This window comes from Triticum aestivum, chromosome 6D, assembly GCF_018294505.1.
Source record: "Triticum aestivum cultivar Chinese Spring chromosome 6D, IWGSC CS RefSeq v2.1, whole genome shotgun sequence".
Classification (NCBI taxonomy): Eukaryota; Viridiplantae; Streptophyta; class Magnoliopsida; order Poales; family Poaceae; genus Triticum; species Triticum aestivum.
This window is the reverse complement of record NC_057811.1, coordinates 378,443,094-378,515,182: the sequence shown is the minus strand read 5'-3', so window position 1 is coordinate 378,515,182 and position 72,089 is coordinate 378,443,094. Positions and strand designations below refer to the sequence as shown.

At 46.0% G+C, this 72,089-nt stretch overlaps 3 protein-coding genes across 3 annotated transcripts; 1 reads left to right on the top strand and 2 right to left on the bottom strand.

Moving 5' to 3' along the window:
* The first annotated feature begins 27,100 nt into the window (after positions 1-27,100).
* Positions 27,101-29,410, top strand: LOC123145220 (transcription factor bHLH137). The gene is made up of 6 exons (XM_044564594.1): positions 27,101-27,599; positions 27,718-27,918; positions 28,007-28,141; positions 28,262-28,576; positions 28,674-28,752; positions 29,178-29,410. Exons 1-6 carry the CDS (start codon positions 27,303-27,305, stop codon positions 29,213-29,215), a joined length of 1,065 nt encoding a protein of 354 aa, XP_044420529.1. The 5' UTR covers positions 27,101-27,302; the 3' UTR covers positions 29,216-29,410.
* Positions 29,333-33,478, bottom strand: LOC123145221 (uncharacterized). Its single transcript, XM_044564595.1, has 5 exons — positions 32,926-33,478; positions 31,397-31,476; positions 31,025-31,143; positions 30,281-30,357; positions 29,333-29,623 (listed from the first exon to the last, which is right to left on the bottom strand). The coding sequence occupies exons 1-5, from the start codon at positions 33,164-33,166 to the stop codon at positions 29,598-29,600; spliced, it is 543 nt and encodes a 180-aa protein (XP_044420530.1). The 5' UTR covers positions 33,167-33,478; the 3' UTR covers positions 29,333-29,597.
* A 1,234-nt stretch (positions 33,479-34,712) lies between these two features.
* Positions 34,713-38,160, bottom strand: LOC123145219 (tubby-like F-box protein 5). The gene is made up of 4 exons (XM_044564593.1): positions 37,022-38,160; positions 36,837-36,924; positions 35,748-35,880; positions 34,713-35,667 (listed from the first exon to the last, which is right to left on the bottom strand). Exons 1-4 carry the CDS (start codon positions 37,400-37,402, stop codon positions 34,992-34,994), a joined length of 1,278 nt encoding a protein of 425 aa, XP_044420528.1. The 5' UTR covers positions 37,403-38,160; the 3' UTR covers positions 34,713-34,991.
* Between the last annotated feature and the right edge of the window lie 33,929 nt (positions 38,161-72,089).

The following is a 72,089-nucleotide window of genomic DNA, read 5'->3' as shown; positions in this document are numbered from 1 at the left end:
GTTTACTTAAAACAGAAGGTGAATCAAGTGCAGAGCTAGATGGCAGTTCCTTACCTCCCCTCAGAGTTGAGGGAAAAATCTTGGTTCTAGTATCTTTCAAATTCCTCATGGTGATCAACAGATATAAATCCCAAGTTACTCAGAGAATATAGCTATGGTCCCCGGCAACGGCGCCAGAAAAAGGTCTTGATAACCCACAAGTATAGGGGATCACAACAGTTTTTGAGGGTAGAGTATTCAACCCAAATTTATTGATTCGACACAAGGGGAGCCAAAGAATATTCTCAAGTATTAGCAGATGAGTTGTCAATTCAACCACACCTAAAAGACTTAATATCTGCAGCAAAGTATTTAGTAGCAAAGTAGTATGGGAATAACGGTAACGGTTTCAAAAGTAACAGCAGCAGTTTTGTAGCAATTGTAACAATGGCAACAGAAAAGTAACATAGCAAAGATCAACATGAAACGAACTCGTAGGCAATGGATCAATGATGGATAATTATGTTGGATGGCATTCATCATGCAACAGTTATAACATAGGGTGACACAGAACTAGCTCCAATTCATCAATATAATGTAGGCATGTATTCTGAATATAGTCATGCGTGCTTATGGAAAAGAACTTGCATGACATCTTTTGTCCTACCCTCCCGTGGAAGAAGGGTCCTAATGGAAACTAGGGGATATTAAGGCCTCTTTTTAATAGAGAACCGGACCAAAGCATTAGCACTTAGTGAATACATGAACTCGTCAAACTACGGTCATCACCGGGAAGTGTCCCGACTATTGTCACTCCGGGGTTGCCGGATCATAACATGTAGTAGGTGACTATAACTTGCAAGATAGGATCAAGAACACAAATATATTCATGAAAACATAAAAGGTTCAGATTTGAAATCATGGCAGTCGGGCTCTGGTGACAAGCATTAAGCATAGCAAAGTCATAGCAACATCACTCTTAGAACATAGTGGATACTAGGGATCAAACCCTAACAAAACTAACTCGATTACATGGTAAATCTCATCCAACCCATCACCGTCCAGCAAGCCTATGGTGGGATTACTCATGCACGGCGGTGAGCATCATGAAATTGCTGATGGAGGATGGTTGATGATGACGATGGCAATGATTTCCCCTCTCCGGAGCCCAAAACGGACTCCAGATCTGCCCTCTCGACGAAGAACAAGAGGTGGCGGCAGCTCCGTATCATGAAACGTGATGAATCTTTCTCTTTGATTTTTTTTCTCCCCCAACATGAATATATGGAGTTGGAGTTGAGGTCGGTGGAGCTTCGTGGGACCCACAAGCTAGGGGCGCGTTGATTCTTTCGCCAATATTTTTATTTATTCCACAAATATTCTCCATGAAGTTTCAGGTCATTCCGAGAACTTCTATTTCTGCACAAAAATAACACCATGGCAATTCTGCTGAAAACATCGTTGAAAACCCACAAGTATAGGGGATCGCAACAGTTTTCGAGGGTAGAGTATTCAACCCAAATTTATTGATTCGACACAAGGGGAGCCAAAGAATATTCTCAAGTATTAGCAGCTGAGTTGTCAATTCAACCACACCTGAAAGACTTAAATATCTGCAGCAAAATATTTAGTAGCAAAGTAGTATGGAAGTAGCGGTAACAATGGCAAAAGTAGCAGTAGCAGTTTTGTAGCAATCGTAACAATGCAACGGAAAAGTAACTTAGCAAAGATCAATATGAAACGAGCTCGTGGGAAATGGATCAATGATGGATAATTATGTCGGATGGCATTCATCATGCAACAGTTATAACATAGGGTGACAGAGAACTAGCTCCAATTCATCAATATAATGTACGCATGTATTCCGAATATAGTCATACGTGCTTACGGAAAAGAACTTGCATGACATCTTTTGTCCTACCCTCCCATGGCAGCGGGGTCCTAATGGAAACTAAGGGATATTAAGGCCTCCTTTTAATAGAGTACGGGACCAAAGCATTAGCACTTAGTGAATACATGAACTCCTCCAACTACGGTCATCACTGGGAAGTGTCCCGCCTATTTTCACTCCGGGGTTGCCGGATCATAACACGTAGTAGGTGACTATAACTTGCAAGATAGGATCAAGAACACAAATATATTCATGAAAACATAATAGGTTCATATCTGAAATCATGGCACTCAGGCCCTAGTAACAAGCATTAGGCATAGCAAAGTCATAGCAACATCAATCTTAGAACATAGTGGATACTAGGGATCAAACCCTAACAAAACTAACTCGAATACATGGTAAATCACATCCAACCCATCACGGTTCAGCAAGCCTACGATGAGATTACTCACGCACGGTGGTGAGCATCATGAAATTGGTGATGGAGGATGGTTGATGATGACGATGGCGATGGATTCCCCTCTCCGGAGCCCTGAACAGACTCCATGTCTGCCCTCTCAAGGAAGAACAGGGCTTGGCGGCGGCTCCTTATCGTAAAACGCGATGAATCCTTCTCTCTAATTTTTTTCTCCCCAAACATGAATATATGGAGTTGGAGTTGAGGTCGGTGGAGGTCCAGGGGGTCCACAAGAACGGAGGGCGCGCCCAGGGGGGTGGGCACGCCCCCCACCATTGTGGCTAGGGTGTGGGCCCCCTTCGGTTGATTCTTTCGCCAATATTTTTTATTGATTCCAAAAATCATCTCCGTGAAGTTTCAGGTCATTCCGAGAACTTTTATTTCTGCACAAAAATAACGCCATGGCAATTCTGCTGAAAACAGCGTCAGTCCGAGTTAGTTCCATTGAAATCATGCAAATTAGAGTCCAAAACAAGGGCAAAAGAGTTTGGAAAAGTAGATACGATGGAGACGTCTCAACTCCCCCAAGCTTAACCCATTGCTTGTCCTCAAGCAATTTAGTTGACAAACTGAAAGTGATAAAGAAAAACTTTTACAAACTCTGTTTGATCTTGTTGTTGCAAATATGTAAAGCCAGCATTCAAGTTCAGCATAGATTATGAACTAACCATATTCACAATAACATTTAGGCTCACATTTACTCACATCAATGGCATAATCAACTAGCAAGCAATAATAATAAATCTTGGATGACAACACATTTTCAAAACAATCATGATATGATATAATAAGATGGTATCTCGCTAGCCCTTTCTGAGACCGCAAAACATAAATGCAGAGCACCCCTGAAGATCAAGGAATCACTAGACATTGTAATTCATGGTAAAGGAGATCCAGTCACAGTCATACTCAATATAAATTAATAACAATGCATACAAATGACGGTGGTGCTCTCTAACTGGTGCATTTTATAAGAAGATGATGACTCGGCGATAGAAGTAAATAGATAGGCCCTTCGTAGAGGGAAGCAGGGATTTGCAGAGGTGCCAGAGCTCGATTTTTTGAAAACAGAGATAAATAATATTTTGAGCGGCATGCTTTGATTGTCAAAATAACAACTAAGAGATCTCGGTATCTTCCATGCTACATACATTATAGGCGGTTCCCAACCAGAGTGGTAAAGTTTATACTCCCCCACCACCAACAAGCACACTCCACGGCTGGCCCAAAACAACGGGTACCGTCCAACTAACAACAGTCCTGGGGGAGTTTTGTTTGCAATTATTTTGATTTGATTTGAACATGGGACTCGGCATCCCGGTTACCAGCCATTTTCTCGTGAATGATGAGCGGAGTCCACTCATCGTGAGAATAACCCACCTAGCATGGAAGATATTGATAGCCCTAGTTGGTACATGAGCGATTCGAACATACAAAACAAAATATCATTTGAAGGTTTAGAGTTTGACACATGCAAATTTACTTGGAACGGCAGGTAAATACCGCATATAGGTAGGTATGGTGGACTCATATGGAACAACTTTGGGGTTTATGGAAGTGGATGCACAAGCAGTATTCCGTTTAGTACAAGTGAAGGCTAGAAAGAGACTGGGAAGCGACCAACTAGAGAGCGACAACAGTCATAAACATGCATTGAGATTAACCAACATTGAATGCAAGCATGAGTAGGATATAAATCACCATGAACATAAATGTCGTGGAGGCTATGTTGATTTTGTTTCAACTACATGCTTGAACATGTGCCAAGTCAAGCCACTCGAATCATTCAAGGGAGGATACCATCCTATCATACTACATCACAATAATTTTAATTTACATGTTGGCACGCAAGGTAAACCATTATAAACTCCTAGCTGATTAAGCATGGCATGAGTAACTATAATCTCTAATTGTCATTGAAACATGTTTCATTCATAATAGGCTGAATCAGGAACGATGAACTAATCATATTTACAAAAACAAGATAGGTCAAGTTTATACCAGCTTTTCCTCATCTCAATCGTTTCATCATATATCATCATTATTGCCTTTCACTTGCACGACCAAACAGTGTGGATATTAATAATAGTGCACGTGCATTGGACTAAGCAAGAATGTGCAACATTTATTTCAAGGGAGAAGACAAGGTAATATGGGCTCTTTTGTTAGATCAACAATAATGCATATGAGAGCCACTCAACGTTTTCATCACGGTCTTCTCTTCTCGACCCCCAAAGAAAAAAGAAAAGAATTTCAAAGAAACACACTGAAATGTTTTTGGGGGTTTTGTTTTTCTGAAGAAGGTAAAACAAGATCGAGAAAAGCTATTTACACGGGAAAGCTCCCAATAAGCAAAAGAAGAACGAGAAATCTTTTTGGGTTTTAATACTACAACTAAGCATGCATAGAAAGTAAACTAACTACAACTAATTTTTTGGTTTTTCTTAAGGTTTTTCAAACACACAAGAAGAAAGCGGGAAAAAGAAATAAACTAATCATGGATGAAACAATGAAAGGGTATGAACACCGACAACTGAAATGAGTGTGTGAACATGAATGTAATGTCGGTGAGAAATACGTACTCCCCCAAGCTTAGGCTTTTGGCCTAAGTTTGTCTAAGCCCATGGATCAAAGTAGCCCTCTCCGGTGTACTGAGGAGGATCCTAGGGATTCCACTGGTTAGCGATCTCCTGTGGATCCCACTGATAAATAGACTCCTGATATGGATCAGGTGATGGTTCTGGCTCAGGAGGTGGGGATCGTGTCCCCTCCCAGTATGCATGATTGTCCGCGGGCAAACGAAGTACCTACCTGAATGAATATCGAACAAATTAGGTGCAGGCAAAGTAATAATCTGAAAAGTATCCTCGCTAAATATCAAATTATAAATGAGTCTCTTTTCATCATCATGGTGAATAAACTTATGTGCTACCATGCTGTCATAATCTAAATATACAGTGGGTAGCAGTTTCTCCTCTTTCTCATAGTGCCTAATGGGTATCTCAAAGCGTTTAGCAAGGCGGGAGGCGAAGATACCTCCAAAAATAGGACCCTTGGTACGATTTAAACTAAACCATTTAGCAACCATAGCGCCTAAACTGAAAGTTCTATCATGAAGCAAAGCATGGCGCAAAATGGCAAGGTCAGGAGCACTGAGGCCTCCACTCTCCCCACAACCAATTAAAGATCTCCCAGCAAATAATGAGTAGTAGCGCAAAACAGGAAAATGTAAACTAGCCACTCTCGCTTCCGACACCCTTATCCTTTCCCTTACGGTGACTTCATTAATAACATCTTCCACATCACTAGGACGTAGTTCCTCTACGCTACCCTCATAAGGTAATTTACAAACTTCACAAAAGTCATAAAGCGTCATTTCCTTGTATTCATCGTATAAGTAAAAGTCTACCATGGGTGGTGATCTCCTAGCATGAAAATGAAAAATTTGCACAAAAGTATTTCTGAGTAGGAGATACTGATCACACTGGTCGAGGAGGAAGTCGGTGATGCCTGCATTCTTAGCCAAATAATAGAAATCAACATAGATTCTGGCTGCCTGTAAGAATGCATCAGATGGCCATTCACACGGCCGAATCTCCGTGGCACGAGGAAGATTATACTTGGGCTTCTCTTTCTCCTCATTTTCTTTTTCCTTCGAACCCCGGCTTGAGGAGCCTCTCAACAATCTCCTCGTCATTTTCTTCCTCTGAATAATTTCTGAAATTTTTAGTGACTCAAAATAAAAGTGATCCAAACTCAACAAAATTGATAGCAACTACTCCTACAAATCCCTAGAGGCTATACCATGCATCAAAACTACTTTGGACCATATAAATTTGACACGCAAGCTCAAGAACAAGGTCACCACAACAGCAAAAAATTGCAATAAATAAAGCACTAGAACAAAAACTAATTGGACCATTGGAGGAGTCACATACCGAAGAACAATCCCCCAAAGCAGTTTTGTGAATGGAGCTTTGAGCAAGGAGATCGAAAATTTCAGCAAAATGAGCAAGAACGCGAGTTTGAGCTACGGAGTGATTCTTTCTGGAGGAAGAAGGAGTGGATGGGTGCTGGAATAAGTGGAGGGGGCCACGTGGGGCCCACAAGGACAGGGGCGCGCCTAGGGGGTAGGGCGCGCCCTCCACCCTTATGGCCAGCTGGTGAGGCCCCCTGGTGTGTGTTCAGTGCCAGAAATTCTTAAATAATCAATAAAAAATCATACTAAATTTTCAGGGCATTTGGAGAACTTTTTTTTTGGGACATTTTTTATTGCACGGATAATTCGAAAAACAGATAGAAAATACTATTTCTGCTTTATTTAATCTAAATAACAGAAAGTAAAAGACGGGTACAGAGATTTGTGCTTCTAAATTCATCCATCTCATGCTCATCAAAAGGAATCCATTAACAAGGTTGATCAAGTCTTATTAACAAACTTCTTCCGAAAGACATGAAACCGGAGAATTTTCGAATAACACTAGGTTACCTCAACGGGGATATTCATGTCCCCAACAATAAGAATATCATATTTGTTTTTGACACTAGGAAGAGGGAATTCAAACCTCCAATAGTAATAGTTGATTTTTTTCTGATAGAATTGATACTATGAACTTGAGGTTGTTTCTTCGGAAAGTGTACCGTATGCTCATTACCATTAACATGAAAAGTGACATTGCCTTTGTTGCAACCAATAACAGCCCCTGCAGTATTCAAAAAGGTTCTACCAAGGATAATCGACATAGTATCGTCCTCGGGAATATCAAGAATAGTAAAGTCCATTAAGATAGTAACGTTTGCAACCACAACAGGCACATCCTCACAAATACCGATGGGTATAGCAGTTGATTTATCAGCCATTTGCAAAGAAATTTCAGTAGGTGTCAACTTATTCAGTTCAAGTCTACGATACAAAGAGAAAGGCGTAACACTAACACCGGCTCCAAGATCACATAAAGCAGTTTTAACATAGTTTTTTTAATGGAGCATGGTATAGTTGGTACTCCTAGATCTCCAAGTTTCTTTGGTATTCCACCCTTAAAGGTATAATTAGCAAGCATGGTGGGAATTTCAGCTTTCGGTATCTTTCTTTTATTTGTAACAATATCTTTCATGTACTTAGCATAAGGAGGCATTTTAAGCATATCAGTCAAACGCGTACGCAAAAAGATAGGTCTAATCATTTCAGCAAAGCACTCAAAATCCTCATCATCCTTTTTCTTGGATGACTTAGATGGAAAGGGCATGGGTTTCTGAACCCATGGTTCTCTTTCTTTACCATGTTTTCTAGCAAAAAAATCTCTTTTATCATAATGTTGATTCTTTGATTGTGGGTTATCAAGATCAACAGCAGGTTCAATCTCTACATCATTATCGTTACTAGGTTGGGCATCAACATGAACATCATTATTAACATTATCACTAGGTTCATGTTCATCACCAGATTGTGTCTCAGCATCAGAAATAGAAATATCATTAGGATTCTCAGGTGTATCAGGTTCACTAGAAGCATGCAAAGTCCTATCAGTTTTCTTTTTCTTTTTATTACTAGAACTAGGTGCATCAGTATTAATTCTCTGGGAATCTTGCTTAAGTCTCTTAGGATGACCCTCGGGATACAAAGGTTCCTCAATCATTTTACCACCTCTAGTCATAACCCTAACAACATTGTCACTAGTCTTACTATTTAACTTATTAAGCAAATCATCTTGTGCCTTAAGTACTTGTTCTACTTGAGTTGTAACCATGGAAGCATGTCTACTAATAAGCTTAAGATCATTAACAGTTCTATTCATATAATCAGCCAAGTAGTCAAGCATGTGAGCATTACGTTTCAATTGTCTACTAACATAAGCATTGAAGTTTTCTTGTTTGACAATAAAATTATCAAACCCATCCAAGCATTGACTAGCAGACTTATTATGAGGAATATCACCTTCATCAAATCTATGGAGAGAGTTTACCTCTACTACCTGTGTGAGGTTATAAAGACCATGTATTTCTTCAATAGGCGGTAGATTCTTAACATCTTCAGCTTCAATACCTTTTTCTTTTGTAGATTTATTTGCCTCTTGCATATCTTCAGGACTGAGAAATAGAATACCTCTCTTCTTTGGAGTTGGCTTAGGAGTTGGTTCAGGAAGTTTCCAATCATTATCATTACTCTATACATTATTCAATAGCAATTCAGCTTACTCAATAGTTCTTTCCCTAAAAACACAACCGGCACAACTATCCAGGAGGTCTCTGGAAGCATCGGTTAGTCCATTATAAAAGATATCAAGTATTTCATTTTTCTTGAGAGGATGATCAGGCAAAGCATTAAGAAATTGGAGAAGCCTCCCCCAAGCTTGTGGGAGACTCTCTTCTTCAATTTGCACAAAGTTAAATATTTCCCTTAAAGCAGCTTCTTTCTTATGAGCGGGGAAATATTTTGCAGAGAAGTAATAAATCATATCCTGGGGACTACGCACACAACCAGGAGCAAGAGAATTAAACCATAACTTAGCATCACCCTTTAATGAGAAAGGAAACAATTTAAGAATATAGTAATAGCGAATTTTTTTCTCATGAGCAAATAGGGTGGCTATATCATTCAATTTAGTAAGATGTGCCACAACAGTTTCAGATTCATAACCATAGTAAGGATCAGATTCAACCAAAGTAATTAACTCAGGATCGACAGAGAATTCCTAATCCTTATCTGTAACAAAGATAGGTGAAGTACCAAAAGTGGGATCATATTTCATTCTAGCATTCAAGGATTTTTCTTTCAGCTTAGCTAACAATTTCTTAAGATCATCTCTATCATTACAAGAAAGTCTCTAGCAGTTTCCTCATCCATAATATAACCCTCAGGTACAACAGGCAATTCATATCTAGGGGAGAATCGTAATCTTCAGTTTCAATAATATCATCAGTTTCAGTAATTCATTCTCTCTAACCCTAGCAAGTTGTTCATCAAGAAATTCTCCTAGTGGCACAGTATTATCAAGCAGAGAACTAGTTTGATCATAAGCATCATGCATAGCAGAAGTGGCATCATCAATAACATGCGACATATCAGAATCAATAGCAGGTGTAGGTGTTGCAAGTTTACTCAAAACAGAAGGAGAATCAAGTGCAGAGCTAGATGGCAGTTCCTTACCTCCCCTCGTAGTTGAGGGGAAAAATCTTAGTTCTTTGATCTTTCAAATTCCTCATAGTGATCAACAGATATAAATCCCAAGTGACTCAGAGAATAGAGCTATGCTCCCTGGCAACGGCGCTAGAAAAAGGTCTTGATAACCCACAAGTATAGGGGATCGCAACAGTTTCCAAGGGTAGAGTATTCAACCCAAATTTATTGATTCGACACAAGGGGAGCCAAAGAATATTCTCAAGTATTAGAAGCTGAGTTGTCAATTCAACCACACCTGAAAGACTTAATATCTGTAGCAAAATATTTAGTAGCAAAGTAGAATGGAAGTAGCGGTAATAGTGGCAAAAGTAACAGTAGCAGTTTTGTAGCAATCGTAATAATGGCAACGGAAAAGTAACTTAGCAAAGATCAATATGAAACAAGCTCATGGGCAATGGAGCAATGATGGATAATTATGTCGGATGGCATTCATCATGCAACAGTTATAACATAGGGTGACACAGAACTAGCTCCAATTCATCAATATAATGTAGGCATGTATTCTGAATATAGTCGTACGTGCTTATGGAAAAGAACTTGCATAACATCTTTTGTCCTACCCTCCCGTGGCAGCGGGGTCCTAATGGAAACTAAGGGATATTAAGGCCTCCTTTTAATAGAGTACCGGACCAAAGCATTAGCACTTAGTGAATACATGAAATCCTCAAACTACGGTCATCACCGGGAAGTGTCCCGACTATTGTCACTCCGGGGTTGCCGGATCATAACACGTAGTAGGTGACTATAACTTGCAAGATAGGATCAAGAACACAAACATATTCATGAAAACATAATAGGTTCAGATCTAAAATCATGGCACTCGGGCCCTAGTGAAAAGCATTAGGCATAGCAAAGTCATAGCAACATCAATCTTAGAACATAGTGGATACTAGGGATCAAACCCTAACAAAACTAACTCGATTACATGGTAAATCTCATCCAACCCATCACGGTCCAGCAAGCCTGCGATGAGACTGCTCACGCACGGTGGTGAGCATCATGAAATTGGTGATGGAGGATGGTTTATGATGAAGATGGCGATGGATTCCCCTCTCCGGAGCCCCGAACGGACTCCAGATCTGCCCTCCCGAGGAAGAACAGGGCTTGGCGGCGGCTCTGTATCGTAAAACGTGATGAATCCTTCTCTCTAATTTTTTTCTCCCCAACGTGAATATATGGAGTTGGAGTTGAGGTCGGTGGAGGTCCAGGGGGCCCACAAGGACGGAGGGCGCGCCGCGCACCCTTGTGGCCAGGGTGTGGGCCCCCTTCGGTTGATTCTTTCGCCAATATTTTTTATTAATTCCAAAAATCATATCCGTGAAGTTTCAGGTCATTCCGAGAACTTTTATTTCTGCACACAAAAATAACACCATGGCAATTCTGCTGAAAATAGCGTCAGTCCGGGTTAGTTCCATTCAAATCATGCAAGTTAGAGTCCAAAACAAGGGCAAAAGAGTTTGGGAAAGTAGATACAATGGAGACATATCAATTGTCAGTCCGGGTTAGTTCCATTCATATCATGCAAATTAGAGTCTAAAACAAGGGCAAAAGAGTTTGGAAAAGTAGATACGATGGAGACGTATCAATGTCAAAACAAAGTTTCCTTGATAGTTTCCATGAGGAAAGGTTGTATGTGATACAACCAGAAGGTTTTGTCGATCCTAAGGATGCTAAAAGGTATGCAAGCTCCAGCGATCCTTCTATGGACTGGAGCAAGCATCTCGGAGTTGGAAGATTCGCTTTGATGAGGTGATCAAAGCGTTTGGGTTTATACAAGTTTATAGAGAAGCTTGTATTTACAAGAAAGTGAGTGGGAGCACTACAACATTTCTGATAAGTATATGTGGATGACATATTGTTGATCAGAAATGATGTAGAATTTCTGGAAAGCATAAAGGGTTGTTTGAAAGGAGTTTGTCAAAGGAAGATGTGGGTAAATATGCATACATATTGGGCATCAAGATCTATAGAGATAGATCAAGATGCCTGATAAGACTTTCACAGAGCACATACCTTGACATGATGGATCAGTCAAAGAAGGAGTTCTTGCCTGAGTTGTAAGGTTTGAAGTTGAGTAAGACTCAATGCTCGACCACGGCAGAAGAAAGAGAAAGGTTGAAGGTCGTCCCCTATGACTTAGCCATAGGCTCTATACGATATGCCATGCTGTGTACCGCACCTGGTATGTGCCTTGCCACATGTCTGGCAAGGGGGTACAAGAGTGATCCAGGAATGGATCACTGGACAGCGGTCAAAATTATCCTTAGAGGAATAAGGAAATTTTTCTCGATTATGGAGGTGATAAAGAGTTCGGCGTAAAGGGTTATGATGATGCAAGCTTTAACACCAATCTTGTGACGCTGAGTAGAGTTTCTTGGTTATGGAGGTGATAAAGAGTTCAGCGTAAAGGTTTACATCGATGCAAGCTTTAACACCTATCCGGATGACTCTAACTAGCAACCGGATACGTATAGTGGAGCAGCCATTTGGAATAGCTCCAAGTGGAGCGTGGTAGTAGCATCTACAATATGACATATAGATATGCGAAGTACATACGAATCTGAATGTTGTAGACCCGTTGACTAAAACCTCTCTCAAAAGCAAAACATGATCAAACCCCAGAACTAATTGGGTGTTAATCACATGGTGATGTGAACTAGATTATTGACTCTAGTGCAAGTGGGAGACTGTTGGAAATATGCCCTAGAGGCAATAATAAATTAGTTATTATCATATTCCCTGTTCATGATAATCGTTTATTATCCATGATAGAATTGTATTGATCAGAAACTCAAATACATGTGTGGATACATAGACAACAACATGTCCCTAGTAAGCCTCTACCGGACTAGCTCGCTGATCAAAGATGGCTATGGTTTCCTAGCCATGGACATGTGTTGTCATTTGATAACGGGATCACATCATTAGGAGAATGATATGATGGACAAGACCCAAACTATAAACGTAGCATATGACCGTATCAAGTTTATTGCTATCGTTTTCTGCATGTCAAGTATATGTTCCTATGACCATGAGATCATGCAACTCACTGATACCGAAGGAGTACCTTGTGTGTACCAAACGTCACAATGTAACTGGGTGACTATAAAGGTGCTCTGCAGGTATCTACGAGGGTGTATGTTGACTTGGCGTGGATCAAGACTGGTTGTCACTCCGTATGACGGAGAGGTATCTCAGGGCCCACTCGGTAATACAACATCATAGTAAGCTTGCAAGCAATGTGACTAATGGGTTAGCCACAGGATCTTGTATTATGGAACAAGTAAAGAGACTTGCCGGTAACGAGATTGAACTAGGTATGGGGATACCGACGATCGAATCTCGGGCAAGTAACATACCGATAGACAAAAGGGAAGTGCATAAGGGGTTAGCTGAATCCTTGACATCGAGGTTTGATCGATAAAATATTCATAGAATATGTAGGAACCAATATGGGCATCTAGATCCCACTATTGGTTGAACGTAGAGGTGTCTCGGTCATGTCTACATAGTTCTCGAACCCGCAGGGTCTACACACTTAACGTTTGGTGACGATATAAGTATAGTTGAGTCATTATGGTGGTTAGCGAAGGTTGTTCGGAGTCCCGGATGAGATCCCGGACGTGACAAGGAACTCCGGAATGGTCTGGAGGTGAATACTGATATATTGGACGAAGAGTATTGGAGTCCGGAATTGTTCTGGGGGTACCGGGTGATGACCAGTGTCATCGAAAAGGGTTTCGGGGGGCCCCGGCAAGTGTGGGGCCCCCATGGGCCAAGGGGAGGGGGAAAACCAGCCCACTAAGGGGCTAAGCGCCCCCCTCACCCCATCTCACGCAACCAGGAGGGTTGGGGGCGCCCCCCTAGGGCTTCCCACCAAGGTTGTCAGAATCGCGATTCTGTTATACGATCCTACGACTTTACGATCCAAACTAACCCCTCTGATTCTACGATTTTACTTCATAGAATCTACATTTCTACAATCCTGATATTGAAGAATCTACGATTTACGATCCCACCACTGGAGCTTCAATCCGATTCAAAATCACGATTCTGACAACCTTGCTTCCCACCTCCCGGCTTGGGGGCAAGTCACCCTAGGGGAGATCCCATCTGCCCTGTCCGCCGCCCCCCTAGGGGAAACCCTAGGGGCGCCACCCCCTCCTCCCTTCCCCTATATATAGAGAGGTAGACAGAGGGCAGCCGCACCCAGAGCACATCTCCACGGCGCTGCCTCTCCTCTCCCACGCATCCCTCTTCTTCTCCGTAGTGCTTAGCGAAGCTCTGCTGAGATTTCTCCACCACCGCCGCCACCACGCCGTCGTGTTGCCGGAGGACTCGAGCTACTACTTCACCATCGCTCGCTGGATCGAGGAGATGAATGCGTCATCTAGCCGTACGTGTGTTGAACGCGGAGGTGCCGTCCGTTCGGCATTTGGATCGGGAGTTCGTGGGACGGATCGTGATTGGATCACGAAGACGTTCGCGGGACGGATCATGATTGGATCGTGAAGTCGTTTGACTACATCAACCACTTTTCTTAACGCATCCGCTTGGCGATCTACAAGGGTATGTAGATGCAATCTCTCCTCTCGTAGATGGTCATCTCCTAGATTGATCTTGGTGAGCGTAGGAATTTTTTGTTTCCCGTGCAATGTTCTCCAACAGAAAAATGCTATTCATGTAAGATACACGATTGCGTCGAGCTCCATCGTATCGTCAACGACAAGAGTTATGAAGGCTTCCACACCTTTAGTGATTAATTCATCAGCGGAGGCATGATAACTCTACGCGGTAGTTTATCTCTTCTTCAACCGAGGAAGTTGCGGGAGGCTCTTATTGTTTTTCTCAAGCATAAAGATGCTTAATTTAGTGTACTACGACTATGACACAAAACTAAACATAAAACATGATGCAACTTTGGCTCATCAGCTCCGCATCAAATCCATTCCCAAGTTCACCTTGTGGGCATCTTCTTGATTTGGTTTGTGTCTTCTTTTTTGTGGGTGGTTTGTGTCTAACATTTGTGTTAAACTTTGTAAAGTTTGACTAACTTTATAGAAAGAAAATCAACATCTACAATACAAAAGTTATATGTTATGAAAATTAATTTCATGATGCATCTAATAATATTGATTTCATAGTTTGAATGTTGATATCTTTTCCTACAAAGCTAGTCAAACTTTACAAAGTTTGACTTTGACCAAATCTTATATGCCAACTAAAAAGAAACGGGGGAATACCACACACGATGCATAGATTTCCGTGCATTTGTACCACACACGTCGCTATCTGAGTATGCATGTGTTGCAATAACATGAAAGACACGTGTTTGAACAAAGAATGAAAAAATAGATAGATATTTGCGAACAAATAAGAAACATTTAACAAGCAATGGCAAGAATTCGACAACAAATCATCTAGATATCCGAAGAATCAGCTAGCTATTTACACACATGTTACAAAATTCTATACTCTAGAAACCACTATTCAGATAGTATTTGTTAGACCACATAAATAAATATCTACTCTACAAGATAATTAAGAATCCCGAAGCGAATGATAACGCATCTCAATATATAAACTATAATTCCTCTAAAGCATAAGCTAATCCACTTAGTCATATGATTATTCCCTTTTCACTTTTTCTCACATTTGAGAGGGTCCGGTTAGTGGGAGGTTGTTGAAGTGCATTGTCTCCGTATAAAGAAATAATGTACCTATATCTGCAAAATGCAATTCAAGTTGAGTGCAAGCATGCTTACAATGATAGGTGCTAAAGTGTGTAACAAATAACAACTTACCTTAATTTTCAGAAACATTGTTAAATGGTTAATCTTGATTTGTAATAGAAAGATATGTTAATCTTGATTTGTGTTGTGCTAAAAAATAGAAAGATGTACTACTTGGGATCGTGCGCGGATAAACAGAAACAAATGTGATTAATTTTGCGAAGTGTAAAAGGCAAATAGACTGGCTACAACTCCATACACACAGAAAAAGTTATAAATAAGTAAAAAATGTGATTAATTTTGCTAAGTGTAATGGAAATGTATGCTAGCGATGATTGTATGTTGACAGAATAAGTTATAATGAAATAAAAAATGTGATAAATTTTGCTGAGTGTAATAAAAGATTATATTGGTTACAATTGTACGTAGATTGAATGAGTTATAAGGAATTAAAAATGTGTTTACTTTTGATAAGTGTAATAGAAATGCATTAATCTCGACAGTGATATTTTTTGAATATGTGTCAAAAAAACCAACCGGATATGTCCAGAATATAAAGAGCATTTAGAATCCAGATCCAAAGTGCCCCCTCCTGGTTTTTTTTCTCTTTTTGAGGGGTTCAAGTAGGTGTTCTTCGGGGTCTCTGGCTTGAACCCTTTGTACCATATGCGGTAAAATGGCCCCGGAGCAAAGAATAATAATCTTTGCAATGCCGCTGAGTAGGGAGCGGGACAGGAGTGCAATCTCTCACTTGGCCTTTGAGGCTCGTTTTGGCTAGTCATTTAGGGCATTTTCAACGCTGATCCTCAAATCACCCGCAACCATTCAAATCACGCGGTCTCAATGTATTTCGGCATCCAACATGGTCATATATCGATCCGTTCAGCGATCCAAACATCCTGCAAACCGAAACCAAACCAGTGAGGGGGGCTATGCGGGCGTCCGCACCACTGCCACGCCTGCTTCCGACAAACCTGGACCACTAAACACCCTATCTCGCACGCCCGCGTGCTTTCCCGCCCCAAGCCAGGTGCCCGCTTTCATGCCACTCTAGAGCGGACGTGACCTCTCACTAGCGCCGGCATTGAAGCGGCTAGCCGGCCAAGGGCGCCAATGCCCGTCCATCCGTCTGCCGCCATTAGACAGGCTCACCGGCCAAGGAACCAACTCGGACGTCGGTGCATTAATGCACCCGGACGCTTGCCCTCACCGGAATCCTCTATTTGAAGGCGTCCACACCAAGCTCACAACACACCACAACACATCTGCTCAACAACCTCCTCCCATGCACCCCATTTTTCATGACCGTGGGCAGGAACGCACTGTGGGATAGCCTCTCGAGATAGCAGAAGCACGAGGTGGCTGCTTGGCGGAGCCACCGTGCCAGGCGGATTGAGATTGGCATGCCGGCCAGCTCCCAGCGGTCTTCGACGACGACCCCATGGTGGAGACGGCTCCGACGGCGACTTAGCACTGGAGCCCGCGCTGGTGCATGTCGGCTTGACCATGGAGCAAGCGCAGGCGCACTTCGCTGCCGCCATGGCAGAGGAGCAGCCTGCGTTGGTGCTTATGTTGGCATTCCAGCAAGCACAAGAGGAGCACCGGTACAACTGAAAGTGCAACTAATCTCCGGGTTATTTTGGTAATTAATAATGACATATATGTCATTGATCTAATGCACATTGATAATAGATTTCAGAGAAGATAAATGATTGGCATGGCAAGGACTTGTGGATGTGGACCCCTCAAAATACTAAGGATAAAGATTGGCAAAGCTTCAAGACTCTACATTTTTTGTTAAGTGATCCAAGATCACATTGAGTCCATAGGAAAAGCCAATACAATTAAAAGGGGATGAGGTTTCGATCATGACTCAATTGCTCAAAGTGCTTAGTGATATTGCTCCAAAAACCCTCAAATACTTCTCCACTCCATCCTATCCAAAACCCTAAAGTTGATCTTGGTCCCACTGAAAAGCTCTCATCCTGACCCACCGAGATTACCATATACACTACCACATGCCAAACTCTAACTCTTCGGTACAGCCGGAATGGATCTCGGTCTCACCGACATGGCCTGACCAAGTCTCTGTAATGAAGTTGCTTCATTTCGGAATCACCGAGATGAAACGATCATAATTTCCGAAACGAGGTCTTGCCCTAGCTATTGCACTTCGATCTCACCGAGATGGTATGATCGGTCTCACCGAAAATCCTAACGGTCAAGCCTTTTACACTAGTCGGTCTCACTGAGATTTCATGTCAGTGTCATCGAGCTGGGTCAAAGGCTTGTAACGGTTGGATTTTTGGTGCTGCCTATTTATACCCCTCCACCACCACCAAACAACTTCCGCTACTCATTTTCTGAGAAGAAAACCACCTACTCATGTGTTGAGATCAAGAGATTCCAATCCAACCATTTGAACCTTGATTTCTAGACTTCCCCAAGTTTCTCTCCATTCAATCCCCTATCCTACCAAAGCCAAATCTGTGAGAGAGTGTTTGAGTGTTGGGGAGACTATCATTTGAACCACAAGAGCAAGGAGGTCATCATCAACAACACCATATATTACCTTTCGGAGAGTGGTGTCTCTTAGGTTGGTTAGATGTCACTTGGGAGCCTCCAAGATTGAGGAGTTGAACCAAGCAGTTTGCAAGGGCAAGGAGATCGCCTACTTCGTGAAGATCTACCCGAGTGATGCTAGTCTTTCATGGACATAAGCCATGGTGGAATAGGCAATGTTGCTCTTCGTGGACCCTTCGTGGGTGGAGCCCTCCATGGACTCGCGCAACCGTTACCCTTCGTGGGTTGTGATACATCTCCAACGTATCTATAATTTATGAAGTATTCATGCTATTATATTATCCATCTTGGATGTTTAATGGGCTTTACTATGCACTTTTATATTATTTTTGGGACTAACCTATTGACCCAGAGCCCAGTGCCAGTTTATGTTTTTTCCCTTGTTTCAGTGTTTCGCAGAAAAGGAATATCAAACGGAGTCCAAACGGAATGAAACCTTTGGGAGAGTTATTTTTGGAACGGAAGCAATCTAGAAGACTTGGAGTGTACATAAGGGAAGCAACGAGGAAGGCACGAGGCAGGGGGGCGCGCCCACCCCCTGGGCGCGCCCTCCACCCTCGTGGGCCCCTCGTGGCTCCCCTTACCAACTTCTTTCGCCTATATATATCAATATACCCTAAAACCATCGGGGAGCAGAATAGATCGGGAGTTCCGCCGCCGCAAGCCTCTGTAGCCACCAAAAACCAATCGGGACCCTGTTCCGGCACCCTGCCGGAGGGGGGATCCATCACCGGTGGCCATCTTCATCATCCCGGCGCTCTCCATGATGAGGAGGGAGTAGTTCACCCTCGGGGCTGAGGGTATGTACCAGTAGCTATGTGTTTGATCTCTCTCTCTCTCTCGTGTTCTTGAGGTGATACGATCTTGATGTATCGCGAGCTTTGCTATTATAGTTCGATCTTATGATGTTTCTCCCCCTCTACTCTCTTGTAATGGATTGAGTTTTCCCTTTGAAGTTATCTTATCGGATTGAGTCTTTAAGGATTTGAGAACACTTTATGTATGTCTTGCGTGGGATACCCGTGGTGACAATGGGGTATTCTATTGATTCACTTGATGTATGTTTTGGTGATCAACTTGCGGGTTCCGCCCATGAACCTATGCATAGGGGTTGGCACACGTTTTCGTTTTGACTCTCCGGTAGAAACTTTGGGGCACTCTTTGAAGTACTTTGTGTTGGTTTGAATAGATGAATCTGAGATTGTGTGATGCATATCGTATAATCATACCCACGGATACTTGAGGTGAAATTGGAGTATCTAGGTGACATTAGGGTTTTGGTTGATTTGTATCTTAAGGTGTTATTCTAGTATGAACTCTATGATAGATTGAACGGAAAGAATAGCTTCGTATTATTTTACTACGGACTCTTGAATAGATCGAGCAGAAAGAATAACCTTGAGGTGGTTTCGTACCCTACCATAATCTCTTCGTTTGTTCTCCGCTATTAGTGACTTTGGAGTGACTCTTTGTTGCATGTTGAGGGATAGTTATATGATCCAATTATGTTATTATTGTTGAGAGAACTTGCACTAGTGAAAGTATGAACCCTAGGCCTTGTTTCCTAGCATTGCAATACCGTTTGTGCTCACTTTTATCATTAGTTACCTTGTTGTTTTTATATTTTCAGATTACAAATACTCATATCTATCATCCATATTGCACTTGTATCACCATCTCTTCGCCGAACTAGTGCACCTATACAATTTACCATTGTATTGGGTGTGTTGGGGACACAAGAGACTCTTTGTTATTTGGTTGCAGGGTTGTTTGAGAGAGACCATCTTCAACCTACGCCTCCCACGGATTGATAAACCTTAGGTCATCCACTTGAGGGGAATTTGCTACTGTCCTACAAACCTCTGCACTTGGAGGCCCAACAACGTCTACAAGAAGAAGGTTGCGTAGTAGACATCAGGTTGAAGTCTCCATCAACGTGGACGTATGATAGCACCACCTATCGAAACCACGCGAGAAATCACCGTCTCTTCATTGCGTTTGAAATCTCCAATCCCTCCTTTACATTCATATGCAAAGTCTTTACTTTCCATTGCACAAATCTTAGTCTTGCATGTGTAGGGTGTACTTGATTTGATAGAATTGCTAAATTTGTCTACTACTAAAATTAGGAAAATGATAAGTTTTTATTTGGTCAAGTAGTCTAATCACCCCCCCCCCCTCTAGACATACTTTCGATCCTGCAACAACCTATTCCTCCTCGAACAACACCGGCTGGTGGAGGACCAAATCTACGGCGAGCGAGGAGGCCGTGGCGGCCTTGGCCGTAGCGAACCCCAACTTCGTCGCCAAGCAGCAGGTGATATATGAGTCCACGCGCGCTCAAGCTGCCGCTTGCAACACAGAGGTGTCGCAACCGGACGAGAAAGCGGTGTTGGCGATCAAGGAGGCTGTGGCGGCCATGGTCGTAGCGAACCCAAACTTCACCGCCGAGCAGCGGGCGGTCTATGAGGCTGTGCACGCTCAAGTTGCCGCTCACAACACAGAGGTGGCGCAGCCAGACGTGAAAGTGGCGTTGGTGATCAAGGAGGCCATGGCGGTCATGGACGTAGCGAACCCCAACTTCATCGCCGAGCAGCGGGCGATCTATGAGCCCGCGTGCTCAAGCTGTTGCTCACAACGCAGAGGTGGCGCAGCCGAACGCGGAAGCGGCGCTGGCGATCAAGGTCGAGAAATGCCGCCAACTGCGCATCCTACACAACGCCACCAAATTTTTGGGAGCGCATGTTGGAGGATGACAGTGTTGGCCCACCCACATCCATCATCGACCTCACGTCCACTAGCAATGGATAGATCTCGGACTCCGACGAGGAGGAGTAGAGCATGGGAGGCGGCGGGGCCTCGAGTCCCAAGTGGGTCGGTTTGTCTCCCATGTTCCTGTTGGGGAACGTAGCATGCAATTTCAAAAAAATTCCTACGATCACGCAAGATCTATCTAGGAGATGCATAGCAACGAGGAGGGGAGAGTGTGTCCACGTACCCTCGTAGACCGAAAGCGGAAGCATTATGTTAACGCTGTTGATGTAGTCGAACGTCTTCACAATCCAACCGATCCAAGTACCGAACGTACGGCACCTCCGTGTTCAGCACACGTTCAGCTCGATGACGTCCCTCGAACTCTTGATCCATTAGAGGGTCGAGGGAGAGTTCCGTCAGCACGACGGCGTGGTGACAGTGATGGTGATGTGATCCGCGCAGGGCTTCGCCTAAGCACTACGACGCTATGACCGGAGGAGTAAACTGTGGAGGGGGGCACCGCACACGGCTAAGAGAAATCTTGATGTGTCTTTGGGGTGCCCCCTGCCCACGTATATAAAGGGGGGAGGAGAGAGGCCGGAGGCCAGGAGGGGCACGCCATGGGGGGAGTCCTACTTGTACTCCTAGTCCAAGTAGGATTCGCCCCCCCTCCCCCCCCCCTTTCCTTTCTCCATCGGACGGAATAGGAAGGAGAGGGAGAGGGAAAGGGAAGGGGGGCGCCGCCCCCTCCTCCTTGTCCTATTCGGACTCCCTAGGAGGGGGGCACGCGGCCACCCCCCACGGGCTTCCCTCTCTCTCCCTTAGGCCCATGTTGGCCCAACACTTCCCCGGGGGGTTCCGGTAACCCCTCGGTACTCCGGAAAATACCCGAATCACTCGGAACCATTCCGATGTCCGAATACAACCTTCCAATATATGAATCTTTACCTCTCGACCATTTCGAGACTCCTCATCATGTCCGTGATCTCATCCAGGACTCCAAACAAACTTCGGTCACCAAAACACACAACTCATAATACAAATCGTCATCGATCGTTAAGCGTGCGGACCCTACGGGTTTGAAAACTATGTAGACATGACCGAGACACATCTCTGGTCAATAACCAATAGCGGAACCTGGATGCTCATATTGGCTCCTACATATTCTACGAAGATCTTTATCGGTCAAACCACATAACAACATATGTCATTCCCTTTGTCATCAGTATGTTACTTGCCCGAGATTCGATCGTCGGTATCCTCATACCTAGTTCAATCTCGTTACCGGCAAGTCTCTTTACTCGTTCCATAATGCATCATCCTGCAACTAACTCATTAGTCACATTGCTTGCAAGGCTTATAGTGATGTGCATTACCGAGAGGGCCCAGAGATACCTCTCCGATACACGGAGTGACAAATCCTAATCTTGATCTATGCCAACCCAACAAACACCTAAGGAAACACCTATAGAGCATCTTTATAATCACCCAGTTACGTTGTGACGTTTGATAGCACACAAGGTGTTCCTCCGGTATTCGGGAGTTGCATAATCTCATAGTCAGAGGAATATGTATAAGTCATGAAGAAGGCAATAGCAATAAAACTAAACGATCATAATGCTAAGCTAACGGATGAGTCTTGTCCATCACATCATTCTCTAATGATGTGATCCCGTTTATCAAATGACAACACATGTCTATGGTCAGGAAACATAACCATCTTTGATCAACGAGCTAGTCAAGTAGAGGCATACTAGGGACACTCAGTTTAGTCTATGTATTCACACATGTACTAAGTTTCCGGTTAATACAATTCTAGCATGAATAATAAACATTTATCATGATATAAGGATATATAAATAACAACTTTATTATTGCCTCTAGGGCATATTTCCTTCAGTTCTACTCTTCCTTGTCGGAGACCGCGCCTTCACTTCACGGGTCTTACCCCCGTCGCTCATAAAGACAGTAGAAGGACGACATGGTAACCAGAAGGGAACAACAAGGATTTGGACGATTGGCGCCGCCGTAGGCTAGACTTAGGTTCGGTCCTTTTTTTAATGAAAATTGTCTGAAATGTAATGAATGTGGTCCAATTTATATAAAAATCACCTGGTTTGCATGTAATTCATTCGGTTAGTTGGAATCCGGTTTAAAATGTATGTGGTTATGGTTGGATGGATGGCTACCGCATCACCTGCTTTCATTTTTTTGTTTGGAACCTTGTTTAAGGCCCTCTTTGATTCGTAGGATTCTTAAAAATGTAGGAATAGGAAAAATAAAAGATTGAAGTGGCATGCCCACTTGAATCCCGTAGGATTAGCACAAAGTGTTTGATGCCACGGGAAAAACAAAAAAAATGACGAAAGAGGTTGGAGTGGATGCTAGATTTTCAATGAAATCTAGTACACATGATTACATAGGTAAAATTCCTATAAGATTCAATCCTATGAATCAAACAACCATTGTAAAAAAAAGCCTAAGGATTTTGACTCTTCAAAAATTCTATAAAATTTCTTTGAATCAAAGGAGCCCTAAACATGCGGGGTCCTGTGCTTCACCTATAAAGCGGGGATGAAGGCGTCTTTCGTGAAGTATTCATCGGCAACTCTAAAACAAAATGCCGTTTGACCTCTGGTTTACGGCCATTTACACGCATCCTAGTCAGACAGAACTGAAGCAAAGATTAACATGCTGCCAAGTTGGGGCTGCATCACGACAAAAGGTTAATTTCAGTGTCCACGATAACCAAGGCAAGGTGATCCGCACCAGCAAACAGGGGACGATGATGAGGATCAGAGAAGCAAGCAGCCACTTGCGTGCACCGCAGAAATCCGGCCTGTTTCCATCAGATCGAATTGCGTCCAGAACGAAAGCATGGTGCTGCTGCTGCTGCTGCTGGATCTGCGATGGCAATTCCACATCGTTGGTCACTTTTGAGCGATTGATAGGCCAGCTAACGAGAAGAGCTGGTGACACAGACGCGCAACAATTGAAGCAGAGAGAGGATCGGCCGATGGTGGAGCCAGTGCAACGCATCCATCTTCCATGTCCTGTTTGTTAATTAAGCTCTAAAAGATACATATATTTTGTTTCACTTGTCTTTCTATAATCTCCCCTTCCGTGGCGTGTCAATGCATGCTTCCCTCCCCGAGGATCAAGATTAATAAAGCGCCTGCGAGCGAAGGTGGTGCGGTGGAAGGAATGCCGGGCGTTGCCACACCACACGGGACAATGGGGCGGGCCGGAGGTGCGCATGTGGGGTGTCTGCTCACCGGTGGTTTTCAGGGGCCCTGTTGGGCGCACCGGCAGAGATCCCCTCTGCCGCGCCTCCCGCCGGCAGCGACAAATACAAGACAAGCCACACACAACCCACCTCCCCCACCCCGCAGTGCATGCATGCATCGCATGGGCCTGACAGAGGCCCATCCATCCATGCATCGACGACCTGCAATTGATATGAGCCTCATCATCAGAGGGCACCTGCACCTGCATGCACATACTGGCATGCCTCTGCCTGCCTGATCGATCTCCTTGAATTTCCGGTCGACCTGACTCTGACCGTGTCTGCCCACAAGAGGAGGCGGAGGACGCGGGGACGCCGGCCCTTTCCCGAACGGAACAGGAACCCCGTCCGTTCTCGAGGAGGACGTTGCATGCATGCGTGCATGCGTGATGCATCGTCTGGCGCTGGCTGCTCCGGAGCAGTAGCGGACTGCAGGGCCGACAAGGTAGACGAGAGGTTTGGCTGGGTTGGTGCTATGAGGATGATGGGCTGATGGGCATGCGATGCATGTACGTATGGGGCTAGAGCACGCACGTAGCCAGCCGCGGCTACTGCGGTGGCGCTCGCTCCATCGGCCTGTGTGGTGCGGGCGCTGGACGCGTCCATGACTGCGACCACGCCGGAGGGAGCAATGCAAACGACCAACGGTGACTTGCTAGCTCCACTGACCAGTGACCACGAGCTGGGTAGGTAGGTCCTATCATCTGAATCAGTGATTCTTCCCACCTTTAGCTGAAGCCGCTCGACAAAACGGTGACCGCTAAGCTACCCTGCTAATTAGGGAACTTCAGAACATTCAGGTTATCAATTCCAGATGGGCTAGTTTTCTTACGCTTTGCATAAATTAATTTATAGCACTTAGCAGTCAATTGCTTTTGTTGTATCATATGTGATACTCCTTCCGTCTGAAAAATCTTATCCCAAACTTATTCCTCAAATGGATGTATCTAGCACTAACTTGGTGCTAGATACATTCATTTGAGAGACAAGATTTTTCGGACGGAGGGAGTATGTGTGTATCTTAACTATGTAAAGTCCGGATGCAAACTTTTTCCGCTTTGTATCGCCTTGATGCAATACTTGAAGTCAATAAAAAATACTGGATCTGGATGTATTTTTTATTATTTCTAGTGTTCGTTGTACTACCATGATTGAAGATGAATAGATTGAAAGTTTTCCTCGTAAAAAATAATAAGAGATTGCTTTATCGAAGAAGAAGAAGAAGAAGAAGCAGCAAAACTCCAAATCACTTTGTCATAAACGGAAACTTAAAAACTAAATTACTCCATGCATGATGCGTACTAAATGTATCGCTCAGCAAGATATGGACAAACTTCCAAAAACATATCGACCAATTTGTGAACACCAACGAAAAACAATTGAACAAAAAACGTTGAGGATCCTCGACCTTTGTAGCTTCATTCAAACATGAACACCAACGATTTCACATAAATATCACAACATTCTCAAGATACTGCAAATGCTCCGGCCGCGGACGAATTGAAAAAAAGAAACACTCAAATCAGGCTTTCGACCCGATTTATATATAAAGCAACGAACTAAAGTACACGAAAATCGACAAAAATCACTACACTGTCGCAGGTCTCATCCATCATCATCGTCAGTACTGGTATCAGAAGAGGACTGATGGTGCCAGAGGAATTAAGCCGACGTGCACGTATACTGATCATCGTATTAGCGACAACGCAAAGCACAATTTCCGACAGTAATGGCCAAAGGGTTGTTATCATTAATCCGGCGATCTCGCCGTCTTAATGCAGTGTACACGTGGCGGATGTGCGGTGGTGGGGGCCGGTGTGCGAGTGAGTGCACGCAGAGAGGAGAGGATAGAGCTGTCCATGCGGTTATTGCAGCAGCTGTCACCGCGCCAGTCGTCCTTTTGTAGCCTCCGTCAAAACTCAGAGAGCAGCCCTCTTGTTTCACTGCATGCACAAAGGGGTCCTTCATTTCTTAGCTGTTCATTTTCACTGGGTAGTCTCATATGCCCGGCCTGTTTCTGTTAATTTCACCGTTCGGTTACCTGTTTTTTTTTCTCCTCATTTTGTGATCATAGCTTCTAGGTCAATTATACGATAAGTTCAGCGCATCACAACACAATTCAACAACCACGGTAAAATTATGGAAGTGAATGATTTAGGCACATATTATTAGCAAGTCATGTTAATACTGAGAAACACACTATCATTTCTTCGGACAATAGACTTACCTCCCAGCTTATATTGAAAACCTGAGAAATAATACCATGATGTACTTCTCATTCAAGATCCCGTTTGAGATCGAGACTCGGATTTCCCCTGTTTACCGTGGAGACCAAGATATTTTCATGTGAAGGCGTGCGGCCTCGGGGTCGGTGTGGATGCCAGAGTGGCGGCTTGTGAGAGCGGATTTGTGTTCCTGGGTGTCGGAGTTTGGTCACTTGGGTGGCAGATATGTCAACTCATCGGGTACGTGGCCTAGGGCCCAATTTGGAAGCCGGAACCGCCACGGCTTCGGAGAGCGTCTGTGTTGTAGGGTGTCGATTCTGGTAACATGGGTTGCAGAATCGTTGGCTCGTCTGGTATGCAACCTCGGGGCCGGTGTGTGTTGTTGAGGTTTGTAAGCTGGAGGCCTGGAGCGGCAACCCGGGTCGTATTGTAGGGTGTTGACTATGGTCTCTTGGGTGACAAGGTCATCGGCTCGCTTGAGGTGCAGCATCGCCCCGAGAGCTGAACCAAAGTCGGCCGTTTCGAGACCATGGAGCTTTGGCTGGTGTGTGTCTCTGTGTAACACGGTTGTATCGGTTTTCGGTCAGTTTTTCTTGTTAACTTGTCAATTTTTCTTCTTCTATATGAAGAGGCAAAGCTACTATTGATTGCTCGAGAAAAAAAAAGTTTCGTATACCCATTTCTGATCAATGGCTATCGTTCACACATCATAACCGGTCTCCTAGCCTCACCGGTCGACAGCGCAGCAGCCTTACAAATTAAGGCAGATGTGGGAACGAGCCACTTACCAATTTGCAGACAAATGGAGGGGCCTGAGCGGGACTTGCTAGCCACTGCACTGCATGCATCTGCCAGCTGAAACACAGGGCCCCGGCCCTCCTTTACCCAGCCCTGCCCTACCTCACATGATCACACCTAAAGGAAAGGGCCCAATCCAATCCAATCTCGCAGGAAAAGTACGATTACTTCCTACACAGCCACCTATCATTCCCTCTATATATATGGATTAGGAAAAATTCCGGGGAGCACAAAAGAGGGCCGGGGAGGGAGACAGGGACACGCAAGCTTCAGGCACAAGCCCTACGCCGCCTCGCCTCGCCTCGCCTCACCTCGTTGCTTGTCTTCGAAGATCCGTAGTTAGTTGCACTGCACCAAGAAGAATCAACCAAAGCTTCGCCCCGACTTAATCGATCGATCTTGGCGCGGCGCTGATTAATGGCGCACTGCGGCGGCGGTCCGGGTCCGGCGGCGCCGCGGGAGGCGTCATCCGTGGAGAGCCATTTCCAGGGCCTGCTCGACGACGACGACAAGTACCGCGCATTGTGCGGCGCGTTCGGGTACCTGCAGCAGCAGGAGTGGCCGGACCTCAGCGGCGCGTGCTACGCGGCCTTCGGCGCGCCACCGCCGCCGGGCACCAGCAACGGCGCCGGCAACTCCTTCTCCTGCAGCGGTAGCGCCAGCAGCGGCGGCGGCTCCACTAAGAGAAAACCTGACGCGTATGTAGACGCAAAGGTGAGTCGGACGATGTTCTTGTACATGCGCTGCGAGCCTCTGTCTCTGCGTGAGCCTCGAGCTGCGCTCTGCTTATTATTGGTGTGCCAGTCTTTGACTGACAAAAAAGCTTTGCCAGGACGACTGCAAGAGGCCGAGAGGGAAGCAGCAGCTGTGCGATCCTGACGAGGCTGGAGCGGCGGCGAAAGGGAGGCCGGAGAAAGCCAAGGCGTGCGCCAGGAAGAAGCCGGAGCCGGCGGCCGCCGGCCAGAAGACCGACTACATCCACGTCCGAGCCCGCCGCGGGCAGGCCACGGACAGCCACAGCCTCGCCGAACGGGTATGTATTGATACTCCTAGTCTCCTAGAAAGAACAATTAATCTTGTGTATATATGTGCACAATTTGATCCTGATGCGCATGATGCAGGTGAGGCGGGAGCGGATCAGCGAGCGGATGAGGTACCTGCAGGAGCTGGTGCCCGGCTGCGACAAGGTCACCGGCAAGGCCGGCATGCTCGACGAGATCATCAACTACGTCCAGTCCCTGCAGAAGCAGGTCGAGGTACGCACGACGCATCAACCAGACCAAACCAGCTTGAATCTACTGTATTTCTCTCGGTGTCCGTTCATCGGAGATCACGCTGCATGCTTCTTACCGTTGGACATGGCTGCACGCACGCAGTTCCTGTCCATGAAGATCGCCGCCTCCAACCCGGTGGTGAACTTCAACATCGTCGACGACCTCTTCGGCGGCAGGCGGATGAACCAGGCGTGCGGCCCCTCCATGACGACGCTGCCGATGCACCAGGGGCAGCTGGACCCGTCCTGCCTTCAGATGAGCAGCGCTACCATGCAGCAGATGCAACAACCGGCTGCCGGGTTCGGGCAGGACATGCTCGTCAACAACCCGTACCCGGCGGCGCAGAGCGCGCCCCCATCGGCGGCTGCCACACCGGTGTCGATGTCAGCCGCCGCGTCCGTCGAATCATGCCTCGACGTATGTCCCAGGAGATGAACCGTCCTTTGGTAGTATGATGCATGATTCTGGTAGATGATATTCTGAACTTCCTGTTTTTGCTGTGTGTTTGTTGCAGGTGAATGGAGCTGCTGCTTGGGACATTGCGTCTCAGCATTTGTTCAGTGGGTTTGATGCACAGTTTCAGCCAGTTCAAAGTGAGTAGCTGCTTCCGTGAAGCAAAGCTTGCTTTGTTCTGAATACTCATGTCAAAGAACATAGATACAGAGTTAGTCAAAGAAAAATAAAATGTTACAGTTGGCTAGTGGTCATCACATAGCTGCTATACTGACAGACGATTAAAGAATCTCATCACAGAACTCTGACAAAAAAAATGAGTCAATTAGTATTTGCTTCATTTGTACAATTTGGAAGATGCATGTGTATGGTCAAGCTGAGCACAGGAAGCATGTGCCATGAACACATTGAAACTCGAATAAGCTGCAATGTTGGTCCTGTAATGAATATATGAATTCATATTTCTAGTATGCGATGCAGTGTCAGGACTCGAGTGTCCATTTTGTGCTATTTTTAACTTCAGAAGAACATTTCCCCTGAATCAGGCTGCTACTTTCCCTTGCAGGTGACTGTTTGCTAGACAATCTCAAAATGGAAATGTAAGCGGGATTAATTCTCATTCCTGGAGTTTTAAGTGCAACTATACGTGTGGCTGAAGATTCTTTATTCATAGCAACTGAACTAATGCAGTATTCTGTCAGCAATGGAAACAGAAGCACATTTGTGTGTGAAGTTATATTCTTGTATTGCTAGTGTACCGAATCATAAGCAATCCGCAAATTCTTCACTACCGAGCTACACAAAGGGTTCAGATTACAGCAAAAGCATTTACAATAAATTCTCGCTACCTTGTTCAGAATAAATATTCTCACTACAAACAAATCCAGAACAATAACATGCACACGTCTTATCAGATAAATTACATTAAACTGAAAGTGCAACACCAAACCAAATGCGCCGCTGTCTCCTACTTATTGTCCCCTCTTTAAAGCACAGACTGTTCGCCAGCTTCTGCAAAGACATAATTCAACCTTACTTATACTCGAAGTAGAAGATAACTCGTATGCACATCATCACTGGCAATAACTTCTGATGAACATAAGTGCACCCAGATCCCTCTCGAGCAAGGTGTATTGTTTCAGATTTTCATGGGTACTACTCAAATTTCAGTATCTCTTTAAACCATCAAATATGTTTTGCCACAAAAAAGCAACAGCATAAGATAACTATGCTCTCATTGCGACTCGGTCAAGAAAGTTACACTAAAACATTTTTTATCAAGTGGATATTTTGCCATCACAAACAAACACTGAATTAAAGAATTGTTTTGAGGAAAACAGAATCATCAACAACATTACAGTGTGAGTGTGAAAAGGAAAATGAGCCTTTTTAACCGAGCGCAGATTTGCTGTGAGGAACAGCAGAAATTACTCTCTGTGAAAATAAGGTGGACTTGTAGAGAAACGGCAAAGTCATTTGCTTGAATATCTTGTGGCAAAAATTTCCTCGGAACTGCTAGAAATTATCCACTTGCATCCACCAATGCATACAAATCTGGGCATACACAGACGCACATGCTAGATTTGGCACTAGCACTTCTATCTGACACTCTTTATTTCATGCAAGTTGTGGAGTGTGGACTATCATGAAGTAAGAACTCGAACTAACCTTTGCCTGGGACAATGATAACTGGTGCTGCTTTACAGTTGTGGAAGCAATACTCACTGACACTTCCCTGCAACACACTACAATAAAAGGGCAAAGTTAAAGGTGGACTTGATAATATATCTTCAGCTCATGGGCCGCAATAAAATATGACGATACATCAAATGGTAGAAATAAGAAAACAACATTGAACATTTTTTAGTGCCCTTTGTGGTTTCACAACAAATACTCAAGCTATCACATATATTCTCTTAAAGAGCACTGAAGTTGATGTTATTTTCATGCACTAACTGAAGCATACCTAGCCACAATCAGGCCAGATTCTTGAAACATTGAATTAGATCATGGGCTTAGAGCCCTTTCCCTCTAATAAAATTAATGGGCTTAGCAGTTTTCGTTTCACAACAAACTAGTAGACTTGCTTTTAGATGGTGAATCAGTGAGAAAATGTATGCTCACAAATCAAGTATGATGTGCACTTGAACTGTGTAACTATGCCAATATTAAAACGAAGATATGTTGATATGTAAACTGAACAAGAACAACAAAAGGGCTTTGGCAATACACCTTTGATAGACTCTCGTATGCAAATCTTATCTTGATGGGATAATACTAGAATTATGCCTCCGAATTACCAGATATTATAATGTTGGCCAAGGTAATGAACTACAGAGCTAACTCATTAGCTCCTCGGGTTATCAAGGTTTGCCACAGTCGGAACTGAACTGTGGTTTAGGAGATGGATACCTCTGAATAAGGCTTCGACCACGTGTGCCAATAATGACAGCTGCTGGCTTCAGTCGCTCTGCTTCTCGGCAAATAACATTTCCAGCATCTCCCTCAACAATCCGTGCCTTGGTGTGGACCTTGTAAGTTTCCCAATCAAAGGCACATGTATCAATTCCTTACGGAAACTATGAAAAGCAAAACAGGACACAGGATTTCACAAATATGAACACTGCACGAGAAATAATCCTCATAGTTTTCACTAAAAAGATGCTCGTAGCATTGCATTTTAAGCTTGCATCCCAAAACATGCGTCACGCAAATGAATCCGTTGCACAAAGTGCTCGTTTGCGCAACGAAATTATACACAGACACAGGGGTAACAGAGCATACCAGTGACTCCTTGAATGCCTCGACGGCCAACTCATCCATCAGTTCCTGACTTTTGTTGTATACCAGTTCATTATGCACACCTGCACAAATTGAATCACAATCAGCCCCCATTTTCAGTTAACCACAAAATTTCCCCATTTTCAGTCAACCACAAAATTTGAAGGGGAGCCGGTGTATAGATTGAGTGGAAATTGGTTACAAAACGTGAACCGGTACCCTTTTTAGACAAACAGGGAGGCTCTCCCCAGCTCCATTACCATAATGAAACAATAGTTCACACATCGGCTCACTAAGGAGTAGTTCAGAAGTAAAGCGAATTAGACAAAGTACGGCCAAACCGAAAAGGAGAGATAAACTGAAACACAGCCGGCCTTCTAACAGGAACTGAAGGAACATGAACCGGTATCCTGCATGTTCAGAATTTCAGATGCTTGGACGATCTCACGGTAATTCAGAATATAACCGAATGCCCCTAGATTATTTAAGACCGAAACCAACCATATTATACTATCCCGGCCTTCCCATCATTCTAGCAACATGAATCCATGATAAGCAGGATACCAGCCAACAACTTTCCTGATTGCAGTTCCTCTAGGTGGGGTGGTGAGGGCATGATATATGGGCCAATTGGCCCTTCTTTCTTTCCTGGGAACATTCAAGTTGATGAGGTCGTGAGGTACAAAATGTTAATCAAAGGATGGTGCCTCATCACTACTCCCTCCGTTCCAAAATAGATGACTCAACTTTGTACTAAGGGAGGGAGTACTACAAAGAGACGATTATTATTGCAATTTCCAACCAAAACTAAAAGGGAAAACTTTGTTTTTGCCACTCTAGCTTTTGACCACTTTACTTATGCCACTCTAGAATTTGACATATCACTTTTGCCACTCTTAGTTTTTGACAATACATCACAAATGCCATTCCGTGGCAAAAGCAATAACTTTTCATTTCACTTTTGCCACTCTTAGATTTCGACAATGTATCACAATTGCCACTCTAAAATTATTGCTTTTGCCACAGAATGGCAATTGTGATATATTGTCAAAACCTAAGTGTGGCAAAAGTGATATGTCAAATTCTAGAGTGGCATAAGCAAAGTGGTCAAAAGCTAGAGTGGCAAAAACAAAGTTTTCCCAAACTAAAATGTTTGCACGCATCCAGCTTTGACTAGCTTCATTTTGACGTGCCACAGCTGGGTGGGTGGACTGCCCTAAATTATACTCTACTGTGTTTTGTTCTATTATTACTACTGCTTAGGACCAACCCAGAATGTACATAGCATGGTAGAGCCAGCGCGCTGAACACACGCGAAATTAACAAGCCGCCAAATGGAAGTAGAAAAAAAAATACAGTATGTACCGATCGACAGCGACCTGACTGCGCGCAATGATCTAACAATTCTGGGTTATCAAATTTACCAGGATGATTGATTAGGGAACCTGGATCGCCTCGAAAGTAGATTAAAAAAAATCGAGCAACCCTAGAGAAGCGCGCGATTCGGAGATGAGACGGTGAAGGGACTCAACTGGAGACGGCGTGGACGAGGTGGAGGGTGTCGGCGATGCGCGCGAGGTGGGCGAGCGCCCAGCGGAAGGCGTGCCTGGAGTTGGGGCCGAAGTCGATGGCGACGAGGAGGTCCCTGCCGCGGCGGCGCTCCCCGGTCTCGCGCTCGAGCTCCGGCGCGGCATGGGGCACCACCGGGATGAGGCGCGGCAGCACCACCTCCCTCCAGCTGTACTCCTCCACGTCCTCCTCCACCGTCTCCATCGCCTCCGCTCGGTGGTCGGTACCACTACCGCCGACGACGAAACCAAACGCCGCCCGCTCACTCGCTCGCTCGCCTCCACCTACCCCCTGTTTCGATTGCTTTTGCCGCACTCACTACGTACGTACGTCGCTCCGCTAGCAGCTGAAGTAGTAGCAGCAAAACGTTAACCGTGCTGCTCGTAGTATATTTATGTTGGCCGGTGACGATGGCGTTAAGCTCGGCCTGCCGGCTGCCGGGGTTTCGTGCTGGCGCGGTCGACTACACCTCCTCCCTCGTCCTAGTTCATTTCGTGCATCTTCGTCATGTGTTTCTCGTCATGTAAATTCATCAGAGATCAAGGAGTAAATCTGGATTTCATCATGGATCCATCCATTTATCATGGTCGCTGGCTAGTCCTCCTCCTCCTCCATGTAGGCGGAGTGGTACTATACTACGGCCAGATACGGTCAAAGGGCCACGTGAAGTGGGGAAGAGGGAGGAAGAAATAGGCGGCCAGGGCCCATCCGTGCGCGGCGGGTTTCAATCTCAATGCGTGGGGTGGGGGCGCAGTCACCACGCTCACACCATTTTCTTTTCTTTTTTGAGAAGATGCTCGCACCTTCTAGAAGGCGAAGAAGATTCGGCGGGGATCACCACGCCACGCAACGCAAGCGAGGACGAAGGCGGCGTGTGACATGGACAATGACGGAGTTGGAAATGCTTCCTGGTGCTTCTCCGCGGGCGAGGGAACCCAAGATTACCCAAGAAACCAATCTGGTTCGAGGTAATCTGCTGGCATATATAATGGTTCAACGAACTCTTGGATGCTTCTACTGTTATTATCGGTTCATCACTCCTGTGTGTGCCTTCAAAAGGAAAAAGAAAAAAAACAGGGTGTGGCCAGGTCTCAATCAATTAAGATTTAACTAAGTCTCAGTCAGGTGACATAGTAGATAAGAATAAAAAAGAGAAATTTGAAAAGAAAAAATGTGTACAAATCTCCATGCAAAATCAAATGATATAGCATCAACTGTGACTTAGCAAAACTAAAAAGAAAAACATTCTTCTCTGGCCCTCAGGGCGGAGATCATCAAAGATATGCAAGCAAGGTCCACGGAAGTAGATATAAACTACTAGTCGGAATATCTGGGAACTACCCCTAAAAAAAGGGAATTTCTGGGGACTATAATCAAACTAGGCATGGGACACATGGCACAGAAAAAAATGATTAGAGGCTGAGATTATGGGCAGTACTTCCTCTGATCGAAAATGTATTTATCAAAGTTTACATCCTTTTAAAGCTGTAATCAGTTTATACTTGTAGAATTTGATTGTTGTATTTCAAGCAATATATTTTGCCCTTGAAGAACGTGTCAATTTTCAGGTCTTCATACATTTCTGACTACAACGTTTTGCAGTAAAATTTCAAACAGATTCAGCACAAACCCTCCCAGGTTCGACACAGATCCTAGAAAACGTGGTGGCATTGAAAATGCTGACAGCCATCAATCGCAGTAGCTAGCAGGAGAAAAAACACTGAAGAATTTCAGAGGAGAGCACGCGAGATGAACAATGTCCATAAAGGCAGTGATATGTCACTGCTAAACATTCCAACAACAACAACAATAATACATACCAGTCGCTTACAACAGTTGGCCCAAATCATCCTGGGGGTTCTGCCAAGATACGGGGATATCATTGCCACATCTTGATCCGGCAAAGCTACCATCAATCTACCACCTACCATCTCCCCAGGGGCATTCGTCCCGAGAGTCGAAGCAAAGATATCAGAATTTACAGCATCCAAGGGGGCAGGCAACACGTCTCCGCTGGCCCGGTTAACGCCTATTCGCAGGCCGGTTTCGTGTCGAAGCTAGTCAGGCAGATCGCAAAGGCCTGGAACGCCGACAGCGGGTATCTATAATCCATTGTGAATATGTCTTTCCCGATCTTCCCGAACTGGAGGATCACCTTTTCCTGCTCCGCAGCGGGGACGCCCAAGGAGGGGTCAACCGAGGCGACGAGCTGGAAGTTCTTGACCGATGCTACGGTGACACGCCCTCGGAAGTTGAGGCACCAGCACTGCAGCTGCTCGTGCCAGCGGGGAGCTTTATTCTTCAGAAGCAGAGGCGCTTCGCTGGTCGAGATCGGTCCGGATAAATCAGCGCTGAGGCTTGTTGACAAGAATTCGATGTTTGGTTCCTTTCCTTTGCTACTAGTTGATAGGGTGGACACTTGTTCGTCGAGTGAGTGGACCATGCCAGTAGGGGTTGGGGCCTTCCCGCCCTCCTGGATGCACACGGCTGGTATTGAGTGCATGGTGCACTGCATTCTCCTTGGTCCTCGGTTGCGCAGGACAGTGAGCTCATATGAGACGGTAGCAACATTGTAATTACCTAGTGGCAGTCTTGGTGATACTTGCTTCGAGTGCCTTTTGCTTGGCTTGTTGTTAGGCAACACCGCAGCATCACAAGGAGGTTGGCTATCAAATATTGTGAACTTTGTGCCAAGGAAGTTTGGTCTGATTCAGGAGAATATAGTGTGATTAAAATGGCAAAGTAAAGTAATCATATTACTTAGCCAACAAAATAATAAGCTTACTTCAGTTTGCCAACATAGGTGCTGCTTGAATGAGAAAAATCATCAGAGATGAGCGATATCACAAAAGAAGTTCTGGCTGCACGTCTGATCTTGCGGGCCGCAAGCAAAAGCTTGTCGTTTTCCCCATGCAGAGCTGCATTGCATACACAACACTAGTCAGTGACATTGTTGGGCATATTTGAACTTTGGAAGATTTGTGTGTCTGTCTAAATCTCTGTAAATGAACTAATCTTAAATAGGACGTGGTGCAGGTTATCTTTCTGGATGCACCCTGCTCCACTGCCTACCAAGCTTGATGTGGACTGACCCTAAAAAAGGTTTGCTGTGGACTGCACATGATATCTAGCTTGTTCTGGTAAAAATTAATGCACCGCACCAACGGTTGAGTTCAGCTTCTGCTCCTGCTACACTTGCTAAGAATGAGTAGCCCAGGACCTAAAAAAGGTTTGCTGTGGACTGCACACGATGCCTAGCTTATTCTGGTAAAAATTAATGCACCGCATCAACGGTTGAGTTCAGCTTCTGCTCCTGCTACACTTGCTAAGAATGAGTAGCGCATGTCCAATTTGATGCGGCAAGGAAGTTGTTTTACTATGGTATACCCTCACTTAACTGATTACAGTGTTTGAAATAATGTCAACCAGTTACCGTTAGCTCCCTTCTCAATCTGGAGTTCAGGACTAGCAATCAATAAAGGTCTTGCAGTAGTGGGGAAGCCCTTAGATTGATTGTTGTTTATTTTTCTGATGATTCTTCTTAAAGGAATGTAGTACAAACTCAAACAGAGAGGCATGATACACAAACAGCCCATGAGTGCACAGGAATATGCATGCTCTCATGTAGAGGGGACATTTTATGATACAAACTGAACTATTTATCTTCGATGCCATCCCATTAGGCATTAGGGGAATACAGATTCCACTAAATAGAATAAATCGTGCATCGACCCGCCTTGCGTAGATCAGCCACACTAACTCACAAGGAAAAGTATGACTGAAGAAAAATACATTATACATCTTGATGCAATGGTAACAGAACAAGAAGGAATTCGAAACCATGTGTTCAAGCAACCAGGCAAGATCGACTTACATGGGCTGAGCCCCAAGTAGAGGAGATAGGTGGACGTCGCCCTGTCCCTCCTCACAAAGCACTGCACCGGACAATCACGAGGCCCCGGCTGCGACAAATCACCAAGTCAAGCATCCAAACTCACACCATGATGAGCAAACAGATCATGGCGGCAGAAGGCATTGATGCGGGGAGACGGGAGATACCTGCTTTAGGGAGATGGGGAAGGTGATCCTGCTGCACTCCTCGAGGGTCTTCACCACATCCTTGGTGACCTCGCGCCACGACCGGCAGACGGCGGCGCAGGCAACGACATGGCGCCGCGCCGGCCAGGCCACCTCGCTGGCCTCCACCCTCTGTATCACGTCGATCAGCAGCTCCGGCGGCAGGTTCGCCCACTGCCCCTGCTGCTGCGGCTCCTGGCCCGGCCGCTGCGGCTGCGGCTCCGGCCACAGGCTTGGCCAAGAATGCCGCGACCCCCCGCGGCCGTGGCCGGCGCGCCCGTCGGAGACGCCGCCGCGCCTGGACATGCTCCCGATGCCGTCCCTCATCTCCTTGAGCTCCCGCACGATGCTCTTCAAAGACATTGCAACTTGTGGGCAGTTGCTGTCGCTCTCGCGGAAAGAGGCCCCCTTACTGCTCCATGGCAAGATCCGCCATTACGGGCGAATCTACTCCAAAAATGGCAGGAGACAGCTCATAAAGTAGTCGCCGCCACTCCCGCATCTACCCCAACTAAACAAATGGGCATTTTTTTGAGAAAGATCTGAAGCACGCGGCTCCGGAGAAAACCAAAAGAAACTGGAATTTTCTGGCGAATTTGAGGAGACGGCGAGGGCGAGGATCCGGCGTTTCCTCGCCCGGCGGTCCGGATCTGGGGAGGAGGCAATGCAGCAACGAGGCCCCGGAGAGACCGAGGATTCACGCTCGGGCGGCCTCGAGATCCAAAGCTTCCCCGCTTCCGCGGCTCAGAAAATCAAGAAAATCGGCTCAAGAACGGATCGGGGACCCTCCGTTTCCCTCATTTCCGCCTCCGTTGGATCCCCAGCTCCTCCTTCCTTCCCCCCAAGAGCTCCAGATTACGGAGCTCCCCCTCGCTCGCCTTCCTCCTCTAAGCTCTGGATTTCTCCGCAGAGCTTCTCCCTCGGCTCCCTCTCTCGCTCTTCTCTCTATCTCTCCGCTGCAGCTCCTGTGAATCCTGTGTGTTTGGGCGTGGGTTTGTATTAGGGAGAGGATAATAAAAGGGGCCGCGGGGAAATAAAAAAATGAACGGAGACGGGGTTTTTTAAGAGGGTGGGGACAGCTTTTGTGGGGTGCTCTTTTTTCCTCTCTTTGAGTTTTCACCTTTCAAGGTGTGCAGGTACTCGCGGCTCCCCAAAACTCACAGCTGCCCAACGGGAATCCTATGCATCAACATGGAGTGTGCGCCGCCGTGGGACTCACGCTTTGGTCTTGAGGTTGGGCTGCTCTGGTGAGGGAGGTGGTTGCTGAGCAAGTTACATGGTGAAAGCCCCTAAAAGGCACTTTGTGTTGGGAAGACTTTCCCTCTGGGATGCAATGAACGGTTGATGGAATGTAAAGGTGTCATGGGGTTTAGGGGGATCAGAGCTCCAATCTGTCAAATTGTCAAAATGATAGTGTCAAGGTTTTTTTAGGGGTTCATAGCTTCAACCCATGAAAAATATCAACATATCACCCCGACATCTATGGATACACTCCCTCTGTATTTGAAAGAAGGGCGCGAAATCCTCGGCATTAAGATCAAGGGGCAATGAAAAGAGTTCAAACCTGCCTTTTTTACCTTAAAATGCAATTAATCTCTCCTAAACTCCAGCAACGTGGGCTCCTTGCTTCCACCAAAACTACTCTTCTCGGTCACATGTCGGCATGCAATTCAATAGCCAAGATCCGCTTGTTTTCTGATTGGTGGGCGAGAAAAATGAAAAGATTGCATTGATTTCGCTCAATTCTTACTCTCTGGTTTTTTCATGCGGTTATTGTGCTCTGATTTTGTAGTGTCATGAACAGATTATGGTGTACTTTGGGCACATCACGACTTTCTTTGCTCATGGTGGCGTTCTTTCGTGGAAAGGGAGAAGAAATATACGCGTCATTATATCGTACATACTGGGGTGTAGTATGACATTAGCATTGATTTGTACCGATCAAAGATAAAAAAGAGATGTTACACATATGTGTGTGTGTCCACGCGGTTTTGGTTGTAGGGTAAATTTGGTTTAAACACAAGGTTACTCTACCAAACATTTGGCTAGCCCAATTTTAGTTGAGATTTTCCTTGAACATGAGTTGAACAACATTGACTAAAAAATAAACTAGAACCGCTAAAGGAGCATTGGTATGCCAAAAACTTGCCACCCACAGAAACAATGAATATTTTTTTGGTTGTTGTCAAAAGGAAATGGAGAATACACTTCGGCCATAATCCAAAACATACCCTTAAGTCAGTATGCATTGTGGCAATTTTGGTTGGGGTTTTTGCTTGCACATGAGTTGAACAACATTGGCTAAAAATCTAAAGGGACAAGTCGGTCCATGCCACTGCCGAAGTTGCAAATTCGAGTTTTGTCACTCAAAAATTGTGTGTTTCGGTTTGTGCCACTAACGCTTGCGAAGAATTAGGTCCATGCCATGCCACGCCGCTCCGACAGTTGTCGTTAGTTTGTCGTCAACTTTCATTGTTTCATCACATTTGAGACTAACCGCTTCGCCGCGTCAACTGCGGCGAGGAGGCGACTCAGTTGATCCTTCCGGTTGATGTGGGCCCCATAGTTGACGCTATAATTTCAGTGATGCCACTCTGGTGTGGCCTGACTCCGTTGACTCTTCGACCATCCCTATCAATGTAGGGGCGTGCCGTTGAGGCCATAATTTCAATTGTGCTACTGCGATGTGAGCCACCTGTGGGCCCACCTACAGCCGCTCGATGGTGACACATTCCAAATATCTGGATAGAGTGGTCAATATTGACACATAGATAATTATTTGGCGCGTAGAGCCCCTTTCTTCCCACCACTTCCAGTCACGTCAGCCCCTGCTCGTTCGACGTTGCTGAAGGAAATATGCCCTAGAGGCGATAATAAAGTTGTTATTTTATATTTCCTTATATCATGATAAATGTTTATTATTTATGCTAGAATTGTATTAACCGGAAACTTGATACATGTGTGGATACATAGACAAAACACCGTGTCCCTAGTAAGCCTCTACTAGACTAGCTCGTTAATCATAGATGGTTAAGTTTCGTAACCATAGACATGTGTTGTCATTTGATGAACGGGATCACATCATTAGGAGAATGATGTGATGGACAAGACCCATCTGTTAGCTTAGCATATTGATCGTTCAGTTTTATTGCTATTGCTTTCTTCATGTCGAATACATATTCCTTCGATTATGAGATTATGCAACTCCCGGATACCGGAAGAATACCTTGCGTGCTATCAAACGTCACAACGTAACTGGGTGATTATAAAGATGCTCTACAGGTATCTCCGAAGGTGTTTGTTGGGTTGGCATAGATCGAGATGAGGATTTGTCACTCTGAGTATCCGAGAGGTATCTCTGGGCCCTCTCGGTAATGCACATCATAAGAAGCCTTGCAAGAAAAGTGACTAATGAGTTAGTTACAAGATGATGTATTACAGAATGAGTAAAGAGACTTGCCGGTAACGAGATTGAACTAGGTATGTGGATACCGACGATCGAATCTCGGGCAAGTCATACCGATGACAAAGGGAATAACGTATGTTGTCATTACGGTTCGACCGATAAAGATCTTCGTAGAATATGTAGGAGCCAATATGAGCATCCAGGTTTCGCTATTGGTTATTGACCGGAGAGGTGTCTCGGTCATGTCTACATAGTTCTCGAACCCGTAGGGTCCGCACGCTTAACGTTCGATGACGATTTAGTATTATATGAGTTATGTGATTTGGTGACTGTTGGGGATATAACTACTAGGTATGACCGCCCAGGAGGGGCCGGGTCATGCCATTGGCAGCTTAAAGATGAAGAGGCCCGACAAGGTCCAAGAAGACATGAAGATGGCGGTTCATGGAGCAAGCCTATTGAAGGCCCAAGACCCAGAGGCAACTTGAGGCCCAAAGGGATGAGCCGCCATATGTTAACTTGTTCTGTAAGGCAAGCTTAGTTAGAAACCAAGCCAGTCACGTTTGTGTGAGCCGGCCGGGACTCTGTAAGCCGCCAGGCATCAACCTGTATATAAAGGGGTGACCCGGCGGTGGGTTAACTCAAGAAACAACTGATCGAGAACTAGGTCAAGCATATTCGCTCCCTGGTAATCGAAACTCAAGCAATACAACCAAAAGTAGGAGTGGGGCTTCTTCAAACCCAAGCAATACAAGGCGGCTCTTCTAGTGCAAGGTGAGTCTCCCGCGAGGATTGAAGCCCGGAAGGCTGTGGAGGTTCTTCAGACGGCGGTGGCTCAGCAGGCGGCTTATTCATACAGCCGCGATCAGATTCATTCGACTCCACGCCACAGTCGGAGTTACAGCCGGCGTATTGAGTCGCCGGCGGTTTCGAGCAGTGAACGACACCGTAACCAGCCCCGTGGGCATGACCCGCCACGTGCTGATAATGAGGCTCAAGCTTTGGTGGATCAGGCCAGGGCACGTCGAGAGGCTGAGCTTGCGGCTCATCAGCAGCCTCAGTGTAACCCGTCGGTGTCTGTAGAAGCTGGGATGACTTCTAGGACCATGGGTGTGCCGTGTCTAGTGCCGGCTTTGCGTAATGAGCGCCTGCCCAAGGATTTTAAGGGTCCCTGCAAGGTGCCCAATTATACAGCGGATCAACCCCCGACGGCTTGGATTGAGAGCTATGAGCTAGCCATGGAGATGTTGGACGTCAATGACGCTATGTGCGCTAAGTATTTCAGCATGAATGTTGGATGGGCCAGCTCGCACCTGGCTAAAAGGACTGCCCCCTAACTCCATCCGATCATGGGCTGAGTTGAAGACGCGCTTTATTCAGAATTTCAAGGACACAACATGCAACCTCTGTCGATTCTTGATTTAGACACTTGTATCCAGGGTGAGGGCGAGTCAACTGCCCACTGGGTACACCGGATCTCGGCTATTATCCACTCCTCGGACAGTATCAATGCCGGCTCAGCCGTCCTGATTTTGGAGAAGAATTGTCGCTTTCTTCCCCTCAAGCAAAAGCTGGGGCGGCTTAAGCGCCACTGCAATGATATGGGAGAGCTCATGGCGTCTCTCGTCAAATACGTCGACTCTGATAGCACTAAGGACCCTGAGTTTGATGAGGAGAAGACTGGCAAGGGGAAGAAGAACGGCAATGCAAAGGGACAGCAGCACAATATACGACGGGTCAAGGTAATAATGGTAAGCGCATGCAAGCCGACGGCGGTTCAGATTTTGTGGCTAATATGAACACGCAGAATAATAATCAGCGTCGTAAGGGGAAATCGTCAATGCCCCGGTTTGGCAGGCCCAAGTTCAACCTTGAGGCGATAATGAATCAGCCTTGCCCAAAGCACGGTTCTCAAGATAAGCCGGCCACTCATCTATGGAAAGATTGTTTCATCATGAGGGAGTACAGAAATTCCGGTTTTTATCAGGACAATCATGGCCGCATGGCGGGTCAGGATCCGGCTCTCACGGGCCCGGCTTTGGAGGTGGCGGTTCAAACTCTGGATTTCAGAGCCAAGGCAATCAAGGCGGGTTCAATCAGCAACCTAATCAAGGTAATCAGCAGCAGCAGTCCGGCTATCAGAGTAATCCAAAGCAGCTGAATAGTGGTCATATCATATGTTTACCACGAGTTTATGCAAGCGAGACCAAAAGATTCACAAGCGGGCGGTGAGCGCGGTTGAGCCGGCAGTTCCTCGGTACTTGCAATGGTCCGAGCAGCCTATTGTATGGAGCCGTGAGGATCACCTGCCCCGGGTTGACAACCCGGGTCAACTGGCTTTGGTGGTTGCTCCTTAGTTTGGAGGATACAAGTTCACAAAGGTGCTCATGGATGGAGGCAGCAGTATCAATATCCTTTACTATGATACTTTTCAATACTGTCTGGTAAGTCGGCATATCTGATGGGTAAGATAGCCTTGGAAGTGGCTTTTGGCGATGAGCACCATTATACACTACAAAAAAAAAGACACATCCGTGACATTTTGGGCTGAACGAATTTTTTTCCTATCATACTTATGACACTTCTATGACGATAATTGTGACAAAACCCGGTATCATCATACATGTGGTGGGGTCCTACTTCTATGACAAAAAATCATGACAGAAAATGGGCTTTTCGTCCTGGGCGGGCCGGAGACGCAGCTGCATGACATTCTTTGGGCCGTCCATGACGGAAAAAACCGTGGTAGAAGCGAGGGCGAGGAAAATATCGGGGTGTTCCCGGTTACGGTGGGTGGTCGGGGACTCGGGGCCGAGTGATGCGCATTTCTCTCGTACATGCACGCGCATGGGTGCGAGGCGTTGGGCTCTAACAGAACCCGAGCGATTGCACTGCAGGCTACGCGTTACTGAACCCGAGCGATCGATCGATGGCTATTAACTGAACCCGATCGAGCGATTCCTTCGCTACTGCTGCTAACTGAAGCTGATAGATGCTGCCTCTGGATGAACAGTGAGCGTTGCTGGGGGGGTTTGGATGAATAGTTCCCGGTGGGGTGGATGAACAGGACCCCATGGTGTTGCCTCTGGATGAACAGGACCCCGATCGATCGAGCCGGTTGGGGCTGGATGAACAGGACCCCGATCGATCGAGCCGGTTGGGGCTGGATGAACAGGACCCCGTGGAGGGCAGGATGAACAGGACCACCCCGTGGAGGGCAGGATGAACAGTAGACGGTGGAGGGCTGGATGAACAGTAGCCCGTGGAGAGGGCTGGTTGAACAGTAGCTGGTGGAGTAGCGCGCGGTGGAGGCTGGATGAACAGGAGCCCCTGGATGAACAGTCGTAGGTGGAGGCTGGAGGAGGTCGACGGTGGATGAACAGTAGCCCGTGGAGGCCGAGGGGGTCGACGGTGGAGATGAACAGTATCCCGTGGAGTCCCGTTTTGCGGTACGCCACACCCCTCCCGATGAACAGAACCCCCGTTTTGACCGTAGCGCTCCAACACAAGCCCGTTTCCTCCGTTTTGCGGTATGCCACACCCCTCCCGATCAACAGGACCCCCGTTTCGACCGTAGGAGGTCCGTTTCCTCCGTTTTGCGGTACGCCAGACCCCTCCCGATGAACAGGATCCCGTTTCGAACGTGGCCGGTCGAACACAAGGCCGTTTCCTCCGTTCTGCGGTATGCCAAGCCTCGTATCCATCGGCTATTCCATCCAAGCCCTCCTGATGAACACGATGACGCATTACGTTCCGACCCAGCCGGTTGGCTCCCCATGAACACGACGACGCAGTTTCTCCGTTCCAACCCAGCCATGTACACGAGCCCTGGCCGTACATATGCGCGAGTAGGCGTTCGAGACCCTGCCCGTATGTACGTATGTGGCCGTATTTTCTTTCTTGCACATTGGCCGCTGTACGTACGTGTACTTGCTACGTGTGCGCGCTCTACTACGACACGTGCGCGCCTCTACATCGACTAGTATGTACGTACACGTTCGCGACCAGGATGACAACGCTACGTACGCTTCGACCAGGTGGGTCCCGACTGTCAGGCACTTCCTTGCCTGCGAAGATGTAGCTGGTGGGTCCCAGCAGTCAGGGGGAAACATTTTTTTCGTGAAATATGGTGGCCCATATGATGGGTCCCCGCTGTCAGGTGGAGGAATAATTATTTTGCGCGTAATAAGGAGGCACTTCCTTGCATCGGCTGTGGACCCAGCTGTCAGCCTCTCCACGTACAGTCCACGTCCGATGGAAGCCGTTCCTTGACCACGTTGACCACGCCGCGCCGAGAGCACCAGGGCGGTGGACGACGGCGAGGCCTAGGAAGGGGACGACGCGGAGCCGGGGAAGACGCGGCAGTGGATGCCCACGCATAGAAGAGTATGAGGGTTCACTGGTTCGCTGCGGTGTGAGGCTGTCGTCGCCGCAGAATAACAGGGGGTGTGGGTGAGTAGAGGGATGGCCTGGCCAGCGGTGGGGGTAGTAGGGGGTGGTGAGGCCTCCGCCGCATCGCAGCCGGCCACGGGAGGCAGGAGCACGAGGCACGACCGGCGCTGGTTTGGGTGGCTGGAGCAAGAAGACCAGAGGTTGAAGAAGCACTACGGCCGTTGGATGGACATCGTACGGTCACCGGAGCTAGAATCGTGCATATTGACTAAGTTGACAAAGCCCTCCGTCCCCGTCAACTTAGTAGGCCCACAATTCAGCCTGCCACTATACTCGGTCCCAGCTAGCAGGGGGGTATTCATTTTTTTGTGCGTAATAAGGAGGCACTTCCTTGCGTGCGAAGATATAGCTGGCGGGTCCAAGCTGTCAGCGGCGGTAATGTTTTTCACGAAATACAGAGGCCCTTTCGATGGGTCCCAGATGTCAGGTGGAGGAATCATTATTTTGCGCGTAATAAGGAGGCATTTCCTTGCGTGCGGCCGTGGACCCAGCTGTCAGCCTCTCCACGTACAATCCACTTCAGATGCATGTCGGTCGTTGACCACGATGACCAGGCCGCGCCGAGAGCACCAGGGCGGTGGACGACGGCGAGGCCTAGGAAGGGAACGACACGGAGGCAGGGAAGACTCGGCAGTTGTTTCCCATGCGGAGGGGAGTACGATTGTACGAGGGTTTACTGGTTCGTCTGCCGTCGCCGGAGAATAACAACAGGTGTGGGTGAGTAGAGGGATGGCTAGGCCAGCGATGGGAGTACGGTGGGGCGATGAGGCCTGCGCGACAGCACAGCCGGCCACGGGGAGGAGGGAGCAGGCAGTCCCGCCGGCGCTTGTTTGAGCGGCTGGAGCAGGAAGAGCAGAGATTGAAGAAGCACGACGGCCGTTGGATGGACATCCAACAGTCACTGCTTGTGCGTCAACCTTTTTTTAGGAAAGCCTCAAATCTGCGGAAAACATCATACAACTCATCTGCCATTATTTCTAATAACTTACAGCCCATTTGCTAATTCTTAAGGTTTTTTGAGCTCATATTCTTTTTGTTAGCATTACAGCCCATATTGTGGCCACGGTTAAAAAATTATATGAAATTTTGCATATTTCGGTGCGGTCCGAACTGTTTTTAATCCCAAAATTTCGAGTCACATTCAAACTGATTTTAAAAATAAATGTATATCAATATAAAATCCAACAAATTGTCCACGCATAAAAATCAATGCAATTTAAAATCTCGAAATGAAAAAAAGAAATTTGAAACTAATTGTCGGTTTGATGTATTTTAAAAATGTACAGCCCATTTCTCATTACTGATAGGCCATTTTCTCGGCCAGCCGAATGAAGCTCTCCTCGTCTTGAAAGATTTGCAGCCCAACAGGCCTGACAAAGCGACTTACTTGGCAAATCACAAAAACTGGGCTGTGGCCGTGGACCCAGTTGTCAGCCTCTCCACGTACAGTACTCTTCCGATGGAAGTCGGTCGTTGACCACATTGACCACGCCGCGCCGAGAGCACCAAGGCGGTGGACGATGGCGAGGCCTAGGAAGGGGGCGACGCGGAGCCGGGGAAGACGCGGCAGTGGATGCCCACGCGGAGAGGAGTACGAGGGTTCACTGGTTCGGTTGCGGTGTGAGGCTGCCGTCGCCGCAGAATAACAGGGGGTGTGGGTGAGTGGAGGGATGGCCTGGCCAGCAGTGGGAGTAGTATGGGGGCGGTGAGGCCTCCGCGGCAGCACAGCCGGCCACGGGAGGCAGGAGCAGGCGGCACGACCGGCGCTGCTTTGGGCGGCTGGAGCAAGAAGACCAGAGGTTGAAGAAGCACTAAGGCCGTTGGATGGACATCGTACGGTCACTGGAGCTAGAATCGTTCATATTGACTAAGTTGACAAAGCCCTCCGTCCCCGTCAACTTAGTAGGCCCACAAGTCAGCCTCCCACAGTGGTGGGTCCCAGCTGGCAGGGGGTATTCATTTTTTTGTGCGCAATAAGGAGGCACTTCCTCGCGTGCGAAGATATAGTTGGTGGGTCCGACCTGTCAGCGGAGGGAACGTTTTTTTCGCGAAATACAGAGGCCCTTCCGGCGGGTCCCAGATGTCAGGTGGAGGAATCATTATTTTGCGCGTAATAAGGAGGATTTCCTTGTGTGCGGCCGTGGACCCAGCTGTCGGCCTCTCCACGTACAGTCCACTTCCGATGGATGTCGTTCGTTGACCACGTTGACCACGGCGCGCCGAGAGCACCAGGGAGGTGGACGACGGCGAGGCCTACGAAGGGAACGACATGGAGCCGGGGAAGACATGGCAGTGGCTGCCCACGCGGTGGAGAGTACGAGGGTTGACTGGTTCGGCTGCCGTCGCCGGAAAATAACATGAGGTGTGGGTGAGTAGAGGGATAGATAGGCCAGGGATGCGAGTATATGATGGGGCCGTGAGGCCTGCCCGGCAGCACAGCCGGCCACGGGAGGCGGGAGCAGGCGGTTCCGACGGCGCTGGTTTGGGCGGCTGGGGCAGGAAGATCAGAGACTGAAGAAGCACGATTGCCGTTAGATTGACATTTAACGGTCTGACGCTGGTAGAGTCGATTGTTGACTAAGTTTCTTTTTTGATAAACCTTGTGTACGCATGAACTTAGTAGGCCCACAAGTCAGCCTCCAAATCTGTGGCAGACAACATGGAGCCCATTTGCTATTTTTTTAATAATTTGCAGCCCATTTGCTAACTCTTATAAGTAATTTATTACATCCCATTTTCTGCCCAGGATCACGGTCAAAAAGTTCAACCTTATTTTGCATATTTCAATGGAGTCTGAACTTTTGTAATCCCGAAATGATAAACATTTTTTTAAGAACTTATTGATTTGCCAAAAAAATCATTTTGTTTTTGTAAGCAAATAAGACGTGGGACAATTGAGTTGGTTTAAGGGGAAATCAGTGGTAAAAAATCAGCGCTGGGAAAGAAAACAACAACAAAAATAAGGATGTAAATATGAAAAGTGAATTTTATGTATTTTCAATATAATGATACGTGTATATGAACTAGTAAAGCTATAGGTAGAGATTAGAAAACGGATGTAGGACATGCATTTCAAGAGGAAAATAGAACAGGGCTGTGTGTTTGATTCAGTAAAAAAAGTATCTGCGGATGTTGTAAGACAAAATATAACTAACGCTGGCGGGCCAGAGGCTAGTAGATACTTGCTGGATCTTTGTGCCCCGTTGTCGTCATGGGCTGGGCCTGTTAAAAACAAAACCAAGCCTGGGCAGTCTACAGCCCAGTTCAAACTTGCTCGACCTGAAAAAACAACATACGTGCTCAATAAACGAGAGAATTCTGCAAGTACAGACTGATAACTGGGATGCAGTAGGGATATTGTTTTTTCATCGTGATAATAAGAGCATGCACTTGTTTCGTAAAATTTGGAGAACTGGGAATTCGAACGGCAGGTGCTTATGCTACCCATCAAATAAAAATCAGGTGCCTGAAATTCGTTTCGAAACAAATGATTCAGCTTTATATCCACGTCGACCCTCGCCATGATGGTTGGAAGCAAATGCCAAGTTCATACCAAAAGATCGTTAACAACAATACCAACTTGCGGACGACAAGGTAGTACAAGTACCAATACCAAACTAACTTATAATCTTTTTACTCCTGGCCCTAGTGTTCGTCTGGTAGAAAATCTTGCACAGGACTAGCTCCCGCTCCTTCTCTTGCTCCAGGTCCCCGAGGTGGTACTGGTGCATCACCTAGTTGGTCCTCTGCTGGTCGAAGTTCTTGTTGGTGTGCAACACCAGAACCTTTTTGCTGCCCGTCTGCCGGCCGTTGACCATCACCGGCAAGGTATTGCTGGTGTTATGCCACATCGCGTGCATGTCGCACTCCGACTGTATCTTGCGACGCGTCCACGTGCCCCTTTTGAACGCCCTGGAATTGCGCTGGAAGAAATGCTTGCTTAGGCCACTCAGTGTGATACCTGCAGTATTGTCAAATACAGGTTTTAGTGTACGTAGTTGGCATTTTCATAACATCTTTGGCATGTTGCAGTCACTTGTTTCACTTTTTATTAACTGTCAAATTGTAATTGCTTCACCAGGTCTGCGTCTAAAAAGAAAAATAGAGCTATAAACAAAGGAACATGTTTGTGCAAGTAGACGGCCGATCGGTGTCTTACCTGGAAGTTTCTCACGATGGGTGTAGCATATGCCATGCTCGCTGTCGATGGTTGGTATGAACAAATCGATGAGAGGGTGAGATCTCGCGCTGTAAGCACTCACTTTGGCCTCAAGGTGCTCGATCAGCTCCTGATCAGTGGGATCAAACTTAACGCCAGCCGGCAGCACCGGCTAATCCTTCTTCGACTTGCATGGGTTAATTCCAGTTATATGGTACTCAATGTATGATCAATCGACTGTTTTAAGTGAATGATGAAAGATTTTGACAGATAAGTGGTACTCCAAATCTGAAGTCCATAATACCCGAACACGCCGCCGGGATTCTTGTGTCACCTCATGTGCAGCGTGTTGTCACGTCAATTCAATGTGTGGACATGATGAATAATTTGACCGACGTATACTAGTACTGCTACTGTACTACTTACTAGTCATATTTAGGGTCACATTTTAACCATAGGTTTAACTAACAAGTACGCACTTGAAGCCTAAGTGATATATATATATATATATATATATATACTGCACAGCATCTCCAATCATCATTATTAGTACATCCTGCGCAGGTGAGTTAGGATGCACTTGATCCCAGAAAGGTATCTATCCTTCAAACTAGAGGAGTGCTTCAAACTAACAATAGTACATAATATCCAACAAAAGAGGGTCGTGCTACAGCAGCAGAATACATGGCTCAGTCTACATATCAGTACGAATCAAGTTGTGCATATTTGCTGTTGGCATGAACCACATCGCCGCATGTCGGGTTTGCAAAAGCCATCCATCGCATGGAAGCTTGATGCCTTTCACACACTGAAGATTATCTGGCAACAAGCTGTGTCGACGAATCTCTGGATATGGTGATTCATGAAACCCATGGTATGATGTGTAAACACAGTCCCCCCTGGCGAATGGAAGTTGCATAGCACGGTAATCATCGCCGGTGATATGATCGATGATTGGTTGGATGATCGGATAATTGAGCCCGAGGAACATGGAGTGGTTGCCGAGGCTGTAAACCCGCCTCCAGTTGAATACGCCTGGCCCAACGGAGCTGGGATCTTTCTCGAACACGAAGCAGCCATAGCCATCAATGTCACGAACGCCCCGGGCATTGTACTGCATGTGGTTTGATGAAATGGTTTGGTCAATTTGGTACGTGCAAATGAGCATCAAATGACCACCGTCAGCTGAACGAGCGATAAACCACCACCCATTGGCTGGTATGATTCCAGGTCCTGGAATCATGAAGGCCGGCGCATTTGCGTCTGCTGCAACAATTCAAATTGGAGACCAAAAGGATAAAAATAAACAATCATGTTCAGAGTATGTGTGGAATTAAGATTATTATAACAGTGACACATATCATAGACAGAGAATTGCAATGCCGTGGTCATAATCATACCCCAAGTTAAAAAAATAAGCCAATGGCTTTGATATTCTAGCAATATATCATGGTTCAAACATCATGTAACAATGAGAGGAAAACAAATATGATAGGGCCTACTCATATTCTACCATAGCACTTACTACAGTTATCATATCAACTCTAAGCAATAACATGTGTTGTTATAAAAATCCTGGAAATGAGAGTAACATATAGCAATCATGAGGTTATACTCATAATATCTATTCTAACAATCGTTAGATACCAATTGTTCTCATATCAACTATAACAATAACATGTGTGGTCATAAAAATCTAGGAAATGAGAGGAACATATAGCAATGATGTGGTTATAGACATACTATATATTCTAAATTTGTAACAATGAACAGGCAGTCGTATTCTTAAGGTAAAGATGAGATGAGATAGAACAATTACACGACGATAGATTCCACCAGCATAGGCAGCCAATCTGTGCGTCGACCGCATAAACGATGCCATCGTGCACTATAGCATCAGACAGAAGTGTTGGGTAAAGAGGATCGACGATGAGCCATAACCATGTATGGCGACCGGATTCCAGATAGACTAATCCCATGTTGAACACGGCAATGAGCTTGTAATCCATGTAGTCTTCTGATGGTGTGGGCACTTCGCAGATTACAACCTTCAGCAAACAGAGGTCGAGCCAAAAGCTCGACGCGTCTCGTGCGTAGTAGGTAGGAGTGTCCGGTGGGCCGCAAGGCTCGATGGCGGCGGTATCCAAAGATGGAAGGGTGATCTCTCGCTGGGTGTAGATATCCACGAGACGCCACGGACTACCGGATTGGTGGATGAGGATGATCCAGTTGGCCTTCATGCTCACCCAGTAGTGGCCGCGCATGAAGGACAGGTGGACGGGTAGTGGTAGCATGTCGAGGGGCACCACGGCAACCTCCGTAGGATCATCAAGTCGGTGTCTGGGCCACCTGCGAGGATCGGGCATCAGCAAGCAGGGTGTCTTGAAAAGAGCCGGCCGGTTGCAGACGAGTAGACGATACAAAGACACCGAGCATGCGGCCAGACGGATGGTGCTGAGTAGGTCCATACGATTACAGATCTGCTCCAAGAGAACATCGGGGAGGGAATTCCAATCGCGGCTCTGCGTGCTAGTCGGTTCTGCCATTGGGGTTTTCGGTGCGGGCGGGCGAGCAGAGAGCGGGGGGAAATGGTGTGCGGCCGATGATGGGGAAGAGAGGTGGAAGAAGAAGAGAGGAGGAAGAAGAGTGGAAGACGGGGAAGAAAGTGCATTAAATCTCAATTCTACTACTACTACCAGGATATACCGTCCTTCGGAGTGTAAATAGTTACACCGATGACATATGTGTCTACCACAAGAGGGCCCATATGTCAGTTAATGGAGGACAGAAGCGTGCTCTACTGGCAAACATGATGGCAATACTGGGTAAGGCTGATTTAGTAACACCAACACGCTGGTTCAGCTTATTAATTATGTGTCCCATCTGCTGCAGCATGTATTGTCACTTCACTTCGAAGACTAGTTGAATAGTTCCCTCTGACCGAGATGGGGAATAATGGATCGCGAAGACTTCCTTTCTACATTATCCCTATGCCTATACGCTCACTTCACTCATTTTGCTCCGTACGTAGTCACTTGTTGAAATCTCTAGAAAGAGAAATACTTCGTATTTGGGAGCAGAGGGAGGATTTTACTCCGTATTTGGGAACAGAGGGAGGATTTTACTCCGTATTTGGGAACAGAGGGAGTATCACCATATGGAGGGAACAGAGGAAGCTTGAAATATGAACATGTCAATGGGAGGGAGTAAGCCCCATGCATGCATGCAACATGCAACACTCACACGTACACATGGACGCACGCAACACTCACGCACCCATGCGGCACACAGCACACGACGCAACACACACGCTCACGCTCAAGTGCTCAACCTACTCCCTACGTCCGTGAAAGACTGTACATTTAGAGATTTACACATTGACCAGGGCATAATTAACGCCCAAAAGTAGCAGACTTATGTGTGCATGCGACCATTGAGAGAAGAAGATTAAATGAAGGTCGTTGCATGCTGTAATTAAGGATAGACATGTAGCCTATACCTAGAGCACAAGTTGGTGCATTAGTCAATCAATATCGATTTAGATTAAAGGCTAAATGTATTGGAAGTGTAGATGTACTACACTCTTTGTTTTTTAGCTGATTTCTTTGCTCTGCCAACTGACAGGTGGGACCCAGAAACCAGGTGACAATTTAACCAGTCAACAAAGTGCCACGTCGACTATGTGGCCAATCAGTAGGGTGCAATACGGTGCTCTACGATGAGCTAGTGATCGTATAATCATCGCAAAACTATATATAGTGACCGTAAAGAGCGTATTGTTACATACGTTGAACGCCAGTGTATTTTTCTCATTTCAAATTAAGCCATATTAACCACAAAGGATGCAGTATGGACTAGTACTAGTACTGCTTTGATGTGTCCCGTCAAATCGCCGAACGAGGAGAAGCTTTCTTACTACGCCTCTTCCTCCCCCACGCGTGCGGTGGTTCGCAGGACGAGGAGAGGGTTTTGACTACAGCGCCCTCTCCCTCTCCCTCGCCCTCGCCCTCGCGGTGGACGTGCAGCAGTTCAATCGGTGTTAGATTGCCAGAAGCATAATGTGTACTGTAGTATCATCATTGTTGGACCTTTCGAAGAAGCGAAGAGCCAAGTGCAAGGTTCACACGAGTACGAACTGTTGAACCTCCCGAGGAGGCAAAGAGCCAAGCGCAAGGTTTTATAGGAGTTGTCGTCCTAGTAGGAGCGTACTACAACTATAGCGAACGATGCTACTATATGATGCCTCCACGTCACGTATATCCAAAGCTGTGCCACCTTTTTTTCTCAAAGAGCGTGTTGGAGCCCGTGCAACAACCACACAAGTTGCACGTACACATAACACATTTACTAGTAATAAATTCTAAAGGAAAAATGCCAGTATGCCACACAAGTTCATCTCCAATTCATGTGATAAATTTGTGCACGACTAGTCTATATATATTCACAGCGCTACCGTTCACAATTTACTGTACTCCACTTACACGTTATAGATGGGCTTCATGTCCTCCTCCAGGTTCCAGTCCCAGGTGTTCTTCATCGATGGCACGATCCATAGCGGTGGGCAACGGGAATCATTGTCGCAGCTTTCTAGTCCGGTTCCACACGATGGAGACTCATCCAAGCTGAAGCGGCATAAATCAGGGATAGCGTGTCCCAGCATGTCGTTCATCCGGCGGTGCGCACTGAAGACACAACCATGCTTCATGAACGGCAGGCCTTCCGTGTCGTGCACGGAAGGTGGCATCCGCTTCACAATGGGGTAGCTGTCCCTAATGAAAAGCGAGTACTCTCCAAGAGTGTTCCTCGGCACCCACGTAGCATCACGGGGGGTCGAACTCGGCGCCGTTCATCTGGTACACGCGGCATCTCAGATCTGGACACATGGTGACGTACATAGTCAAGGTCCATGCATAATAATGTTGTGCTCAAATATGGCGGTCAGTAATACTGTGCAGCAAATAGTACTACTCCGGTATAGAGGAAGTAAAATAACCGGCTTATTATATATAGCCACTCTTGGCTACATGGATGAGATAGTAAGACATGGAAAAACAAAAATGGTGGCAGCTAGTGGGTTCAAGTCTTCAAGGGCCTAGCTAGCTATACGCGTCCTCCAAGGTAAAAATTACTCCTACTTGTACGTAAGTAGAGTACTAGTACAACAATGAAAGAGAAGGCGAGAGGGTTAAAAATGGAATACCTGGGTAGATGGTGACGGTCCGATCGTGGTAGATTGTGTGACCATGTTGCACATCAGTGGTACCATGGGTAACGACTGCTAAGATAGTTGATACCAATATGCCAAAGTCAGCTACAAGGTTCCAGGTTAGACCGAATCGCGGATGCAAATGCACATCCAGGATCGGCGATCTTATTTTGATCGCGGGATGACTGGTCCCTGCAAAATAATGGAGTACCGTTAGGGATGAAAATGATGGTTTGTGCATTCCGTTTGTAATCTCCCGTACCGTAGAATGGAAACCAGATGAAACAAGTCCCCTGGCTTGTCACTGCGAAGATGCGGCCTAGATGGCGCGCGGCGTCTTCGAACGTGTAGGGGTACAAATCTGCCGCCGCCAACATGCGCCAGCCTCTGCCGCTACTGCCTCTTGCATTGATGGCAATCCTTATGTCGAACACCGCGATGAGATAGTAATCGCCGTAGCTGCGTCGCTTTGTCGGCGGGTTCGCAATTGCTATCTTCTTCAATCTCATGTAGGCATCATCATACGTATTCAAGCCCAGCCAGTCCGGAAGGTCGATCCCAATGGTGGAGAAGGTGTCTACCGGAACGGCCGCACTGCTGTGGATGTTGTGCAAAATGATGGTGGTATCCGGCCGGAGGTATGCAAGCCAATCTTCGTTGGCACCGACCCAGACCTATATATAAGACGGTGGGCAGCGGAGAAATTACGGGATGGAAATGGAATAACTAAGTACTACATGATCAAACTCCATTACTGACCTGCTCATCGGACAAAATCCGACTACCTCTCAACGTCGGCAACTCTAGCGGAGTCAACGTGCAACCATGGCCAGGGAGCGGTGGACTGTTCGAAGGATTGTCCCATAGAAGAACCTTCTCCTCAAGGACGCATGGAAAACCAACAAGCATGACCTTTTCCCAAGCCATTTTAAGCACCGTCTTGAAATAGTTGGTGCAGGAAGCACCGAGTCTTGCGGCGGTGAGGACGTCGGAGCGGCGTGCGATTTCTCCCAGAGGATCGTCGTCCAAGGTCTCCTAGCCCCGACGAGGAGGAGAACCGCCTGGCGAATCCATGGGAGCAGCGACGAACTGCCTTCTCTTCGGGGGGAGGGAACTAGCGAGGAGGAGATAAGAGCGTAGTAACTGCAGGGCCTCGTCCCTTCCAACTGTAGATCGTTCCTTCCAACTGTAGCGAAGGGGTGAGGCTATTATTTACTACCAGTACTAGCATTATGGGATGTTATGGGATTGCATTATATTGTAAATAATAGCACTAGTAAGAAATTTTTGCCACTAGCTAGTAGTTTTTGGCGTGGATTAAGAAATTTTGGGTATGTTTTTGCTATTTTTTGTACACACCAACTAGTGTCAAAAAACGTCTTACATTATGTGACGGAGGAGTACGTACTCGTACTGTAGCAGTACTAGTACTACTTTCTCAACTAGTAGTGCGAGGGTACTACTAGTTCTATGTACTGTACTTCTAGTATAGTGCACCAGTTTTGAACTCTTGAATCTCAGGGCCAAGGAGCTACAGTTGGAAGTGGAGGGTACTACTACTGTTCTCTAGAACCATCGCTGTACTATCAATGCAAGGAAAGTACACCTGCGTAGTGGCCTAGTGGGTACTCTCGGTGCTCTATTCAGCCGCTCCTCTCACGTAGCTGGCCTACTCAGCCGCTCCTCTCACGCACACACTAGCAGCCTGTTTATCAGCGACGGTTACTGCGGGGGCAGAACATTTGAGTTATCTGATACAGCGAGACTAGGCTTTTCGCTTCCATTTGTGGAGGTGTAATGGATCTCGTCGAACTTTGTTAGTAGTTCCTTCTTTATGAATGAGATGAAGCAAAGCTTTTGCCTCCGTTTCAAAAAAAACACGTCAAGAGGAATTTCTTTTATAGTAGAGCCGATAATGGAGTGAAGTCCATGCGTGCAACGCCACAAGCTACAGAGTAGTAGTAGAGCACTTTACGTACAGAGCCATATTGCACAGTTCTCAATGCCCCGCCAGGCTTTTCTGGCTCCTCGGGCTTAATTGGGAGGCACTAGTTTAAATATGCTACTAGCTGATGAGGAAGCTGCAAGCGAGGTGCGGCTAGGGCGAGCATGCGAGCCACGAGATGCTGGGAAGGAAAACCCGTTCATGTGGCTAGGCTATCCAGTGCACCCAGATTGTGGTGCCGCACGTCCGTTTGACTTCAAAACTCAAACTACCCGTGTAAAATATTGGCTCGCAACGAAGTTACTACTTAAAAAAGGCCGCTGTGCGTTCGGCCGGGATCGAACCCACAAAACGAGGTATACACTCCTGCGACCACTAGTAGTACTCGTTGGAGTACAACGCAACCTAGAATCGCCTTTTGTTGCTAGTAGTACATTGTTCCTTACAAGAAACCCCTAATAATGCAAGAAACCACTAATAATGCCAAGAAAGTACTACCACTTGCATACGTGGCAGACTTAAGATAAGACTACCTTATCAACCATTGTACATGCTCTTACCAACCAGCCCTACCAAGAAACGACTACTCTACAAAGTGCCGTTATAGGCACGTTTCAACCCATGGCCCTGTTTGGATACATTTGTTGTCAATCTAACCCTGCCATCCAAACACCACTTTGGTTAGAGTTAGTTCAGGGTTAGAATCTAACCTCTGACTTAGGGTATCCAAATAGGGCCCATGTCGCCCATTAAGTCAACGCCTTCTATTCGACCGGGCGTTATGACTTGTGGGACCTACTTGTCAGTCTGCACAAAAATCCCCGAGTGACCTCCTACCTCCGGCCCGTCCACCTAGTCATCCTCGGCCATGGGACGTAGCTACCGCCGCCGGCAGAAGGCGAGGTCAAAACCGTCGGCGGTGCGGAGCCCGTCTTGCGGCAGCCCGGATACCAGCTCTGTCCGGCGCTCGCGGCCGCTAGCTAGCCAAGATAGCTCCGTCCAGCTGCTTGTGTGCAAGGTTTGCTAGCTAGATTGGCACGGCGGCGCGGCGGCTTGCTCGCGCACGCCGCGCTAAGGCCAGCCATCTGGCTCGAGCGAAGGTCAGCGCGGCGGCTTGCTCGCTCGTGAGTCATGCTCGGGCCAGCCTGCCAACCCGTGTGGAGGCCAGCGCGACGTCTGGCCCATCCGGCGGAGCGGCGGCCAACTCGCTCATCACCGGTGCCACTAACGAACACGCATCAGTACTGTTTGAAGTAATGTTCAGGAAAAATAATGATTTGAGGGGGAATAACAGGATAGAAGGTCAGATGTGGGTCCCTCGTGTCAACGATCAAACGAAATGTGTTGGTTTAAGCTGCCTCGTCAGCACGGACGTGTGGGCCAACCCTGTCATAAATGGGTTTAAACTAACCTAATCGGTAGGTAGTAGTTTTTGGCGTGGATTAAGAAATTTTGGGTATGTTTTTGCTATTTTTTGTACAATAGATTCTTCCTAGGGCTGGTTGAAAGTGGTAGTTTTTTGTTAAATACTCTACATATTGTAAGTAGGAGTGAAAGTTAAGCTTTGGAACCCAATAAGCAAGGCTAGTTACATAGTGCATATGTGTACATGATTGAAAGTAAATATCAACCATGAGTGACTAATATCTTGATGGAGAACTCGAAACTATGGAATACTAGGGAAAAAAATTGCATGGTTTGAAATACTAGCAATGTTCATGTGCATTGCAACGAATCATAATTAGAATAATACTTATTCACAAACTTGATACAAAACACTCTAATTTTGATATACATATATCACTAGAGATATATTATGTTTCAATTAGAATATATTCCTTGGGCTGTTTTGGTGAGGTCAGGGAGGGATGTGGTTGGTTTTAAGATACTAATTATGGGTTTTTCTGCAAATTGGTAGACAAGTGGGATGTTTGTGAGAAAAGGCAACAACTTACCTCACAGTCGTAGATGTAGATCTAATGGTCACAAACGACGGATGGCAGACACACCATCATCACCCACTTAGTCTTCTGTAGGAGTACTAGCAAGATCCGTGCATTGCACGGAACATCAAGATGCATTTTTTTATAAAAACACTCGTTGTGATTGACCCATGCGGGAGTAATCCCATGTGTAAAAACTAATATATCTCGAGAAATAGGAGATAAGATGAAGAGGAGTGGGGCGTGTTGGTGATTGGTGGTCGGACTGAGCGGAGGCATGGGGATTGACGACGCCGGCAGCGGCCACCGGGCCGGTTTGTTCCAGAGGCTTCCTTTCTTAATTGCTCAACAATGAGGTTGTTGGAGATAAGGATGAACGAGGAAAGGTCTTGTCTGCAAATGTGGAGAGGGGTGCGGGTATCTTTTAGTTTAATTTCCATCAATCATATATAGATCGGATGGTCTATATTGCAAGATGGCACGCGTACCATCATCACCAACTCGGTTTTTTATAAGAGAAGAAATATAAGTATGGAGATACAAACGTATTATCGATACTTGTTTTCGTAAACTAGCATCTACATTCTATTCAATGCCTCAGCATGTGAGGCCTTAGCACAATGACTTCTCGACTGTGTAAAACAAAGGTTTTCCCGTCGCTGATAAGGAGGGGGTGACGGCGGCACGCTTTTTGGCTTGCTCTAGTCCTAGTAGTCATACTAGGTGGTCTAAGCACGTGTAGATTTATTCTTTTTCACGTCTCGTGTTCGCCGTACTGCCACGACTGTTGATGAATAGACGGTAAGTTATTCACGGGAAAACCCTTGTTGAGCGTGTTTGCGAGAGAGAGAGTGTGCGTGTGTGATATGTCTAGAGACTGAGGCAATGATAACAAATTCTTTGTGTCTATGTGTGTGGAGGATAGAGAGAGACATGTACATGGGGCTTTGTGTTGTGTAACATGGAGACACATATACATAATTAGAGAGTGAGTGTGCGAGATACACATGCGGACATGGGGAGAGATGAGGATCCAGATTAATGGGTGTTTGTGCGTGTCTGTGTGTGTTTGTGCGTGCGTTTGTGTGTGAGAGGGAGTGTGTGTATGTGGAGTAGAGAGACCACTAATGATGTAAACCCAGTATAAGGGAAGGGGGAATGGTGTGACACGTGTAGTAGCGGGATAGCATGGGTGCGGGCGCGGGGAGCAGACTATTTGGAGGAGACATCGATTGTGTGGGGGAGAGGGGTGTGTGAGCGAGAGAGAGAGAGAGAGAGAGCTAGCGACGGAGAGAGAGAGAGAGAGGAAGAGAGGGGGCGTTTGTGTCCATAAATGGCATATAGATAGGGAGACAATGTTGATGTTGTTTGAAATTGGCCTATGTACGGAGACGCAAGGGAAGCGAGTCATCGTGTGTGTGATAGGGACTTCATGAGAGATCTAGAATAGATGGTGTAGAGAACAATGTGCGAGATCGAGAACGATGATACATTAGGGAGCTATGGAAAGAGTCACGACATATATGTATACAGGGAGGAGCTGGGGCAGGTCCGCATGTGGGAGAGATAGAAAGAGGAGAGTGGTGCACAAGGAGACAAAGTGTGCTTGTTTTGCAGTGGGGGTGGTGTGTGAGGTGAGTGTGCGAGAACCACATAACTAGGGAGATAGACGTTTGGGGGCAATGTTTTGTGTGTATGGGAAAGATACACTCTACATAGTGCGTGTGCTTGGGAAAGAGAGATGCCGGGAGACCTAGCTAGAGAGTGGGGGAAGAGATGTGTGCATGCCCAAGAGACAAAGTGATAGAGACCTATATTGGGGTCCGGACTTTAGAAGAGAGAGGGGTGTGAATGTGCTCGTGTGTTGGTGTTTGGGGGAGAGAACGACTTCTCTGTGTGTGTGGGGGGGGCGACGAGGGGGGGGGTTGGCTTCAGATAAAGAGTGAGGTGTCTATATTTGAGGGACTTTAGCGTAATTGAGATATACATGGTCAATAGTGTGTGCACTCAAGGTTGATCAATTTGTTTCACAGTTTGGACTATGAGATAACGATACTTTTGAACATGCGTGATATACTTTGATGTACCAGAATTACAAACCTAAGATTGGAATTTTGGAATTCGACTCCATCATTAGCTTTTGTAATTCATTTAAACGGAGGTACATTTTTAAGCCGGGATTTCGTGATTTCAAATTCATATATCAAACCTAGAGATATACACATACGGGCATGTTCAAACTTTATAATCATCCACTTTATTCATACACATACACATTTTTGCTTTTGTCATCATATTTAGGATAAACACATTTGGAATTTCATTTGAATTGGACCATATGATGGTATTTGCTTGTAGTAGCTCAATGATCCATATTTGAATTGAATGGACAATCTAAGTTTCGAGTTGGAGACATTGATTTTCAAAACTTGCACTTTTTTTGCGTGCAAAACAAACAAATTCTCGGCCATGATATCATAGTCGGCCGTACAAGAGCAGAATATAATTTCAGGCGCCAAAAGCTTTCAAACTTCCCGCTCACATCGAAATATCTCGCGCCCGAAAGTTTAGCCCTGCGATATTCCTGTTTTACCCCTGCCACATGAACGGAAAAGGGCTGCTTTGGTAACTCCATTGTTTTCCCCTCTTTGCCCCCAACATTCTTCCCCAGAGCCCCTCCCCTTCCCCTCCCCGACCCCCCCAACCACGGCAAGCCGCCGAATCTAGTCCTCCGCCGCAGCGGTGGACCTCACACCCCGACGGATCTACCTTCCGCACCTTGGAACCCCCAACTGCCAACTCACCACTTCACCGGAGCCGCTTCAGCGACTGGCTTGTACACCGCTCCAGATCTCCTTGACCGCCATCATGGTCCACCGCACCGGATCTGCTTAACCGGCGCCCTCGTCCACCACAGTGTAGGCCCTTCACTGACTCCCTCGTCCGTCCCTTCGCTGGCCCTTCATACAAGCCCTCGTCCGCCGCAACAGATCCGCCTCACCGAAAGCACTGTACAACGCGCCCGCCGAAGCCTTCGTCCACTGCACCGGACCCGCTCCACGGACGCCATATTCAACTCCACCGGCCCTGCTTTACCGACGCCGCAGCCTCATCAGGTTATTTCGATCTGTACTCCTTCGGTTTTTCTCTTTATCGTGCAACTGTTCACTTACCACAGATGAGCTTTCTTGTATGTCGACAGGCGCCGCAACCGTAGCACCGGAGCCGCTTCAGCGACGGCGACAGCCGGCCCAAACTCAACCGCAACACGAGCACCATCGACGATCCTTAGCTATCAAGTATGCCAACGATACCCATACGCCGCCGAGAATCAGGTACTATTATCCAACGGCCGGCGCCTACGTTCACTTTCTTAGCATAAGCACCGCACCTTTGAATTTCTTCAGGGCATCATTCAGTTTTTCATGAGACGCGTTATTCTGCTTGCACCTGTAGGGCCATACTTCTGGCAGTGAACATGTTACATGTGCTAAATTACATACCAGTGCACATATAGTTAATATGCTTTAGTTTTGTCCTAAGTATTACTGTACTTCCTAGATATCACTGCCTACTATTTTACTTCTTGCATGCTATATTTATGATAATGGTGTTGTTCTGATGCCACCTGTTGGTTCCATCAGACTGCTTCATGTTCTCTATGCTTAATTACACATCAGCAAACTAGCATGTGGTTCCGCTGGTTTTTGTTCGTTTTACCCTACATTTTCTGATGCTAGCTATTACATCACTGCTACGAGCCTCTGTTCATTACTTTTTTGTGTGTTCTTGATCTTCCCAAGTTGCATGACTAATTTGATGCTTCTATTAATTATGGAGCTGCCAACCCCATCAAGCAAAATATTTGTTCTTTTGGGGCTGGCACCTCGAACAAGCATAAAAATAGAGGGAAGCAGATATATTGTCGTGTATGCACACACCCTTCTTTCATTAGTTTAGATGAACCATTGATGATCAATTCGAACCAGTGCATGCGATTAAAATTAATTTTACCTAAATAGAGGGTGCAGAATAAACTACAACAAGTAGATTTGCAACCACGGGATGCTGACGATATCTTCAAAGAACATTGCAACAGCAGCGAGGCTTCACAGCAACATATGGTAAGCCAGTGTGTTTTAGTACATGTGAAATGTAATGCGTGTGGGCTGCTTTCTTGGCTTGTGCCCTCAACCTGTAATCCTACAGAATAACAAATAGTTCAGTTGTCTGCTTTGCTGTATTGCTTGATTCGAATGCTTGTTTGTTACTTGTTACGCTATACCTGAGTTGGCCAATATGTCAGCAGTGCCTGCTGTACTATCGTAAAGAAATGCATGCCTAGTTCATTTGAGTCCTTAACTTTTCCTCTGAACTTCATCACAAGACTGTCTTCGTAGTTTATATGAGGCCACACTGTTAAGTGCTTTCTCAGATTATTTCAACTGCTTAGATGCCTTGGCAACTTAAATATAGCGGTGGTACACTCCCTTTCAACTAGGGATGTCAACTGGGTCCCGTTTAATCCCGATTAAAGTCCACTAGTGGTATGATAGTTCAAAAGAGTTTTTGTTTTTTGAGGAAAATGAACCAGGGAGCTAGCAAAAACTAACTAGATGGGACTGGCGGATGTCGTTTATTTGCCACTTACATCCCTAGTTTCATCTTACCATTTTAATTTCTTTTCGGCTGATGCTGCTTCGAACCATTTAAATATAGCTTGCCATGCTCGGCAATAATTCGTATGTCGTTTACCATGTAAGCTTACTGCCTGGATCATGCGATAACTATCTCTTACTTATGTCCAGCGGAAACCTTTCAGGATGCCGTTCACACTAGGACACAATGTACAACCCCAGAATCTATTTGTGGAAGCAGTGCGCCATCCATGTTACCAGATGGTAGCAGTTCAGAGGCAACACCGCCGGAGAGCAGTCTGAGCACAGATATTATAGTTCTTGAGGCTCTACTAGAGGCAGAAAGAGATGGTGTGGCTGCCATGAATGAGGTAATCTCGATCTTGAAGCTGGAAATTATGCAATTAGCTGCACGCATTATGCAAGCAACCCAAGAATTGGAGGAAGTAAGAATGTTGCATTTGAAGACGGAGGAGGTCCTGCTGCTTCTGCTATCTGAAGCCCAGGGTAATCCCAGTTCTTCTTTAGATAGCAGTTGAAATTGTCATTAGATTATTGTACTTGCATGTTGTGTCATGTCTCTGAATGGATTATGTTGTAAGACCCCCTATGTTGTCCATGTGTTGTAATGATCCGAATTTTTTAGGCGAGGTAATCCTCAGTACTTGTATGATTGACATAAGGTGAACTGTTTTTCGTGTGAGCATATTGTATTGGATGAAATAACTGTTTGACTCAAAGTGTATCCAACCTACTGAATTCGAAGATCACGGCATTTCTAAATCATAATCATATATAAAGGTGGAATAAATCTTTGTTGTGGTTTTGAAGAAATAAATAACAAAACGTAGAATTATCTGTGGATATTCGTAATCGAATAAAAATTGGATTTGGATTTAGTTGCCAGGGCCCAGGGCAAACGTGAATGCTAATTCTCCCAAGTTTTGAACGAAGCGGCTAAACACCCACTATCATTTGTGGGCTGCCCGAAGCAAGTGTTTGCGAGATGGAAATTACTGTCTACCCCTGACACTTGACATCCTTATCGACCGGATTTACACTGCTGTCGATAGGGGTAGACTAGTAACTTCAATCAGACGTGACACGACGGCCTCTGAGCCCATTCAGACACGGTGGGCGCCAAACGTGGGCGGCAAAACACATTTGATTCAAGCTCGTCCGAAAGACATGTGTCTCTCCCTCCATTTCCCCATTCATCCACGGTGGGCGGCAAAACAAACTCTCCTCGTCCGAAATCGATGTAGGCTAATATTTTAAATAGGGGCAGATGTGTAACTTCCCTCAGACGTGACACAACCGCCCTACCTGTCAGCCCCGTTCATACACCGTGGGCGCCAACCGTGGGCGGCAAAACACCCTCTCCTCGCCCGAAATCGTTACCGGCAAATATTTGGGAGATGCGAGATTACCGTCCTATCCCCAACCGACGTGATGTCCGAAATTTTAAACGGGGGATAAGTTCGTAACTTTCCCACATTTCAGACAAGCGCGTCCCAAAGTTTGAGATCCCCCCTCCCCCTCCATTTCCCCATTCATACACCGTCGGCGCCACGACAACCTCCCCACTGCGGCCAGCCTCCTCCGTCCGCCACCCCATCCTCCACCTTGCCGGAGCCGCTACCCCTACCCCGTCGTCCACTGCAAGAGATGGACGTCTCTCATCCACGGCGCCGGACCAGGATCCTTTCATCGCGTCGTCTCGCTTCATCGGCGCCGTCGTCCACTTTGCCGTTGCCGCTCCTACGACCGCCTCGTCCACGGCAACAGGATTTATCCCCCAACCCGGCCGTCTGCCATCTAAAGTCTTCTTCCCCGCCGCCGACAGCCATCGCACCCGCAGCACCCTCAACGTATCAGCAGGGGCCTACACGGCGTCGCAAGAGAGGTGGTACTCTTCCATATGTGCTTAAGTTATTGATCTCACCCGGAAAATAGATCTTAAATTGTTTACTGTACTTTTCTTGTCCGTACCAAATCGTAGTGGCTAGTTGAATGCAAACATTGGTTGCGAAGTAGCTTTGTCCGGTTTGCACCTTCAGATCCGCCATGTCACGGTCACTATACTCGTAAAGCTTATGGTTTCCCCCCTTTATATTCACTACCATCATCGTAGGTGCTTCACTGCTTCGTGTCGTGCTAGCACTGCTCCTCAAGACCTCAACCCATCAAGCGAAACAACATGCCACTCATAATTCCAAAGCTTACGTGTTGAAATACGAATCTGATATGATGCTCATATTACTAAAACAGAGAACGTTTAATTGGTCACCTAATGTTCCTATATTCGTTTCGAAAAGCATGTGCGCCACCCACTGGTCCAGCTAGTTCCACTTTCCTGATTTTACTCTTGATGCTTAGGGTTTTCCCCTTTTATCTACTCTACTATGATCTGCGTAGGTGCTTTCTGTCATACTAGCATTACTCCACCCTTCAAGCTAAACAACACAACACTCAAAATTCCAAAGCTTAGTTGTTCAAATATGATTGTGATATGATACTGATATTAGTTAACAGACACATTTAATTGGTTAGCTAAAGGTCCCACTTGAGTTTCCAAATGCATGTCGCGACATATAGAGAGACAGCAGAATTGCATTTCTTTGTCACTTGTTGACTGTACTTTCTTGTCCATACCAAATCTTAGTTGTTATTTCAAAGCAAATATCGGTTGCTAACTACCCTTTGCGCGGTTTGCAGCTTCAGATCTGCCATCCCACTGCCACGGTCAACACTATACTCATCATGCTTACGGTTTCCCCATTTTATGATGACCACGATCAGCCTACGTGGTTCGTGTCGTAATAGCACTGCTCCACCCATCGAGCTAAACAAGCTTAGTTGTACAAATTCAAATATGATATTATGCTGATATTAGTAAAACTGAGAGATGTTTAATTGGTCAGCTAAATGTTCCTACTTTAGTTTCGAAATGCATGTGAGCCACATATGGAGAGACCGGAAGGAATAGTATTTCTCTGTGCGCTCTGGTTCATCATGGGTGGCCAACCGACATTGTATAGAAAGACTTGTAATATCTTCAATCTGCTTGCTCTTCTGCTCTTCTTTAAGATGATCCTCTTCTCTTGCGGTCGACTGGTCAGGTCGAGTTATTCTCCCTTAGTATATTTTGAATCTGTCAGGTCAGGTCGACTTGTTCTTCTTTACTATATGTTGAAGCTGTCATCTGCGAAGTATCATCACTTCTGGAGCTCTCATATTTTGAGTAGTAGGCCACATTATATTAATGCACACACCAAATTACAGCATGCATGGCACCTCTTAGAAGAATTGCAGAGATAGCACAAAGGGGTTTACAGGGAGGAAGTATTGGATTAGAATCACTTCTGCATTACAAAGATAATCTCACTTGTTTTTATGTTTTCATGCATGTCAGGTATTGAACATTATCAAAATGAATATGAGAATGGGCGCACGAGAGGAATATTGCGGAACAATCCACTGGCTAACAAACTTGGCATGGTGGAGGATGGCCTATCTTATTCACCCATCAAGGTGCATGCTCTAACTTGGCAAGGTTGTATTGGTCGCACATATTTTGCATCTGACCTCTTGCATTACTTCTACTTTGTTACACCATCTGCTTAGTTTAAGCATCATATATGAGTATATGCCATACCTATCCATTTTCTGTACCTATTCCATGTGTCGTCATACTATGTTTTTCCAGTCAAATGTTGTTCTTTCGTAATAGATGTCCAAAAGGAAGAGGGTGATTGCAGATCCTCAAGGAGTACAAACTAGGTATTTGGAAAAGGTAGTGATACCTGTTAAATCAGATAGATCAGCAGCCACAGAAAACACAGGCCCAACTGTAACAGACTTTACCCCTACTCCAGTGGCCAAACCCCTATTAGAACTGCTGACAGCCCAGCGTCAGGTACTGTCTATGATATCAATTCAAAATTTGAACTCCTAAATTTCTGCATGTGCCTTACCTTCTCTCTTGTATGAAAACTAATTTCAGATGAATCTCCTTGCTCAAAGGATCATAGGATCTCACGACAATACTGGGCTCTGCATTGCTCTTGTCAGTACCTCTTGCCCTTTGTCAGCATACTTACACTCATTGCTGTTTGATTATGTAGCATCACTGTAAATGTTCGCTTCTTTATCCTCCCTTTGCTTGAAATTATAAGATCTATATTTACTCTTAGATAAATGTAGAATTAACACAATGGTTATGAAGTTTTGGATTGCTCATGTAAGTACCTGTTGTCATGTACTCCCTCTGTATCGAATTAATTGTTGATCAATTGGATGTATTTAGAACTTAATAGTGCTAGATACATCCATTTGAGCGACAACTAATAACGGACGGTGGTGGTATTACTGTACATGCATCGCGAGATAGTTGATTGTCTAGCATTACTCTGCATCTTATCTGCCCTGCCCTCCACTTTCTCCAAATTATCATATCTACATTTACTCTTACCAAAATGTTGAATAAAGCCAATGCCACTGCACACGTTGATGTCTGCATTCCTCTTGTCAGTACCTTTTGCCTTGTAACGCTGTACTTAATTAATTGCTATTTGATTATGTATCATCAGTCTGCACCTGAGCTTCATTATCCTCTATTTCTTCCAATATTATTTGATCTATATTTACTCTTTGCAAAATGTAGAATAATGGCAACGCTTATAAAGAATTTTCTTTGGGGAATTTATTGAATTATCTTTCCATCAACATGGAGAAGGGCTTTGTCCAGCCCGTGTTAACATGTAATGTAAGTTCATCCTTCTCAAGCCTTCAAACTTTGTTCTAGTATAGATTTGGATAGGCATCATTTCCTCCACTGCTGTTTACATCTGATTGGATGTTTGCAACAACTACCAGTTTTAAATTGTAGTTGTAAAAACATGTTCCTTATGCAGAACAGATCCATTTATTTGCTTATATAATTGTGAAACCTGTTACGTGTCTCCTTGTTTCTCTTTCAGAGTCGTATCTCTTATGCCAGGCAGAACTTTAGGAAAGATAGTGAGCCAAACCATCTTGAGGACAGCGAGATGACCCCAAGGTCCTGTCTTGATGAAGACAGTGAGTTGAAGCTACTCACCAGCAGGTGTGAGACAACCTCTGTGCAGTCGCTGCCTCAATCAGTTCGACTTCTTCAGTCTCAACTTAAAGCGGAAAGGCTTGCTTCAGCTCAGCTCCGACTTGAAGTCAAAGATGTAATGAAGATGTCAGGGGACTGCCTTGCGCACTATGGTGCCATACAGCTAGGGATGAAGCATCTATCGTTGACACAACTGAGGTCTCATCAGCTTGTTCGGCTGCTTGCGGGGCCCGAGCTTGCCAGGTCTAGTGCCTTCTGAAGTGCTCTCAGTTTTGTATATTCTTTTGTCGGCGCGTTTATATGCACTGGTGGCGACCTTTGATGCCCAGTGTATGTAATCCGCGGTCATGTTGCGCTTTATTATCACCGGTAGCGAACTTTGATTCCCAGTGGATGTAATATGCCGTAATTTCTTTGTTGTATAGTCTAGGTTTATTCTTTGGTCGGTATGCTGTAATTTAGGCCGGAAGGTTCAGTGGATCTCAGTGTTGTCGGTCTTCAGGCCGGCCCGTTACTCATATGGGCCAAAACGTGGGCCTATAATCATCTTGGGCCATTAGCAGGTCTAAACCTATAGTAGTTTCCCGCCTTTAACAGGCCATGGGCTACATATTTACTGTAGTGACACTGGGCTTCCTACGGGCCGTAGAAACAATGGGCCTTCTACGGTCCGTAGAAACAATGGGCCTTCTACGGCGGAAATGGCCTCGGGTATCATCAATGGGCCTTAGACGGGCCGTATGATCGATTGGCCAAACATGGGCCAAAAACAGACCGCATTATGGCCGTAAACGGGCTAGAGTTGGAGTCGTCCGTTCATGGGCCGACCATAACGGGCCGTCGTTAATAGGCCGTATTTGATGACGCTATGAAAACGGCCCAACGTATTAACGGGCCACAAACGGGCCGACTGTAACCACGGGCTGAATTTGGCCCACAAGCAGAAAATGGCAGTAACGGGCCGTAAGTAACCGAATGCTGGAAATGAGCCCAAGAATAAATGGGCCCTGAGAAGGCCGAAAGATAACATGGGCTGCAAACGGCCCAATGGATTAATGGGCCGTTAATGGGTATAAAGTGATACACTGTTCATTACGGGCCAGTTTCACCACGGGCCGTTAATGGGCCAAGAGTTACAAAGGGCCTCATATGGGACGAAAGACGTCATGGGCCATACATGGGCTGGAATCATATTGGACGGCCCAGATGACGCTACTGGGCCTAATTCGGATAGGTCTTAACGGGCCCTGGGTTAGCGGGCTATAAATGGGCTATATGCGAACAGGCCGTTAACAGGCTTTCCGTGGACCGGCCTGCCACCTTTTGACCAAGTCAAACGGGCCGGCCTTTTCACAGGAATGGGCCTCTGTTCGGCCGTGCCACGTGTCGACGTATCATAGGCGCCTTCGGTCCAATGAGTGGATGACATCTGTCCCAACGATGAGCCGACAGGTGTTTCGTCCAGCCAATGATGATTTTACACGTGGAAGGTCGGGGCTGTTAGCGGGTTATCGGATCCAAAACCGGACCCGATAGCTTAACGACGTTCTGTTACGGTGGATGCCACGTGTCGGTCACCCTTGACGAAAGCACTTCTGTGACGCGTGATTTATCGTCATGGAAGTGGACACTTCCGTGATGATAATTTTGGTAATGTCACGGAACACTTCTACGACAGCACAGGTATGACTATCTTGATTCTGTCATAAATTTGTCATGGATGTACATGCATGACAGGAAACGTGACCTACTGTGACAAACATGTCTCATCACGGAAGTGTATTTTTTTTGTAGTGATAGGACCGAGACATTGACTTTTGAGGTGGTCAAGATCAAGAGCCCTTATCACGCCTTGTTTGGACGACCGGCTTATGCCAAATTTATGGCAAGGCCTTGTTATGTTTATCTGCGGCTTAAAATGCCGGGTCGTAAGGGTACCATCACGGTGCATGGTGATAAGAAGATAGCTCAGGAGTGTGAAGAGGGCGATGCTGCCTATGCTGAATCTGTTTGTGCGACAAAGGAGTTGAAGTTCTACAAAGATGTTGTTAACCCGGCGGATATGACCCCCTTGAAGAAACCAACTGATACGTCTCCAACGTATCTATAATTTTTGATTGTTCCATGCTGTTATATTATCATTCTTGGATATTTTATAATCATTTTATAGTCATGTTATATCATTTTTTGGTACTAACCTATTGACATAGTGCCAAGTGCCAGTTGATGTTTTCTGCATGTTTTTACATCGCAGGAAATCAATACCAAACGAAGTCCACTTTTTGTGGATTTTTTGGGACCAGAAGACATCCAGTGGGCCGGAGAAGCGCCTAGGAGGTGCTCCGAGGGGAGCACAACCCACCAGGGCGGGTCTGGAGGCCCATGCATGCCCTGGTGGGTTGTGCCCACCTCCGGTGCCCCCTGAACCGCCTCTTTGCTCTATAAATACCGCAATATCCAGAAACCCTAGGGGAGTCGACGAAAATCAATTCCAGCCACCGCAGAGTCCAGAACCACCAGATCCAATCTAGACACCATCACGGAGGGGTTCACCACTTCCATTGGTGCCTCTCCGATGATGCGTGAGTAGTTCTTTGTAGACCTACGGGTCCGTAGTTAGTAGCTAGATGGCTTCCACTCGCTCGTTTGATTCTCAATACAATGGTCTCTTGGAGATCCATATGATGTAAATCTTTTTGCGGTGTGTTTGTTGGGATCCGATGAACTTTGATTTTATGATCAGATCTATCTTTTTATCCATAAAAGTTATTTGAGTCTTCTTTGGATCTCTTATATGCATGATTGCTTATAGCCTCGTATTTCTTCTCGGATATTTGGGTTTTGTTTGGCCAACTTGATCTATTTATCTTGCAATGGGAAGAGGTGCTTTGTGATGGGTTCGATCTTACGGTGCTTGATCCCAGTGACAGAAGGGGAACCGACACGTATGTATCGCTGCTATTAAGGATAACAAGATGGGGTCTATTTCTACATAGATAGATCTTGTCTACATCATGTCATCGTTCTTATTGCATTACTCCGTTTTTCCATGAACTTAATACACTAGATGCATGCTGGATAGCGGTCGATGTGTGGAGTAATAGTAGTAGATGCAGGCAGGAGTCGGTCTACTAATTTTGGACGTGATGCCTATATAATGATCATTGCCTGGATATCATCATGATTATTTGAAGTTCTATCAATTGCCCAACAGTAATTCGTTTACCCACCGTTTGCTATTTTTCTCGAGCGAAGCCACTAGTGAAACCTACGGCCCCGGGTCTCTTCTTTATTATATTTGCCTTTGCGATCTATTTTTATTTGCTTTTATTTTCAGATATATTACACCAAAAATACAAAAATACCTTGCTACAATTTATTTTATTTGGCATTCGATCTATCAATATTTACAACTCTCTCACGTCCGTTTGCCAATTTCTGGCGCCGTTGCCCGAAATGGATTGACAACCCCTTTAACACGTTGAGTTGCGAGTATTTGTTATTTGTGTGCAGGTGCCATTCACTTAGTGTTGCGTGATTCTCCTACTGGTTCGATAACCTTGGTCTCATCACTGAGGGAAATACCTACTGTTGTTGTGCTGCATCATCCCTTGCTCTTTGGGGAGATACCGACGTAGTTCAAGCCAACATCACCAACCGCGGAGCATGATCTTTTGTTGGAGTTTAAGTTGGCAAATGACACCAAGCAGATCGATTTTGCTCCTGGCGACTCTTCCAAATAGTTTAGTATCAGTGCCAATATGGATCCGAAATAGGAAAGCGCGGTCATCAAGTTCATCCCTGAGAACCGGGACATCTTTGCATGGAAGCCTTGAGACATGCCAGGTGTACCAAGGGAACTCACTGAGCACACTCTCAATGTGGATCCAAATTTTAAACCGGTCAATCAATTCCTTTGTCGTTTTAATGAAGAGAGGCACAAGGCCATTGGTGAAGAAGTGGCCCGGCTCTTGGCGGCTGGGATTATTGTTGAAGTTTTTCATCCTGAATGGTTTGCTAACCCGGTGTTGGTCCTTCAGAAAAACGGCACTTGGCGCATGTGTGTGGATTACACGGACCTTAACAAGGCTTGTCTGGCGGATCCTTTTGCTCTCCCCGTATTGATCAGATCATTGATGCTACGGCAGGTTGTGAGCGTTTGAGTTTTTTAGATGCTTATTCTGGTTATCATCAGATCAAG

What these genes read in the sequence shown, in the direction of transcription:
- LOC123145219 (XM_044564593.1), bottom strand. Translation starts at nt 37,402, where the DNA reads ATGTCTTTGAAGAGCATCGTGCGGGAGCTCAAGGAGATGAGGGACGGC. An exon ending in TCCCCATCTCCCTAAAGCAG is followed by an intron (nt 36,925 to 37,021) that starts GTATCTCCCGTC and finishes GATTTGTCGCAG; the next exon opens with CCGGGGCCTCGTGATTGTCC. An exon ending in ACCTATGTTGGCAAACTGAA is followed by an intron (nt 35,668 to 35,747) that starts GTAAGCTTATTA and finishes CTCCTGAATCAG; the next exon opens with ACCAAACTTCCTTGGCACAA.
- LOC123145221 (XM_044564595.1), bottom strand. Translation starts at nt 33,166, where the DNA reads ATGGAGACGGTGGAGGAGGACGTGGAGGAGTACAGCTGGAGGGAGGTG. An exon ending in AGGCATTCAAGGAGTCACTG is followed by an intron (nt 31,144 to 31,396) that starts GTATGCTCTGTT and finishes GAAACTTACAAG; the next exon opens with GTCCACACCAAGGCACGGAT. An exon ending in TATCATTGTCCCAGGCAAAG is followed by an intron (nt 29,624 to 30,280) that starts GTTAGTTCGAGT and finishes ATGTCTTTGCAG; the next exon opens with AAGCTGGCGAACAGTCTGTG.
- LOC123145220 (XM_044564594.1), top strand. Translation starts at nt 27,303, where the DNA reads ATGGCGCACTGCGGCGGCGGTCCGGGTCCGGCGGCGCCGCGGGAGGCG. An exon ending in CCCTGCAGAAGCAGGTCGAG is followed by an intron (nt 28,142 to 28,261) that starts GTACGCACGACG and finishes GCACGCACGCAG; the next exon opens with TTCCTGTCCATGAAGATCGC. An exon ending in ACAGTTTCAGCCAGTTCAAA is followed by an intron (nt 28,753 to 29,177) that starts GTGAGTAGCTGC and finishes TTTCCCTTGCAG; the next exon opens with GTGACTGTTTGCTAGACAAT.